Source organism: Peromyscus maniculatus, chromosome 21, assembly GCF_049852395.1.
Source record: "Peromyscus maniculatus bairdii isolate BWxNUB_F1_BW_parent chromosome 21, HU_Pman_BW_mat_3.1, whole genome shotgun sequence".
Taxonomy (NCBI): Eukaryota; Metazoa; Chordata; class Mammalia; order Rodentia; family Cricetidae; genus Peromyscus; species Peromyscus maniculatus.
In genome coordinates this window covers 10,419,946-10,478,907 of record NC_134872.1, presented here as the reverse complement: position 1 = coordinate 10,478,907, position 58,962 = coordinate 10,419,946, and the positions used below count along the sequence as shown (strand labels likewise).

At 48.5% G+C, this 58,962-nt stretch overlaps 2 protein-coding genes across 4 annotated transcripts; one reads left to right on the top strand and one right to left on the bottom strand.

The window, feature by feature from the left end:
• Window positions 1-32,790: 32,790 nt before the first annotated feature.
• Rrp1 (ribosomal RNA processing 1) lies at window positions 32,791-44,861 on the bottom strand. 3 transcript variants are annotated; one of them, XM_006989452.4, is made up of 13 exons: window positions 44,674-44,861; window positions 43,781-43,863; window positions 42,668-42,725; window positions 40,746-40,831; window positions 39,125-39,186; window positions 37,888-38,017; window positions 37,729-37,793; window positions 37,392-37,582; window positions 36,075-36,154; window positions 35,186-35,283; window positions 35,001-35,020; window positions 34,219-34,338; window positions 32,791-33,358 (listed from the first exon to the last, which is right to left on the bottom strand). In XM_006989452.4, exons 1-13 carry the CDS (start codon window positions 44,804-44,806, stop codon window positions 33,165-33,167), a joined length of 1,320 nt encoding a protein of 439 aa, XP_006989514.2. In that variant the 5' UTR covers window positions 44,807-44,861; the 3' UTR covers window positions 32,791-33,164. The 3 variants fall into 3 exon arrangements, with proteins under 3 accessions (XP_006989514.2, XP_015863282.2, XP_042121760.2); XM_016007796.3 differs by having other exon boundaries at window positions 34,228-34,338; XM_042265826.2 differs by lacking the exon at window positions 44,674-44,861 and adding an exon at window positions 44,035-44,619.
• A 10,844-nt stretch (window positions 44,862-55,705) lies between these two features.
• On the top strand, window positions 55,706-57,760 carry Cstb (cystatin B). Its single transcript, XM_006989453.3, has 3 exons — window positions 55,706-55,894; window positions 57,069-57,170; window positions 57,429-57,760. The coding sequence occupies exons 1-3, from the start codon at window positions 55,829-55,831 to the stop codon at window positions 57,555-57,557; spliced, it is 297 nt and encodes a 98-aa protein (XP_006989515.2). The 5' UTR covers window positions 55,706-55,828; the 3' UTR covers window positions 57,558-57,760.
• The last annotated feature ends 1,202 nt before the right edge of the window (window positions 57,761-58,962 follow it).

The window sequence follows — 58,962 nt, the reverse complement described above, 5'->3', positions numbered from 1 at the left end:
AGCTTCTCTTTGTCTGTAGGGGATAGAGTGGGGGGTTTTACTGAGGTATCACAGTATTTTGGCTTATTCTATTCCTATTCCCACTCCAACCTCTTTGACAGTCCAAAATCTAGCAGCTGAGATCCACTGGAAGGTCAGAACAAACCCATTGCTGCCCAGAGGCCTCATCCTCAATGGTCAAGTGGCCATCAACATCATCCACATTGGCAGAATCCCGCAGCCCCACAGCGGGGCCTATGGTTATTTGGCCTGACTCAGACTTTGTTACTGGGAAGGCTTTTCCCTGGTGGCCATTGAGGATATGCAGCGGCAGCTGTTTAATGTTGCAGCTGCCTGAGGCAGTGTTCCTGTTCAAGACTGAAACCTCCAAAGGAAACGCTGGGAACTAGATGTCCGTCCATCGGGAGTTGGGAAAGGCCCCAGCAGAGCCCTAGAATGCAGAAGCTAGAAGTCACTGTAAGAAGGGCATTCAGAAACACCCCAAAACAGCCAAGGCCCTGAACCAATGGACTGGAGAGGAATGAGATCAATTAGAAGATCAGTTGAGGTGGCCATAAACAAACACAAAACATAGCAAAGTTTACAACATGCAAGGAAGGGGGTTGGGAGGAAGATCCCAACTCTAAACACCCACATAAAGAAAGAAGAGAGACAGTCTTTTGTCTTAGGGGTGAAGCATCTTTACAGCCGTTTGGTCCTCTTGTTTTCAGTTCAGTTGGTACATGAGGGAGCATTTGTATCGGACTGGCAGAGTCTGGTGTTAACAGAAAGAAAATTCCCTTTCCTGGGCACAACACTGACAGAAGATTAAATGGGAAATGCATGCCAGATGTGTACTCTTAAGTCCAGAAGACTTTCTGTTGAGTCATCACTTGTGATGAAATGATATAACATCCTGAGTGTTATATCAAAATTTGGGAACCCTTCAATCCACCTATCCAGCCTGCTTCAGGGGCAGTGGCAAAGATTAATCTGATCACGTCATGGTTATACAGAGATTATGAAAATAAAGCAAATTTCCCTTCAAAAAAGAAAGAAAGGAAGGAAGGAAGGAAGGAAGGAAGAGAGGGAGGGAGGGAGGGAGGGAGGGAGGGAGGGAGAGAGAGAGAGAGAGAGAGAGAGAGAGAGAGAGAGAGAGAGAGAGAGAGAGAAAGAGAGAGAGAGAGAGATGTGGTGGTAATCTAATTGTACTGAAATGTGATTTTGATTGTATGTTAATAAATAAAGTTTTCCGGGGGTCAGAGCTATTAGAGCCATAGCAAGAGTGTGGCGGTGGTGGCACACGCCTTTAATCCCATAGATCTCTGTGTGTTCAGGGATATAGCCAGCATTGGAGACATATGCCTTTAAGACCTAGGGGGCTGTACATTCAGACAGTGACGAGGCCGTCACATGTTTGGGTTTACAACCAATGAGAAGGCAGAACAATAATACTATAAAAAAGGCGTATAGACAGGAAGTGGCCCTCTTTCGAGAAGCTGGGACAGCAGGCGGAAGGGTGAGATTTTAGCTCTGAGCTCTGACCTCTCGGCTTTTTTTCTCTTTTACATTGTTTCTGTGTTTCTTATTTAATAAGACGGTTGGTTACATCTACAGAGAGAGAGAGAGAGAAAGAGAGAAAAGGGAGGGGCCGGGAGAGTGCAGGCTGTGTGAACATTAGGACCAGGGTTCAACCCCTAGAACCCACGTGAAAAGGCTGGGCATGGTGGTGTGTACCTGCATCCCCAGCCTTGGGCAAGCAGAAACAGGTGATTCCCTGGGGCCTAGCACACTTGATGAGTTCCAGGCTAAGTCAGGGACCCCATCTTAAAAAGAAAAAGAATCAAGGTTGGGCTGGGTGTGGAGTTATACGCCTTTAGTCCCAGCATTCAGGAGGCAGAGGCAAAGAGATCTGTGAGGTCAAGGCCAGCTTGGTCTACATAGAGCAGGGAGTCTCAACCATCCTACTGCTACGACCCTTTAATATAGTTCCTCATGTTGCAGTGATCCTGAACCATAAAATTATTTTCACTGCTACTTCATAGCTGTAACTTTGCTGCTATTGTGAATTGTAATATAAATATCTTTGTTTTCAGACGGTGATAGGTGACCCTGTGAAAAGGTCACTGACCAACCCCTAGGTGAGCTGCGACCAACAGGTTGAGAACCTCTGTCTCTGGACTAAATCTTTTTTTATTTTTTATTTATTTATTTTTTTGTTTCTCGAGACAGGGTTTCTCTATGTAGCCCTGGCTGTCCTGGAACTCGTTCTGTAGACTGGGCTGACCTTGAATTCAGAGATCCACCTGCCTCTGCCTCCCCAGTGCTCAGATTAAAAGTGTGAGCCACCACCACCTGGCTGAATCTTGACTAAGAAGTATTTTCATTCATGCTGGACATAGTGGCACACCTTTAATCACGGTGCTGGGGAGGCAGAGGCAGGCGGATCTCTGTGTTAGAGGCCAGCCTACATAGTGAGTTCCAGGCTAGCCAGTGTGACGTCTCAAAACAGAAAGTACTTTCATAGACTAAAAAATAGAATAAAGGGGCTGGAGAGATGGCTCAGAGGTTAAGAGCACTGACTGCTCTTGCAGAGGATCCAGGTTCTATTCCCAGCATCTACCATGGTGGTATCTTATCTACTCATGTACCAAAAAAACCAGGCAGGTATTAGAAGCTTTTACAAGAGGTGTTGTGATGAAACAGCCTAATAGGACAAGCTCTTAGAGCTGACAGGCCCCTTGCTGGGAAGAATAAACCCACCGGTGGCTCTCAGTAAACCCACCAGAGACACAGCAGCTGTAGATGCAGTGGAGGCTAAACCACTAGAGGCCAGGCAATGGTAGCACACACCTTTAATCCCAGCACTTGGGAGGAGGAAACGGGAAGTGATATAGCTAGATGGAGAGAGGAAGTGATAAGGTGGGGTAGAGACAGGAGCGTGGCCCCTTTCAGACTGAAGATTCAGTAAAGGTATGAAGTCTCTCTAGTGGCTGGCTGTTCTGCTTCTCTGATCTTTCAGCATTTACCCTGATATCTGACTCTGAATTTTCATTATTAAGAATTTGTGCTACATCTAATGTCCAATCCACAAATATCAGGAATTCACAAAAAAAGCCACTGGCCTGTGGCTTTGCAGCCACCAGCACAGGCTGGAGTTGCACGCAGCCAGAGTCACTACCTCGCCAGCTAAGTTTCTGTTGCAGACTTCTGCAGCAAACTCAATAGGCTTTGGGTTTCCAAAAACCACAGGAGTTAGCCTCTTTCACGAATCCCCCCATGCAGATGGCTGGCTCTTTGACTTCTTCTCTCCCAGTGGGTTGTGGGCTCTCCCTGGACCCCCTCCTCAGGCTGCTATCATACTAGGTAACTGCCTTGAAAACCACTCAGGCTTCTACTGTTCTACACAGAAGCAGTCAGCCTCACATCTGAATCATCATTGTTGGCAGATTTGGTGAGACAATTGGGAATTCTTAAAGGGAGGAATTAGTTAAAAAAGAGAGTGTTTTCCCCACATTAAAAAAATGGGGAGATGGGCCCAGCGGTGGCCCACAGAGGTAGACAGGCCACGCGGCGAAGACAAGCAGATGCAGGTAGGTCCGCAGCGGCGGCCCACAGAAGTAGACGGCCCGGCAGCGGTGGCCGACAGAGACATACAGGCCCGGCAGCAGCTGGCAGGGAAATACAGGCCTGGTGGCGGCCCGCAGAGGTAGACAGGCCCGGCGGCAGTGACAAGCAGAGGTAGGTAGGCCCGCAGTGGCAGCCAGCAGAGACATACAGGCCAGGGGGACGGAGACAAGCAGAGGGACGCCTCTAACCCCAACACCTGGGGAAGAAGCTATCTCCGTGGGATGGAACCAGAACGGATCTGAACACTCCGTCTGAGGACAACCCAGGGCCCAGCTGCTGATCCTGTGAAACCCAACAACTTGGAGGTGTTGGTGAGACTACCCCACTCAGCTGAAACCCATCTGGGAGAGGATTCAGATGCCTACAGTTTGAAGTCTGAAGAAACAAGATCAGCTGAGGAGTTGACGAATGAACAAAATGTGACCTGGGAACACAGAAGAAGGCACTACCCAGCCACCAAACCAGATCACCAGAATCAGAAGTATATACTTCACCGACTGAAATCAGCTGCCCCTGAAGAAATAGCCCAATAGCACCAATTTAACCAAGAACCCCTACTAAACCAACACTAAAAATTAGAACAAGAGAGGCACTCTCAGACACAGACACCACCTGCACTGCACAGAGGAAGAGATGAGTGGACGCCAGTGCAAAAATACAGGCAACAACATAAAGACCTATATGGCAACACCAGAACTTAGTGATTCTACACCTGTAAGACCTGAACATACCAAGACAGAAGAAACAGAAGAAATCAACCCTAAAAAACGACTTTAATAAGATGATAGAGGCCCTTAAAGAAGAAATAAAACATTCCCTCAAAGAGGAAATAAAAACTTTCCTTAAAGAGGAAATGGAAAACTCCCTTAAAGAGGAAATAAAAACTTCCCTTAAAGAGGAAATGAAAAACTCCATTAAAGAGGAAATAAAAAACTCCCTTAAAGAAATGGAAGAAAAAACAAACAAAAAATGGGAAGAAATCAAATCAAGCCAAGAAAAAGCAATTAAACAGATGAAAGAAACATTCCAAGATCTGAAAAATGAATTTGAGACAATAAAGAAAACACATGCTGAGGGAATGCTGGAAATAGAAATCCTGACTAAACGAACAGGAACTACAGAAACAAGCATAACCAACCGATTGCAAGAGATGGAACAGAGAATCTCTGACACTGAAGACATGATAGACAAAATAGATTCGTCAGTCAAAGAAAACACTAAAGACAAAAAAGTTGTAACACAAAACATCCAGGAAATTTGGGACACCATGAAAAGACCAAACCTACGAATAATAGGGATAGAAGAAGGAGAAGAATACCAACTCAAAGGCACAGAAAATATATTCAACAAAATCATAGAAAAAAACTTTCCTAACCTAAAGAAAGAAATACCTATGAAGATACAAGAAGCTTACAGAACACCGAATAGGCTGGATCCAAAAAAAAGTTCCTTCACCACATAATAATCAAAACACTAAACACACAGAACAAAGAAAAAATATTAAGAGCCACAAAGGAAAAAGACCAAGTAACATATAAAGGCAAACCCATCAGAATAACACCAGACTACTCAATAGAGACTATGAAAACTAGAAGATCATGGACAAATCTCATGCAGACACTAAGAGACCACGGATGCCAACCCAGACTATTATACCCAGCAAAACTCTCAATCACCATAGGCGGAGTAAACAAAATATTCCAGGATAAAACCAGATTTAATCAATACCTGTCCACAAACCCAGCCCTACAGAAAGCACTAGAAGGGAAAATCCAACCCAAAGAAGCTAAACACATCCATGAAAAATCAAGCAATAGATAATCCCACACCAACATACACCACAGAAGGACAACACAACACAACCAAAAAAAAATAACAGGAATTAACAATCACTGATGGTAACAATATCCATCAATATCAATGGTCTCAATTCACCTATAAAAAGACACAGGCTAACAGAATGGATAAGAAAACAGGACCCATCCATCTGCTGCATACAAGAAACACACCTTAACTTCAAAGACAGACACTACCTTCGAGTAAAGGGCTGGGAAAAGGCTTTCCAAGCAAATGGACCTAAGAAACAAGCTGGTGTAGCTATCCTAATATCTAATAAAACAGACTTCAAACTAAAATCAATCAAAAGAGATCAGGATGGACATTACATATTTATCACAGGAAAAAATCCACCAAGATGAAGTCTCGATTCTAAACATTTAGGCTCCAAATACAAAAGCACCCACATTCATAAAAGAAACACTACTAAAGTTTAAAACGCACATCAAACCCCACACATTAGTAGTGGGAGATTTTAACACACCACTCTCACCAAAAGATAGATCTACCACACTGAAACTTAACAAAGAAATAAAGGACCTAACAGATGTTATGACTCAAATGGATCTAATAGATATCTACAGAATATTCTATCCTAACACAAAAGAATATACCTTCTTCTCAGCATCCCATGGAACCTTCTCAAAAATTGACCACATGCTTGGACACAAAACAAATCTCAACAGATACAAAAAAATTGGAATAACCTCCTATATCTTATCAGACCACCATGCCTTAAAGTTAGACCTCAACAACAACAAAAATTATAGAAAACCCACAAACTCATGGAAACTGAATAATGCCCACCTGAAACATCAATGGGTCAAGGAAGAAATAAAGAAAGAAATTAAAGATTTCCTAGAATTCAATGAAAATGAAAGTACAACATACCCAAACTTATGGGACACTATGAAAGCAGTGCTAAGAGGAAAATTCATAGCTCTAAATGCACACATAAAGAAGATGGAGCAATCCCATACCAATGAATTAACAGCACAACTGAAAGCTCTAGAACAAAAAGAAACAAACTCACCCAGAAGAAATAGACACCAGGAAATAATCAAATTGAGGGCTGAAATCAATGAAATAGAAAACAAGAGAACAATACAAAAAAATCAATGAAACAAAGAGTTGGTTCTTTGAAAAAAATCAACAAGATAGACAAACCCCTAGCCAAATTAACCAAAAGACAAAGAGAGAGCACCCAAATTAACAAAATCAGAAATGAAAAGGGAGACATAGCAACAGACAACAAGGAAATCCAGAGAATCATCAGATCATACTTCAAAAACCTGTATTCCACAAAAATGGAAAACCAGGAAGAAATGGACAATTTTCTGGATAAATACCACATACCAAAATTAAATCAAGACTAGATAAACCATTTAAATAGACCAATAACCCCTAAAGAAATAGAAACAGTCATCAAAAGTCTCCCAACCAAAAAAAGCCCAGGACCAGATGGTTTCAGTGCAGAATTCTACCAGACTTTCAAAGAAGAACTAATACCAATCCTCTTCAAAGTGTTCCACACAATAGAAACAGAAGGAACACTACCAAACTCTTTTTATGAGGCTACAATTACCCTGATACCCAAACCACACAAAGATGCAACAAAGAAAGAGAACTACAGACCAATCTCCCTCATGAACATTGATGCAAAAATACTCAACAAAATATTGGCAAACTGAATCCAAGAATACATCAAAACAATCATCCATCACAACCAAGTAGGATTCATCCCAGGGATGCAAGGATGGTTCAACATATGAAAATCAGTCAATGTAATACACCATATAAACAAACTGAAAGAAAAAAACCACATGATCATCTCCTTAGATGCTGAAAAAGCCTTTGACAAAATCCAACACCCCTTTATGATAAAGGTCTTAGAAAGATCAGGAATACAAGGAACATTTCTAAACATAATAAAAGCAATTTATAACAAGCCAACAGCAAGCATCAAATTAAATAGAGAGAAACTCAAAGTGATACCACTAAATTCAGGAACAAGACAAGGCTGTCTACTCTCCCCATATTTATTCAATATAGTACTAGAAGTTCTAGCTAGAGCAATAAGACAACAAAAGGAGATCAAAGGGATACAAATTGGCAAGGAAGAAGTCAAACTTTCACTATTTGCAGATGATATGATAGTATACATAAGTGACCCCAAAAACTCTACCAGGAAACTCCTACAGCTGATAAACTCCTTCAGTAAAGTGGCAGGATACAAGATCAACTCAAAAAAATCAGTAGCCCTCCTATACACAAATGATAAAAGGGCTGAGAAAGAAGTCAGAGAAACATCACCCTTTACAATAGCCACAAATAATATAAAATACCTTGGGATAACACTAACTAAACAAGTGAAGGACCTTTTTGATAAGAACTTTAAATCGCTAAAGAAAGAAATTGAAGAAGATAACAGAAAATGGAAGGATCTCCCATGCTCATGGATAGGTAGGATTAACATAGTAAAAATGGCAATCTTACCAAAAGCAATCTACAGATTCAATGCAATCCCCATCAAAATCCCAACACAATTCTTCACAGACTTGGAAAGAAAAATACTCAACTTTATATGGAAAAACAAAAGAACCAGGATAGCTAAAAGAATCATATACAATAAAGCAACCTTTGGAGACTTCACCATTCCTGACCTCAAACTCTACTATAGAGCTATAGTAATAAAAACAGCTTAGTACTGGTATAAAAACCGACATACGGACCAGTGAAATCGAATTGAAGACCCTGACATTAATCCATGCACATATGAACACCTGGTTTTTGACAAAGGAGCCAAAACTATACAATGGAAAAAAGAAAGTATCTTCAACAAATGGTGCTGGCATAACTGGATGTCAATATGTAAAAGATTACAAATAGATCCATATCTGTCACCATGCACAAAACTCAAGTCCAAGTGGATCAAAGACCTAAACATAAATCCAGTTACACTAAACTTAATAGAAAAGAAAGTAGGAAGCACTCTTGAACGCATTGGCACCGGAGACCATTTCCTAAATAAAACACCAACAGCACAGACCCTGAGCACAACAATTAATAAATGGGACCTCTCAAAATTGAGAAGCTTTTGCAGGGCAAAAGACACAGTCAATAAGACAAAAAGACAGCCAACAGAATGGGAAAAGATCTTCACCAACCCCACATCTGACAGAGGATTGATCTCCACAGTATATAAAGAACTCAAGAAACTAGACATCAAAATACTGAACAGTCCAATTAAAAAATGGGCTAAAGAGCTAAACAGAGAATTTACGAAACAAGAACTACAAATGGCTGAAAGACATTTAAAGAAATGCTCAACATCCTTAATCATCAGAGAAATGCAAATCAAAACGACTCTGAGATACCACCTTACACCTGTTAGAATGGCTACGATCAAAAACACCAATGACAGCCAATGTTGGAGAGGATGTGGAGCAAAGGGAACACTCCTCCACTGTTGGTGGGAATGCAAACTTGTACAACCACTGTGGAAATCAGTATGGCGGTTTCTCAGAAAATTAGGAATCGAACTACCTCAAGACCCAGCCATCCCATTCTTGGGCATATACCCAAGGAATGCTGATTCATACCATAAAGATACATGCTCAGCTATGTTCATAGCAGCACTATTTGTAATAGCCAGAATCTGGAAACAACCTAGATGCCCATCAACGGAAGAATGGATGAAAAAAATGTGGTACATATACACAATGGAGTACTACTCAGCAGAGAAAAACAATGAAAGCATGAAATTTGCAGGCAAATGGATGGAACTTGAAAAAATCATCCTGTGTGAGGTTTTTTCAAAACCAAAACCCAGAAAGACAGTCATGGTATGTACTCACTCATAAGTGGATTCTAGATATAAAATAAAGAACAATCAGACCACAACCCATAGAACCATAGAGGCTATATATTTAGCATGGAGGTCCCTAGGACGACTGTGGCTTATAAAAAAAATGGGAAACACTATTACAATGGAGGGAGTTAGATCTGTATGATAATACACTGGACAGTTTGAAAATGGAACAATTAAGAGGATAATTAATTTAGATAGGTTTATGTAATGTTAATTCTAAATATCTGTTTGACATTTTTTTGTTTTATCATTTAAAAAGTTGGTTAATATGAGTACCAAGATAAAAATTTTAGAAAAGTGTAGCTTGAGTTTTCCTGCCTTGCCCACAGTCAGGACAAATCTCTGTCACCCGCCAGTCCCACAGCCGCTCAGACCCAACCAAGCAAACACAGAGACTTATATTGCTTACAAACTGTATGGCCGTGGCAGGCCTCCTGTTAACTGTTCCTATATCTTAAAGTAATGCATTTCTACAAATCTATACCTTGCTGTGTGGCTCGTGGCTCACCAGCATCTTCACATGCTGCTTGTCCTGGCGGGTGGCTGGCAGCGTTGTCCTGGCTGTGGCTGGCCGAGTCTCCTTCTGCCTTCCTGCTCTTTTATCTCTCCTCTCTGTTAGTCCCGCCCATACCTCCTGCCTAGCCACGACCAATCAGGTTTTATTTATTGACCAATCAGAGCAACTTGACATACAGACCATCCCCCAGTACAGCCAAGTGCAGACCATCTCAGACACCTGCACTCAGGCCCATGGTCCTAATCATCCTCTATGCAAACCTGCTGGGTAACGCCACAAGGAACCCAAGAAGGGCTCCCACAGGACATACATTAACATCCCACAGCAGAAAAGCTTATTAAAACATATGATAGAGATATTCAGACCGGGGCTGGGGATTTAGCTCCATGGTAGAGTGCTTGCCTAGAAAGTGCAAGGCCCTGGGTTCAGTCCTCAGCTCCAAATCAGAGAGAGAGAGAGAGAGAGAGAGAGAGAGAGAGAGAGAGAGAGAGAGAGAGAGATTTTCAGACCCAGACAGAGGAATTTAAAGGAGAACCAATCTCAGCATTGCATTATAAGATTACAGAAGAACCGAAGGTTTTCAAACAACCAACCTTAATTTATCCAGTAACCTCACAGGAGCTTCCAAATGATAGATATCTTCCAGGCTATGTAAGAGCTGAATGGACTCCTGTGCAAATGTTAGATTTGAGGAGATTCAAGGAAGCAATAGTCTCATATGGCATGCATTCACCTTTTGTGAAGCAGATGTTAAACTCATGATAAATTATGATAGAATTACCCCTCAAGACTGGAGAGACTTGTTTACAGCACTCTTGGAGGCTGGTCCTCAATTACAATGGAAGACCTGGTAGAAAGATGAGGCTAATGCCATTGAACAATGAAGTAGGGCTAGAGGTATGGAAATCTCCCAAGATCAACTTCTTGGAGAGGGAAATTTTGCTAATATAGAAAGGCAATCTCTATGTGATGACAACACCCTGGCTTTTGTGGGGGGGTAGTTGAGACAGGGTTTCTCTGTGTAGCTTTGTGCCTTTCCTGGAACTCACTTTGTAGACCAGGCTGGCCTCAAACTCACAGAGATCCACCTGGCTCTGCCTCCCAAGTGCTGGGATTAAATGTGTGTGCCACCACCACTCAGCCACACTGCTTTATGCTGCACAGAGCCTTGAATGCTTGGGACAGAATTGAAGAAGTAGAGAAGAAAATTGAGTCATATACTAAAGCTATGCAAAAGAAACCTTCACTGATTTCTTACAAACATTGACGTCAACAGTAAATAGAATGATACCAAATTCAGAAACTAGACAAAAAAATAATTGAATCTCTAGCTTTTGAAAATGCTAATCACAATGCAAAAGGGTAATTAGGCCATTAAAGGCAAGATCGGCACCCTTGGAGGAATGGAGGAATGAATCTGAGATACAATCAATATTGAATCTCATAACCATTATGATGCTTGGATAAGAGAGATGATTTCCAGAGGTTTGAAGAAAAATTGAAATGTCAAGTGTTTCAATTGTGGTAAACAAGGCCACCTAAAAAGGTACTTTAAACAAGGCATTCCTAGAAACAATGCTTTTTCTAAGAAAATCACAACAGAATGTCTGTCCCTTCTGGATTATGCAGAAGGTGTGGCAAAAGCAGACATTGAACTAATGAATGTAGACAAGGGACAGTCAAGGTAACCTTTTGCCATTGGGAAACACCTTGGGGGGGCCTCTCACAGGCCCCCATGTCAAATTTGGTTCAGTTGTTTCCTGTCACCATGGAGGAAACTCCTTTCTAGAGCAATTAAAGAACCTAATGGCTATTGTAAGAAACCATACTGCTCTGGATGATAGAACAGCTATAGAAGAGAGAACAAAAAATTCAGGAGAAACTATAAAGTTAATATTCTGGCAAACTTCTATAAATCAACAAAGACCAAAATTAAAAATATGGATAAATGACATAGTCATTGAAAGTCTTGTAGACATAGGTACAGATGTAACAATAATTGTACCAGAATCTTGGCATCCAAATTAGCCTCTCCAGGAGCTTAATGTTCAACTTTTAAGGATTAGAACGTTATCTCAGGTAAGAAAGAGCATGAGATGGGTCGAATGTATAGGGCCAGAAGGACACAGAGGAAAATTAAAGCCACATGTGGCTAACATAGCAATGAATTATGGGGACATGATTTGTTACAGCAATGGAATACCCAGATTAACATTCCTCCAATCTCAGGAACAAACCATAAGCTAATATATGTTTCTGGGGAAAATATTAGAAGCTATTATAAAGACCAGTCACTGACATTCAAGTTGTACAAGAACAGGGCACAACAGCTGCTGATCTTTCAAAGACACCAACAGCCCTACCTTTAAAATGGTTGATGGACAAACATGTATGGGTTGAGCAATGGCCTTTAACATCAGAGAAATTTCTCAGCATAAATGCTTAGCATATTGAAGAATCAACCAGCCCTTCAAATTCTCCTGAATTTGTGATTAAAAGGAAATCTGGAAAATGGAGAATGGTAATATATCTAAGAGCTGTCAATAAGGTGATTCAGCCAATGGGCTCTCTACAGTCTGGAATTCCTTTGCCTTCTCTGTTAACTAAAGAATAGTCTCTTATAGTTATCAATTTAAAAGACTGTTTCTTCACTATACCTTCACAAGAACAAGACACAGAAAAATTTGCCTTCATAGAGCCTACTTATAATAATTCTCAGCCTGTTAAGAGATATCAATGGAAGGTTCTCCCACAAGGAATGTTAAATAGCTCCACCCTATGCCAATATTTTCCTACAGCCATTGGAAATGATATATAAGCAATTTCCTCAATCTATAGTTTACCATTACATGGATGACATGGACTAGCTGATTCAAATGTAGATACTTTAGAAAGAATGTTTGAAGAAGTAAAGAAAATTTTGCCTTTTGAGGAATTACAAATTGCTCCTGAAAAAATAAATAAAAGAGATTCTATTAATTACTTAGGATATAAAATAGGTCTGCAAAAAATTAGACCCCAAAAGATGCAAATTAGGAGAGATTGATTGCAGACTCTTAATGACTTTCAAAGATTGCTAGGAGACATTTCCCATCTATGGCCCACTGCTAAAGTAGAAAATCAAGAACTGATTAATTTGTTCAAAACCTTAAATGGTGACAAGGACTTAAACAGTCCTCCAGAGCTGAGCTATCCTAGCAGCTCCAGGTGTTGCCTGGCTCCCCAAACAGTCAGGATACCTTTCCCCCAGAGTTGTAACATTCACCTACAGGTATACTTACACAAATTAAGACTGACAATGATCCAGCATATGTCTCTGGTAAAATGAAACACTTTTAGCTTATTATAACATAAAACATACTACAGGTATACCACACAATCCTACAGGCCAAGAAGTCATAGAAAGATCAAATTAAACTCTAAAGGAGTACAGGCTAAATAAACAGAAATGCTAAATAAACAGAAAGGGATGGTAATGACCCCAGAAATAGATTGCATAATGCTTTATTGACTTTGAATTTTCTAAATGCTAATGAGAAAGGAACAACAGCTGTGAAGAGACATTGGATAATAGATAAAAACTACAGAATTAAATCAGCCTGTATACTTTAAAGATGTGCTGACTTCAGAATGGAAACCAGGATATGTGTTACATTGGGAAAGAGGTTTTGATTTTGTTTCCTCAGGAGAAAAAAAGCTATGGATACTATCATAATTGATAAAGGTTTGATTTGAACAAGAGAGATCAACCAGCATGACCATTCAATCTAAACTAACTTACATGACTAGCCTAGCAAATGCTTCTCATTTGATTAGATATAACTTGCCAGCCAGACAACTGTGGCACATGCCTTTAATACCAGCACTTGGGAGGCAAAGCCAGGCAGATGCCTATGAGTTCAAGGCCAGCCTGGTCTATACAGCAAGAACCAGGACAGGCACCAAAAACTACACAGAGAAACCCTGTCTCAAAAAACCAAAAAAAAAAAAAAAAAAGCAGATATAACTTGTCAAAAGGGAACCTCAAAGTTAGGTTTGGGGAAGGGTTTTGTTTTTGTTTTTTCAGGACAATGAAGGCATCCAACTAAGGAATTTAAAGACCACTGGACAAATGAGACATGTGGAAGAAAAAGGACAAATCATCCACAAAAAAAAAAAAAAAATGGCCGGGCAGTGATGGCACATGCCTTTAATCCCAGCACTCGGGAGGCAGAGCCAGACGGATTTCTGTGAGTTCGAGGCTAACCTGGACTACCAAGTGAGTTCCAGGAAAGGCGCAAAGCTACACAGAGAAACCCTGTCTCGAAAAACCAAAAAAAAAAAAAAAAAAAAAAAAAAAAAAAAAAAAATGTCCCAAGAAAATGAATAAATTGGCCTATTGATATGTCACATATCTAACAGGATAAAATTTCATAAACCTTCCTAAATGTTTGTTTCTGCTGTTCTCTACAGACATATAATGCAAATAGTCTGTTTGTAGTACCAGTCCAATTAAAAATTAAAGCTGGCTTTGGAGTTGGAGTGTGGTTCTCCCTTCTCTAAACTCAAGCATGCTTGTTAAAGCAAAATCCAAAATCTCTGTCTCATGTCAGAAGAGCCACCTGGTATGGAACAGAAGAAAAACCAAAATTAAAGGACTATTTTATTGCCACCAATTTCATAATCCTTTGGTTTTATTTTAACTCTTTAGAGCTTTTCTTAAAGTATAAATATTATCCCCAAACTTATAAGATATATATACATATATTTTAAACTTTTTGTCATGATGTTAATGGTCATATAGAGTACTAACTAATTCTAGAAAAAGGCTTCATTTAGCTTCCTGTACATAATTTCAGGTTTGAGTCTCTATCAGGTAACTAGGAATTAAGTTTTTGTATTCTGAATGTACATAACAAATATTGATCCTTTAACCTCTTTGGGATCAGCCGTATATGACATTTAAAATGTTTAAGTTTTCTGCAATGAACCATGACCACATCTAACTGTGATCTTTGGAGTCTCCAAAATGAGGATGGTGCCACACAACAAGGATTCCACATGGACTATGATAAAGCCACTAAGCTGACAAACATCACCCAAAGATCAGCTTTGGAATACAAACTACTCAGGACAATCTTGAGGTGGCTAGCTGAGATGATCCAGCCTCACAGACTACTCTAGCCAGGACTTGAGACAAGCCCTGCACTTTCTCATTATGCAGAGACTGGATAACAAATGATACAGGTACTTCTCCCAGAACAAAGGAGTTTGGGTTCAGGGTTCTTGTTTTGAAAAGAAAAAAAGGGGATATAGATACAATAGGATATAAGAGTAGATTATTGAATCTACTCTGAAAAGAAACGGGGGTATAGAAATAGAATAAAAAGGTAGATTATTGAATCTACTTTTAAACCAAAAGAGCAACTACTGGTTTTAAATATTTTACATTGGATTGGACTTTTGTGCATTGTATACAAATTTTGTATATTGGTACAAATTTGAGATTATTTTTGATAGTAAATACTGTACGTTGCGGGGCTGTGGTGGCACACACCTTTAATCCCAGCACTCGGGAGGCAGAGCCAGGTGGATCTTTGTGAGTTCGAGGCCAGCCTGGTCTACAGAGTGAGTTCCAGGACAGGCTCCAAAGCTACAGAGAAACCCTGTCTCGAAAAACCAAAAACAACAGCAACAACAACAACCAAAAAAAACCTGTACATACATTTTTAATCTTCTTCAAGGTATTGTACCTATACATCTCATTTAACAATGTAATGCGAATTGCTAGTCCTTGAAAGTTATTATTACAAACTATTTAGGATAATAAAGAAATGCAGATTAGTAGTTAGTCACCTATTACAAATGAACTTGTAATCATATTAGGTATGTTTTCAAGGTCAAACAGAGATATATTTTACATAGATCATCTTCAAATACTTCAGAGATCTACAGAATATGGCATTTAAGATGTTTAAATAACATAGGTTCTTTTTTTTTTTTTTTTTTTTTGGGGGGGGGGGGTTTCGAGACAGGGTTTCTCTGTGTAGCTTTGTGCCTTTCCTGGAGCTCACTTGGTAGCCCAGGCTGGCCTCGAACTCACAGAGATCCGCCTGGCTCTGCCTCCCGAGTGCTGGGATTAAAGGCGTGCGCCACCAACGCCCGGCTAGGTTCTTTTTTTTATGACAATGAGACATGTCTGCTCCTGGTAGCACCAATCTACTTCAGAGAAGATGATGGGCATTTGAAGAAACTCCATATGGAGCTTACTTTCTTTGTGGTAAGTTACTCACTGGGCAAGAAAATGCCCTTGCCTCAACTGCTGACAGTGTGCTATCCAAATGGGACAAGCAGGACACAAAAAAGAAAGGACCGCCAAACTTTTCCAAGACAAGGTAGAAAGGCCGGCCCTTCAGAAAATCCTGCTTCGCAGATAAGTCTGTCAGATATGCTAGGCCTGTAGGCCAAAGATAGATGCTCCAATGTTGCAAAAGAACCTTGAGTGACTGTCCACGCAGCCAGCTGTTTCTGTCATTTCTCACATTTTTTTGAAGTCGCTTGCTTGCACTTGTTGCTAACTCAGGTAATAGTATTTCCTTCTCCGGTCTCTGATGGAGTTGAAGACTTTATAGTTATAGTTTTCCTTGTTACCAGATTCAGAAAAGAAGTTCACTAAAGAGGTAAAAGTATATAAGGTTGAGATATATTAAAAGATAGTTTTGGGCCGGGCGGTGGTGGTGCACGCCTTTAATCCCAGCATTCGGGAGGCAGAGCCAGGCAGGTTTCTGTGAGTTCAAGGCCAGCCTGATCTACAGATGGAGATCCAGGACAGGCACCAAAACTACATAAAGAAACTCTGTCTCAAAAAACAAAAAACAAAAAACAAAAACAAAACAAAACAAAAGATAGTCTTGGTAATGCAAGTTCGGATAGAAAGTGAATTAGGTACATTTTGGACTCACCAACATAGGATAGATATGGAGTTTTTTCATTGAATTTGTCAATTGTTAATAGACTAGACGCCGGGCGGTGGTGGCGCACGCCTTTAATCCCAGCACTCGGGAGGCAGAGCCAGGTGGATCTCTGTGAGTTCGAGGCCAGCCTGGACTACCAAGTGAGTCCCAGGAAAGGCGCAAAGCTACACAGAGAAACCCTGTCTCGAAAAACCAAAAAATAAATAAATAAATAAATAAATAAATAAATAAATAAATAAATAAATAAAAAATAAAAATAAAAATAAAAAAGATTAAAAAAAAATAGACTAGACATTGTTGATGTAATTATTACTTGTATTTATTGCATATAGTTTCCCTTATATGTTATAACCTTTTTTTATTTTAGACAAAAAAGGGGAAAATGTGGTGATATTTTATTTATGCTTTAACAAATAAAGCTTGCCTGAAGAATCAGAGTGCAGAGGTAGCCACTAAGGGCCAGGCAGTGGTGGCACACACTTTTAATCCCAGCCCTTGGGAGGAGGAAACAGGAAGTGATATGGCTAGGCAGAGAGAGGAAGTGATAAGACAGGGTGGAGTCAGGAGTGTGGCCCCTTTCAGGCTGAGGATTTGATAGACGTAAGAAGTCTCTCTAGTGGCTGGCTGCTCTGCTTCTCTGATCTTTCAGCATTTACCCTGATATCTGGCTCCGGGTTTTTACTATTAAGACCAATTAGAATTTGTGCTAAAAGTACATTTCAGTTATGGTCCCAGCAGGGGGGTAATGCAGTCACGCATGCTCTACTCCCTTCCTCTCCAGGAAGCTCAGACAAGAAAGGAGGAAGAGAAGGAGTCACAGACAGTCCTCACAAACTGTGTGCCTGAGCCCTGGACAAACTGACGCTGCCAACAGTGCCACACGAGAGTGAGCGGGTTCCCAGGAGGAAGGGCATAACACTTGGTCCTTACAGAATAGGGTCACCTGCTCTCTTTGCTACTGCCTTCTGATCCCCAGAAAGCAGCCCTGGTCAGGGCCTATCATTTTCAAACACGGAACAAGGCTTTCTGAAAAGGGATCAGTTAGGGGCTGGAGAGACAACTCAGTGGTTTCGTGCACCGGCTGCTGTTGGGATTCTGCCGCCACTCCAGCACATGCGCAGTTCAATAGCTAAACAAGGGGTTTTACATCTTACGTCATCAGTGCGTCATCAGTGTGCTGTGTTGTGCGATCGCGCAAATGTGCACAGAGAGGTCATGTCATACAATCAGCTCATGCCTGGCATAGCTCCATAAGCCCACCTGCACATGTGCATGGGAATCCTTAAAAAGCCGGACAGGCTCCTCCTCCCTCCTCTCTGTTCTCCCCCACCTCCCTTCTCTCTGCTCTCCACCCGTGCTTCTTCCCCAGGCCTGGTTACTCTCTTCTGTCCCCCTCCCCTTCCTCCTCAGATACCGGTTTTTGTCATGTCTCATGACCTTCCCACATGGTAACCAGCGCTGCTTAATATTTTTAAAACAACAGCGGCCCTTCCAGAGGACCTGGGTTCAATTCTCAGCACCCACAAGGTGGCTCACAGCTTTCTCTAGCTCGTTCCATGGGATCCAACACCCGCTTTGGCCTACAGAGGAATGCACATGGTCCACAGACCCACATGCAGGCAAAACACCCATACTTGTAACAACAAAATAAAAAATGAAATTTTAAGAGAGAAGAAGAAAGAGAAGGGACCAGTCATGGCCTGGAGGTACAGTACAGTAGCTCCGAGGACCTTCAGCTGCCGTGGGGTGATCAGCCAGCAGCCACAGGCACTAGGGAGAAGAAAGGCCAGAGAGAGGCAGGGGAAAGCCCTGTGTGGCTCTAAAATGCCACAGGAAACAGTGTCGGGCAGGGCACTACTGCAGGAGGTAAAATACTTTACCAAGACAGAGAGAATAAATACACTGTGAGAGAGCATCGAGTTCCCGGAGAGGGGCTGTGCTGCCGAGGGGGTGGGCGGCGTACTTTTACAGCCGTTGAGGGGGGAGGTGTTGAATCTTTTCTGGGACTCCTGTGTGGGCTCCTGTCTGAGGGGGCAGGTGGGCCTCTCATTATCTTGCTGAGTAGTAAATTTTAGAGTGTGTTTTTCTAGAGACTGGCCATTTGTGGACTGCACCGTGGGTCATCAACGGTCAGGCTCTGGGTGTCTAAGACGCCATTGGTCCCTGCGGGTCAGACTCTGAACAGCCTGATTCTTAAAGTGTAGGGTTTTTGCTTTGACTTTGGGTCTTTTGTCGCCACAGGCAGGATCCCCGACAGTGACCTCAGTCCATTCTAAGTCTGTGTCAACTGTCCTTGGGACTCAGCAGCCACTGGCATGTTTAAAGAGGGAGAGGAAGCAGGCGGGCCCAGGGCGGCATGTAAACATTCCAACTCCTGAACCAGCTGTTTCCCCCAAAGGGGCAGTATTTGGTACCAGCTGCCTGCGATCCATCACCCTTCTTCAAACTTCTTCATTTGGCCTTTACTGCAGGGCTGCTGCCCATCCCCCCCACCACTGAGGAGCTCACCAAAGCTGGCTCCTGCTGCTCAGCCTGGCCTGGAGCCAGGGTTGTACCCTCCCAGTGATACCAATCCCAGCCTCCCAGTCCAACAGGCTCTTGCCTGCCCTGTCTCACTCATGGCTGCCATTCCAAGGGCCACATCTGGCTGCTGAGAGGACCCCACGCTCTTCAAACCACCTCCTTAATACACAGCACGTTCATATAGAAATAATTGCCCACCTTGGGACCCACTTCATCATTTCCCCCTGTACAGCTCCATGACCATTGACCATTAGCCGATGCCCTTCACCCCTGATGCCCCAGGAAGCCGCCAGGAACCAAGGCACACCTAGACCCAGCATCTTCTGGAGTCTGAACACTCTGTATGGTAGTAGAGGGCCCACAAATCTACAATTCAGCAAGGGCCTCACCTGCAGGCGACCTTGGGCACCTGTTGGGGAAGAGGCTGGCGAGGCCCCCACCCTCTAGTATCTCTACCCTCACAGTAGTGGAGACAATGGGGATCACTGCACCTCTTCCGTGAACAGTTCTGATGAGCACAGTGCCTGGTACATTTCCCCTTGGACTTCAGCAGAAATCCGCCGCATTTGCTTCAACATGACCCAACAGCCCCCATTGTCTGCCTCCTTTCCTCATTCCCTCATTAGCTTAAGCACTTTATAAAACCGATTTACGCACTGGTCACCCAGATCTTCCGGGGCCTCCCCAAACTCAGAAAGATCATATCCCACGATGAAGCTGAGAGAGACCACTGAAGTCCCATCCCGGTCCTGAGGTCCCCACTGAACTTTGTTTGTTTGTTTGTTTGTTTGCTTGCTTGCTTGAGACAGGGGTCTCACTGCACAGCCCTGGCTGATCTGGAACTCTTTGTGTAGACCATGCTGGCCTTGAAGTCACAAATAATCCTCTACCTCTGAGTGCTGAGATTAAAGGTGTGTACCACCCTTCCTGAGACTGCTGACCATGTCAGGGTCACTCGGGCCAGGAGGACTGGCCCAAGGCTGACTCAGTCTCCTAGGCTCTGCCCCCTCCAGGGACAGCCATCAGTGTGGCTGGTGGCAGACACATGTCACACTGAACACTAACCATGGAGACCAAAGACAGTGAAAACCCTTCCTCACCAGGCTTACGGCCAGTGACCTCTGTTAGAGTGCCAAGTTGCTGTCCTGTGGTGACAGGGAGCAAAAACAAGAGGCCATGTAACCCCCAGGTATGGAACTGGAGAGGGAACAGACTGAAGGAGGAGGGCTGGTCCTCAGTTCCCTCACCCTATCCCATGGCCCAGCTCCAAGCTCAGTCATCACGTATAAGCATATGGCCTCTGTGCAGGGACAGAGCCTGGCTGGGCTGATCCAAGGTAGACACCGCACCGAGCCAACCGTACACCTCACAGGCCCAGAGTCCTCAGGGGCTGTCCATGCTCCTGAAAGCCCATGAGGAGGCATGTGTTCCTCAGGTTCTGGAGGCAGAGGAACCCCACCCTGCCTCTGACAGCCTTGCTGTGGATGCTGAGGTTGCCCCACGTTGGTCAGGCCTCCTACGGGGATGTTAGGGTGGTCCATGGAGGACCGAGGCTTGCCACAGGGGGTTGAGGCTCCCTGTAGGGGTTAGGGATTCCATGGAGGTTTGGGGCTCCCTAGGGGAGCCGCAGTGCTGAAGCCCAAGGCCCTGGTGGACCCTGAGATTCTGGCCTTTGGCAGTCCACCTGCTCTGAGCACATGTTCCTAGAAGCAATGTCTGACCACCGTCTTGCATTAGTTCCCCCATCTGAATTAACCTCTGCAGGTGTAGCCTACCTGAACTGTCCATAGGCCAGGACCTGGCTGCTGAGGACACAGATATCTTAAAAGAATGGGGGAAAAATAAAGTGTGGTGTAGGCTGCAAGCTGAGCAGAGTTGCCCTCAGCTTGTGGGGGCGGGCGCTTTTTTGTGCCACAGTCTTTGTGCCCTGGCTGTTTGGGGTGGGGCTGTCTGTGCCAGGCTACACAAGGCCACGTGGTTACCATGTGGCTCCTCAGGACCAGACAAGACAGGCATGATCCAGAGCAGACTTGGACCCCTCCACACTGACCCCAGAGTGGGTGCTTGTGGCCAGTTGGCGGAGAGGTTTCTTGGGGCACGGTTTCTCCGTTTGCCAGGCTGGCTGGGACACTGCAGGCCCCCGATGGGCTGGAGAAGGCTCCAACTCTGGCTCCTCTCTGTGCCGTCACTCAGCGCTAACGAGCTCGCTTTCCAGGTACTTGCTATTCCCTGCACTGTCTGTGCTCCTCCCGGCTCTGAGTGTCCCACTATTTATAGCCAACTACTTGAGAGACACAGATTACTATTCTAACGCAGCCTTTAAGCTCCAGGAGAACAGTGAAGAACAATTAGCTGACCAGTTTGCTAATCAACTTTTCTCTGGCGACTTAGCAGTTGCTCCGTCTCCCTTTCCTGACGTGATGACTGTACTTTCCTGTTCCAAGAGGCCGCTCCAAAAATATAACCTCCTTTAAATAAACTGTGCGATTGCACTTCCCTCGGGGAAGGCACATTCCTCCTCCCCCTGATCTGCCTGTCACCCAGGAAAGCAGGGCCGCTTCTCCACCAGTCTTAGAAAGCAAGCTGGAACTTCTGGGGTGGCTTTGTGCCTGCTGATGTCACACTCACCTTCTGATGGCCTCTCAAGGCCCAAGGCTGCTTTACGCTGCCTGAGCAGAGAGAGAAAAAGGAGGGAACATAAACCCTGAGTAGGGGCGCTTGCTCATGGGGGCTCTGTGCCAGGGAGCTTCTGTTCACATTGGATTCGCAAATCCTCAAATGACCCACAGAGAAGACCCACAAGACTGTGCAGGAAAACCGAGGCTCAGCTCTGAGCTCCACACACGGCCATCTGAAGGTGTCCTGAAGACAGAAACCTCAGAAACCGTGTACTGAAAAACAAATAGAGAGAGAGAGAGAGAGAGAGAGACAGAGAGAGAGAGACAGAGACGAGACAGAGACAGAGAGAGATTCTGCCTCAACAGATAAGTAAAGAATAAGGGCTGGAGAGATGGCTCAGGGGTTAAGAGCTCTGACTCTTCTTCCAGAGGACCTGAGTTCAATTCCCAGCACCCCCATGGCAGTTCACACCTGTCTGTAACTCCAGTTTCAGGGGACCCTGACATGTATGGCAAAAACACAAATGCACATAAAAATAAAATAAAATATATTTGCTGGGTGGCGGTGGTGGTGGCGGCGGCGGCGGTGGCGGCGGCGGCGGCGGCGGCGGCGGCGGCGGCGCATGCCTTTAATCCCAGCACTTAGGAGGCAGAGGCAGGTGGATCTCTGTGAGTTTGAGGCCAGCCTGGGCTACAGAATGAGTTTCAAGAAAGGCGCAAAGCTACACAGAGAAACCCTGTCTCAAAAAACCAAAAAAAAAAAAAAAAAAAAAAAAAGATTCCCTTTTGGGTTGGGGATTTAGCTCAGTGGTAGCAAGTGCAAGGCCCTGGGTTTGGTCCTTAGCTACAACAACAAAAAGAATGATTAAGGAAGATACCCGATGTCGCCTCTGGCCTCCACACATAAGCACATGTTTCCACACACATGTGAATATACATGCCCCACACCTGAGAAAAGATGTGTTTATTGGTCCTGGGGCACCAATAGTTAAAGAAAAAAATAGTTCCACTGAAATGACCTCTCTGACCTTTGGCAGAATTACCTAACTCCACCTGCCCTCAGCATGCACCCTACCACAGGGGATGGCATCTCCTGAAGGCAGGAGCATTGTCTTTCAGAGTCCCCTCCCTACCCCATACTCCTGCCCATCACAGGCTTCCAGCCACATAAAAACAAGCGAAGGCCGGCTAGATGGCTCAGTTCGTGAAGGTGCTTGCCACACAAGCTGACAACCTGTGTTTGATGTTCAGAACCCATGGCAAAAGAGAACTGACTTCTGAAGTCATCATCTGACCTCTATATGTGCACCTTAGATAACAGACAAAATTAAGACACACAGAGACATGAGCAAGTTGATGGTTCCCAAAGAAGCCAGCTGTCCATTCCTGCACAAACCCAGGACAATGGACATTGAGTGCTCAGCAATAGCCTGTTCATGCATGCCTGTCCATTCCTGTCCACAGCAACATTACTCAGAACAGCAAAGGTGAATGGAAGACAATTCATGATACTGTAGTGGGCTACTGAGCTATAGTTATAATCTCTCAGAAAGTAATCTTAAGAATACTTTAAGTGCTAAAACTATCTCGGGCAGACTGGTCTCTGGTCACTTAGAACAGCCATAAATTCCTAAGGTAAACTGGCCACACATACCTGCTATAAATTCCTTAACAATGTGACCCTGACCTACAGGTAAACTGCCTGACTACTTAACTGCTGTCTCTCTGCTTCTGTAAATATTGCTTGCTTGCTGCAGATATCCAGAGCTGCCTTTCTGTATACATCACAGTTGCCATTTGTCTTAGTTAGGGTTTCTGTTGCTATGAAGAGACACCATGACCACAGCAACTCTTATAAAGGAAAATATTTAATTGAGGTGGCTTGCTTACAGTTTCAGAGGTTTAGTCCATTATCATCATGGCGGGACATGGCGGCATGCAGGCAGACATGGTGCTGGCTACATCTTGATCAAAAGGCACAGGAAGCAGACTGATTCACTGGGCGTGGCTTAGGCATATATGAGACCTCAAAGCCAGCCTCCACAGTGACACACTTCCTCCAAGACCACACCTACTCCAGCAAGGCCACACCTCCTAATAGTGCCACTCCCTTTAGGGACCATTTTCTTTCAAACCATCACATCATTATTGCCTTTAAAAACTCAGACAAATTGGGGGTTGAGGCTGCTTCCTGCTATTCTGACTGGGACAGCCCCTTCAGCGGTGAATAAGGACTCCATATGACTTAGTTAGGCATCTCAGGAGTTTCTCTCTTCAGGTACTCCATAACTGTAGATTCACCCTGAAGAATATTATACAACCCTTAAAAAGGAATGGGGTTGGACACATGTCAACCTGGATGAACCTTGAAGACCTTGTGTTTAAGTAAAGAAGTCAAAGGCCACCCATGAGATTCCAGTTCTATGACAAGTCCCGAAGAGAAGAATCCACAGACATAGAAAGCAAGTCTGGGGTTTGGGGGTGCGCGAGAAGAGGGGGAATGAGCAGCCACTGCCGATGGGTGTGGTTTTCTTTGGTGAGAATGTCATGGTTATGTGATACTGCCAGTGTGCTAAATGCTAACTGCACTGAAACGCCACCTGACTGTCCACGTGCTCAGATGAGAGCAAGCTCTTAGCGTTCCTCCAGGCAGCCCTCCGTCTACCGCCTCGCCTGCGGCAGCTGCATCATGGAGCATGTGATTACCTCCTGCTTCTGCCTTGGGAGCTCTCCAACTGTCCTTGTTGCTGGCCTGTCACAGCCATCCTGCAGGGCAGCTGCCACAGGTGAACTGGGCATATGTGTGTCACCACAGCAAAACTGTTCAAACACAGTCAGTGGGCGCTGTTGTTCGTGGACCACGTCTTCCCAGTGAAAAAATCACCCTACACACTTAGAGATTAAGAAAAGAAAAGGCTCTTTTACAAAATAGTGCGTGTCTGACTCTGGCTAACACCCAAAGAGAAGGTGGCCTCAAAAAAGGCTTGGCTAACTTACCTACACCTGAGGTTCCTGCAGTCCACATACACAGTCATCTTTAAGGTCATGACCCCAGGTTACACGCTGAACAATTTAAACAGGGACAGGAGATTGCAAGTCTGGCCACGCACTCGGACTGGAGATTGGCACAGCAAAGGTGGTGTCAGAATCCGTTAAGCACACCAGTGCTGTTCTTTTCCAACTGTTGTTACCCCACTTCATTTTTCCCACCGGGTAGAACGATGCTTTTCCTGAGAGGACACAGGGGACTTCAGGACAGACAGTGCTTACAGATGGCTGTGACCCTGCCCTGTGCCCTGGAGCTGCTCATTAGAGGCATGTTCCTACGAGGATGGCCCGGCTGGCTGGCTGTAAGGCAGGGTTGTCTCCTTTCATTATGGGAATGGGGCTTCACTGCAGGTCAATCTTGATGAATAAACACTAGCAGCAACTTTCTCAGCAACCCTGAACTTCAATTCTGGTACAGAATTTTCTTTCTCAGGGTTTCTAGCCAACCTGGTTAGCTCACTACCTTCTAGTCATCTTGGAGGGCGCTCTCCTTTAGCTAAATTCTGCTTGTGTAACTTAGTATCTCCCAAGTAAGTTCATTGGTGAATTATTTTTCTTCCTTCCTTTTTTTTTCTTTTCTTTTCTTTTTTGGTTTTTCGAGATAACACAGGGTTTCTCTGTGTAACCCTGGCTGTCCTGGAACCCAGCCTGTAGACCAGGCTGGGCTGGGCTGGAACTCCCAGAGATCCACCTGCCTCTGCCTCCTGAGTGCTGGGATTAAAGGTGTGTGCTATCGCTGCCCAGTGCCATTAGTAGTGCTATTAGTAAATTCTTAAAAAAAAAAAAAAAAAAAAAAAAAAAAAAAAAGATTTATTTATTATGTGTACAGTGTTCTGTCCGCATATATGTCTGCAGGCCAGAAGAGGGCACCAGATCTCATTATAGATGGTTGTGAGCCACCATCATGTGGTTGCTGGGAATTGAACTTAGGACCTCTGGAAGAGCAGCCAGTGCTCTTAATCGCTGAGCCATCTCTCCGGCCCCCATCCATTAGTAAATTCTTTATGGCATCAGTTTTCCTATAAGTTTCTCCTTCACCGCTATCACTCGGACGCTGCCTGCTCCCCAGAGGCTGGCCCCCAGCTTGAAAAGCGGGGGAACCTTTTAGAGGTGGAGCCTGGTGGGAAATCCTCAGGTCACAGGAGGGACGGCCCTGAAGGGGACTGTGGGGCCTCAGCAATGTCTTGCTCTAGGCTTCTTTGTTTTTACACCCCAGTCACCAGATGATCAGCTCCGCTCTGTCACATGCTCCCGTCATCATCAGACCCATCGGGGACCACAGAGTGATGGAGCTCACTGACTGCAGCTCCATTAGCCCAGCCTGGTCTACAGATTGGGTTCCAGAACTGACAGACTGTAGCTCTCAAAACTGTGAGCCAATAATAAATAAATAAATAAACAAAAACAAGAGTGTGGAATCAGTGGGCTAGAGTGAACTAGAGTGGGGATAAACCTCCCCCCCCCCCATACATACATGCATCCACACAAGCCACATCCAGGCTTTGTGAGGGTGTCCAGACCTGGTTTCATGTGCCTGAAGTGGCCTGGATGCTGCCTAGGGCCTGTGTCTGTCCTGCTCTGTGTGTTCTGAACCTGCTCTCTGCCCACGCGGTGCTCTTCACCAGCCGAATCAGCAGCGCCCCCTTGTGGGCTCAGGTGGACTTTCCCCACGGTGGCTGTTGTGATTGCTTCCACTTGGTTTCCAAGCACCAGATGCCCGCTGGAGGTTGAGCTGCAGTTGTCTGCAGTGATGCAGAGACACCCATGGGCAGGAAGAGGAAGGACCAAGTCCCCGACTCTCTCCCTTTCCTCCCTGTCCTTTGCTGTGAGCAAACCTACGAAGCCATGGGGGGAGGAAGCCAGGCTGTGCGGACCGCATTTTTTCCCTAGCTTCGGCAGTTGATGCTGGCCTGGAGGGACAGCTCAGCCAGCGTCGGACCTTCTAGAGAGACCAGCCAGCCCTAGAGCCCACCTTTCGCTCATACCAGGTGTCTAGGCCCTCTCCCAGTGGGATATTTACCTTTCTCTCATCGCCTCAAACAGGCACCAGACACCTGGGGACAATGCCCGTCCTCCAAGCCTGATGGAGCGTCCTGCACCAGCCCATCCTCAGCTACCTGCCCTGCCTCACCTGTTCAATCCACAGAAACCACCCAAGATCCTCGTCTTAGTTAGGTTTCTATTGTGATAATACGTTGTCGGCCAAAGCAGCCTGAAGAGGAAACGGTTTATTTGGCTTACATATCCCAGGGCATAGTCCACTGAAGGAGGCCAAGGCAGGACCTGAAGCAGAGGCTGTGGAGAAATTCTGCTTGCTGGCTTGCTCCTTGGGGCTCGCCCGGCCTGCTTGCTTTCTTTCTTTCTTTCTTTCTTTCTTTCTTTCTTTCTTTCTTTCTTTCTTTCTTCCTTTCTTTCTTTCTTTCTTTTTGTTTGTTTTTTGGTTTTTCAAGACAGGGTTTCTCTGTGTAGTTTTGGTGCCTGTCCTGGATCTCGCTCTGTAGACCAGGCTGGCCTCGAACTCACAGAGATCCACCTGGCTCTGACTCCTGAGTGCTAGGATTAAAGGCGTGCGCCACCACCGCCTGGCTCAGCCTTCTTTCTTATACCATCCAGGACCACCTGCCCAGGGGTGGCAGCACACACAGTAATCTGTGCCCTCCCACATCTGTTATTAACCAAGAAAACGTCCCACAGACTTGCCCACGGGCCAGTCTTATGGAGGCATTTTCTCAATTAAGAGTTCCTCTTCCCAGATACATCTAGATGTGTCAAGTTGACAAAAACCAACCAGTCCAGTTCCCACCACCTCCCCTTGTTCCTTCTACCTCCTGGTCATCACAGACGTCTCCATGTAGCTTTCCTGTATGGCCCTGCATGCTGTGGGGACTAGACTTGGCTTTCCTGCCTTGACTGCACCTGGTAGAGCCCCAGAAACACTTCTCCAACCCACTGGGCTCCCAGAGGCTGCGGGCATCACTATGACTGGGCAGGGCTATGGGGTACGACCTTCTGTCACACACCCCTTGCTGGGATCTGGGCTACAGGAACCAATCAGAGTCGCCTCTGCTTTAGTGCGGGTGCCTGGCTGGAAATTCCCTTTCCTGTTTAAACCAGTAGAAGCTCAGTCCTTACAGCTCTCTGAGTCACACCACCCCTATTTTGTACACAGGCACCCCTTTAATTTCTATCAAGTCAGACCTTGGTAAAATAGTGACTGAAAACACTCGTCCAGAGAGCCCGTAGTTAGGAGCGGAGGTGGGAGGGAGACTAAGAGCAGGAACACGGGTAACAGGGCCAGCACCTCAGCTGCTGAGAGGCACTGGGAGGAAAGTTCCTCCCTGCCAGCCCGGAACCTGTTTCCTTGGAAACCACAGCCTGCATTCAAGAAACTGGAGGTGCTGGAAGCTGCCTCCAGAGCATGAGCCAGAACTCAGGCTGCCCCTAGAGGCAGACGCTGGAACTCCACCTGGAAGCTTGGAGACCCAGGGCCCACCGGCTTCCCCTCTACCCTGTCCCTCCCCCAGGGTCAAGGCTCCCTGCCAACAAGGGGCTCAACCGCGATTTCAGCTTTGAGAGGACTGTCACTAAAGGTGAGATGGCACCATGTGGAGGTGCCACAGAGGGGTGTCACCTTTGGAAGAACTTTGTAACTCCGGAAGGAAGCTTGTTTCGCATGCAAGATTGTGATAACCACTCTTTAGTTACAGACGAATAGACAGACTGGAAAGTAGACAGAGGGATAAGAACATAGGACAGAGGAAGGGTGGGGGATGATAGGAGATACACACAGGATGTTAGGGAAGGTAGGGAGGCAGATGGATGGCTACAAAGATGCATGAGTGATTGACAGATGGATGGAGATGTCAGAGTCATGCAAGTTCATGGGCACAGGCTGCAGAGCTGTCTCTAGTGTGACCTTTCTGGGGACATGTCTGAAGGAAATGAGACGCAAAGGTTAGGAGCTGAGGGATCTCCAATCCAGAATCTTCTGGCAGCTACTATATACAGGAAGATAAGAAATGGCCGTGGTCCCTTCCAGCAGGGTCCTGTGATCTTCCAAAGGGCAAGACACAGGTCATCGTATCCTGCCCTGTAACTGTACAAGGAAAGAGTCAGCCCGTGACCCACAGACTGTCCTGCCACACGAGACTGCTGAGCATACAGCCTCACCCCGACTTTCCCCAAGTCTGCTCCCGAGAAAGGGGCACTGAGTGGGAGGCTTTGCTGGAGGTAACGAAAAGGTTATAAAACAGGCTGCAGTTCTGCACCCGTGACACACCACTTATCTAGACACTTATGACAGGTGAACAGAATGAGGCAGGATGAGAACTCCACTTCAGTCTTAGAGATGGAGGAACCTAGCAGCCCTCACCCACGCCAGCATAGAGCATTGCCCCCACTGGCTGCAGCTTTCCAGACAATCTCAATGGTGCCCTTCTGGTGTGCACACCCAGGGGCAGGGTCCCTGGCCCCTGGGCTGGCTTCTAGAGACTAGGGGGAGCTACTGCGTTTCCCCAGCGGCTGTGGTCAGAGACTATGAGCCACTGGTACTCAAAATCAAGCAAGTCCATCGTGTGACTTATTCTTTCATGTTCGTTGCTTCTTTATAGATGATGGAGGTGTTTTAGGTAAGGTTGTTATGAAATGACATGACCAAAAATAACTTGGGGACGAAAGGGTTTATTTGGCTTACTCTTCCACATCAGTCCATCATCAAAGGAAATCAAGCAGGAACCGATGCAGAATCCATGGAGGAACGATGTTTACTGCCTTTTACAACCTGGGACCACACGCCCAGGGGTGGTACCACTCTCAATGTGCTGGGCCCTCCCACATCAATCATTAACAAATGCCCCAGACTTGTCTACCAGCCAATCGGATGGAGGTGTTTTCTCAATTGAGATTCCCTCTTCCCAGATAACTCTTAGCTTGTGTCCCTCTCCTAAGGACATACTGACACAGGAGGGGTCAAGAGAGAAGAGAAAGAAAGGTACCCAGGAGGCTCCTGACCAGGTGATCCACATTCTCTCATGGAACCTTAAGGGCCAAGAGAAGACTACACTGTGGGCAAGGTCTCCACAGCCCAAGCTGGCCAGGAAAGATGTAAGGTGGCCCTGTGTGGGTGCCCAAGTCCGTCATTTGGCAAGGCAGTCAAGACAGGTGTGCCGGCCTCCAACTCATGATCCTCTGGTCTCTGCCTCTTCAGCATATCCTACTGGATGGAGCCTATAGTTGAGAGGCTTTCAACTTTTAAAGAGACTTTGGCCGGGCGGCGGTGGCACACGCCTTTAATCCCAGCACTCGGGAGGCAGAGCCAGGCAGTTCTCTGGAAGTTTGAGGCCAGCCTGGTCTACAGAGTGAGATCCAGGACAGGCACCAAAACTACACAGAGAAACCCTGTCTCAAAAAAACAAAACAAAACAAACAAAAAGACATTGGAGTTTGACAGTTTTTGGATTTTTTTTTTTTCCTCCCCAAGACAGTGTTTCTCTGTGCAACAGTCCTGGCTATCCTGGAACTCGCTTAATAGCCCAGGCTGGCCTTGAACGCAGTGATCCACCTGCCTCTGCCTCTCAAGTGCTGGGATTAAAGGCATGCTCCACCACCACCTAGCAGGCAGGCTCTTAATAAAGCAGGCAGTCCTCCCCTGTGTGTGTGTGGGGTAGTCCCCAGGACAGCCTTCAGGTCTGATCCAAGCCATAACACCCCCTTCTTCCTGGACCTCGAATCTTAACACATCATCCTTACTACATGAGAAACATTAAAATTAAATACCCCCGCCCCTGCATTCAGCCCACTCTGTACCAACTACAGGCTCCCACCTGGGGACTCAAACACCTATAGATGCAAACTATGGGATAGCAAAGAACTTGGGCTGCACTGAATTGCACACGCCTTTCCTCGTGTCCTTACTTTATCAACACAGTATGGCAGTCTCTGTGTAGAATTTTGCCTTGTACCAGGTGTGAACACAACAGTACGTAGGAAGGTGTGCACAGGTTCTGTGTGGACAGCTTTTGAAGAGGGACTTCAGTGTTGGTGGCACATAGTGTTTGCGGGGTCCCAGAACACACCCCATCAGTACTGAGGAACCCCCTCTCTCCTGTGTGTTCGTGTGTGAATGGGCCTGTTTTCTGGCTGAGGTCACACACAGCGAGGCTGAACCAAATCTACTGCTACCTCACCTCCTGAGATCAAGTGGCCTGGCCAGAAAGGACAAGGTAGAACAGGTGAGCCTCCACATGAGCTGCCACCCCCAAGAGGGGACTGCAGGGTCCCCACACTGTGAAGAGGGTCACCCAGTCCACTCCCAAATCCCGGCCAAGTCATGGACTGACAGATGAGCTGACAGCCTTCCCTGAAGCGGCACCTGTATGCAGGGTCACACAGGGCACTGGGCTGTCATCCCTGAGGCTGCAATGGAGCAAGCTGCCACAGGGAAGCCTGGTGGTCTTCAAACTACTGCCCTGGCAACTCTACTTCTGGGTGTCTCCCCCAGAGCAGTGAAGACATGTGCACAGTGGACTGTGTACATCTGAGCAGCCCGACTCCCTCACAGCCCGGTGCAGATGCCCCAAGTGTCCACAGGCGTAAGTGAAACACACTCTACACGGGGATATCTACCTCAGGAAGCTCTAGCACATGCTGCAGGCTCGAGCCCCGAGAATGGCTGAGTGAAATATGCCAGATACGAAGCCATGTACTGCACAATCCCAAGTAGACATGTGCAGAGCAGGGGAGCCGGCAGCCATGACCCAGATCAGGGGCTGCCATGTGCACACAGGGGAGCTGGCAGCCCCAACAGACCAGAGGCTGCCAGCACAGGGAGGGCTGCTAGCCAAAGCACACCAGGCATAACTGATGTGGTAACTGGCAGCAGTCGCCTGTTCTGAGAATATCCTAATAACTCATGAATGAGAGAGTGGGTGATGGTGTGGACTGTGCTCTCAAAGCCGCTCACACGGGGAATTAAAGATGGCCACTTTCACAGACACTGCCTTGTCTCCATCAATAAGGAGCCACAGTCACCAGCAGGGGACTCCTGTCTGGAGTCAGGCAGTTACTACAGGGAACCTGCAGACACAGGAGCGCGTCACCCGTGATGCTGGCTGCAGGCCTTCCCCAGGACCCAGGCCTGGGACCCAGGGCCTCACTCAATGGCAGGGACTCTACCACTGAGCACTGACTTTAGCACCAAAGGAACCACACTTCCAGAGCATCACCATACCCAGTGGATGCCCTAAGCATGGCAGCTCCTCCCTTAGAGTGATGAGCCACACTGCTCAATGCTAAGTCCAGTGCACCTGGACCATGATTAAATCACCACAACCTCAAGGAGCAGATGGCTTTGGCACTGTCCTTCCTCCCATGGCCCCTCACCATCTAGGCAGCCTGTAACCCTGGCTGCCCCAGTGGTGACTCCTAGGAAGGGACAAGCCCATGGCAGCAGGCCTGAGCCTCCTTTACTGAGGGAGGAGAGCCCAGTGAGTTGTGCCCAGGCCCCCTGCTGGGTCTCAACACATGCTGTGGCCAGGACACACTACAGTGTCCCAGAGAGTGGTGACAGCAGCAGCCAGGCCTCCCTGCCATGGCCCTGTCACCTCAGTCACAGGAACCTCCCGAAAACCCTCAACAGTGCAAGTTCATGAGGTGGGAGTGCAGAGCCCCGCCCACAGCCACCGGAAAGGCTCTTTTTTGAGGGCTCTCAGAACACGAAGTAGACACACACGCACGCACGCACGCACGCACGCACCCCAGAAGGGGCACCCGCCACTCCCACACAGACGTCCATACAAAGGGCAGAAGCAGCCCGCGTGCCGTGAGGACCTGCAGTTTATTTTGTGGGCAGCCCGGGGAAGAGGTGACAGTACCCACACAGGTGGAATATCTGGTTTCATTTTTCTTATTTTGGGGGAAGGAGAACTCTGGGCCCCAGGCTGGACTCAAACTCTAGATCCTCTGGCCACTGCACAGAGTCCAGGTGAACTTTTGAGTCTTCGGAGTGAGTTTCTGGTAGGCAGGCAGTGGCTCTGAAGGCTGGCACTGGACAAGGGCCTCCCTCTTCATCCTGCCCCTGTCCCTGCCCTAGGGGAAGCTCAGAGCCCGGCATTCAGAGGCTCCGGGGGCAGGTCCGGGTATCCTGCCCAATAACCAGGTGCCAGCAGGGATGGCTGGCTTGGGCGTGCCCCTCACTTCTCCCTCTGCAATGGCCGCTTCCTCTTCCTCGCTGCTTGCTGGACGCCAGCCCCCTTTGCTCTAACACCAGGCCTCCTCCTCCTCTTCCCAGGAGGCCCTCTTTGGCCAGCCTTCTCATCCCTCCTGCTCCTCTTCCTCTTTATCTGCGGGCTCGGGTCTGTACTCGAGGCTTCTGTCTCGCTTTCCCCTGTGGACACAGTAAGACTTGTGAACAAGCTGACGGGACAATACAGTGGGTGTCATCACCTGACTCTAACTGAAATGCCAGCACCAGGGAGCACCAGCCACGGCTGCTGACCAGGGAGCACCCATGTTGTATGGACAGTGAGCTTCATCCTGGGTGTCAGGATACTAGAGAAGCTGGGCTCAGGACTTGGTCCCTTGAAAGGCTAGCCAGAGGACAGGATGAAGGGTCAAGACATGGAACAGGGTGTGGGAAGGGCGTCGGAAGAGAGGTAGAGATGGCTCCGTGCCCCAAGGCCAGCAAACCTAACTCAATCCACTGTGTCAGAGCTGAAGGACAGTATCTGGCTTGAGTCTGGAGTCAGGCCAAGGGCAGGCTGATGGGAAGACACTGCCCAGCTAGGAACAATATGGATGGACCTCAATGTGAAGATAGCTGGGCGGGAGACAGGGTGAATCCAGTGACCCTTCACAGGACAGCTCCTAGGTTAGCACATGAAAAGACTGTCCGCTCCGGGCAGGGCCACCAACAATGTACAGCAGGCCCTGGGCAGTCTTTAGCAAGCGTGCTATAAGCTAGCGCGCACACACACCAGGAGGGGAAGAGGACCGAACACCAACAGTGACATGAGTGGCCAAGGTTCAGGATCACTGAAGGATATAGAAGGACACATGAGGCTCAGACCCAAAGGCTCACAGGTCAGAGAGGTGGGCTAGCCAGAGCACAGGCACCAGTCTGGGGCAGTCCCCACAGCCTGCAGGGCATCTGTGCATGAAGGGAAGCCTTAAGCAAAGGCAGGACCCCGAGCAGGGGAGACAAGGGGCTGAGGCGGTCCATATGTTACTCTCCGCCCAGGGGCCTACCTGTCTTACTCTGTGGCTGCAATGTGGGCAAACGCTTCTTTTTCTTCTTCTTCCGCTCCCGCCTCCCTTCCAGCAGCTTCTTGTAGGCCTTTTCAGGGACCTCATCATCAGGGAAAGTGCCTGAGAACCAGGGCGACAGTCAGGGTGCTGAGGGCATGTATCGCCTCCGCTCTGCAAGGCGTACACTCTCATACCAGACCCAATGACCAAGCTGCTGAGATCCACATCACAGGTCCACACAGACCCAGCCCAGAACCAGGAAAATCCAGAAAGGCAATTTGTGGCCCCAAGTTTGTGGCATAGTGCCAAGGTCTATTCCTCAAACAGGCTTATGCTGTGTAGTGGTGAACGATGTCCTGTACTGCAGAGGTTTGCTGGGCACTGGTAAAAACCCATCACACACACAATACACACACACTCTCCAGATCTACAAACACTGGACACAAGTTCAAGGCCTGCATGAAGCATCAAGGTACGTTCTGGTGAATGAAGAGAGGCTGGCTCCACAAGCAAGACACAACAGGACAGTTAAAGGCTCAAGGCCTCCAGGGGTGAGGAATGCAATGAAGCCTGAGTACCACTCAGCAAGTATGGGAACGACCGAGTGCTGTGGAGTCTTCGAGCCTACCCCTTCTCCCACCAAGACACAGACTTCTGCAGAGACTTCTCACACCTAAGGGATCACTTGGAACCAGTCCATCCCACAGGCACTGGCACTTCTTAAGTCATGTGTGTGCGTGTGTGTGTAGGGGGGACCACCTCCGTGCCCACCAGATCCTCACCTCCAGCCAGGTCCCGCAACCTGAAAGAGAAGACAGAAAATGTCACCACTCCGCAGTGGCTCTGCCAGACCACATCAGTCCTCATGGGGGACCCTGTCGGTGAGACACCTGGACTTCCCACCTGGCTCAGGCCACTTCACAGGACAACACACAGCAGCAGAGGTGTGGCAGGCCACCTGACTCACTTTTGGATCACTTTGTAGAGGCGCTTCCTGTTCTGAGAAGGAGTGCTCTGTCTACTGGCAAGCTTGAAGAGTCTGTTAGCAACTGCCTCGTAGTCAAACTGTTTCAAAAAGATGCAAGAAATCCAAGGTCAGCCAGTGTCCACGTACACGAACATACAACCCCACCTACCTCCCTGGGCTGAGGAGACATTCTCGGCTCAGCCACAGGAACAGACCCAACCCACTCACTCTCTTCCAGCAAGGCCTGCAGACAGACTACACTACCCCTGCTCAGGGATGCACTGTCCAAAGGCAGCATCCGATTGCAGAAGGCAGCCTTATTCATTTCCTTCCTGAGACAGGGTCTTCCTATGTGGCTGGTCTAGAGCCACCTCTGGAGTGCAGGGACTAACGTCCTCTAAATTCCCTACTAGCCACAGCAGACAGGTAGGAAGTAAACAAGTGAAAATGTCCAACACATTTTATTTAACCCAGAATACTCCAAACTTACTCATGTGACAGGCTGTCAGTATTAAAGCCTACTGACATCTGTCTGACTTTTCCAATCCACCTGACCCCACTTCTCAGCTGACTCAGAACTATGACCCAATTGCAGATCACTAAGGCTGTGCCACCCTGTTCAAGGCCAACACCCCAATGATAGGGTCACACCTGGGGGTGCATCCCACCTGTTCAAAGCAAAAGGAATGCCATGAGGTGCAGCAGGGCTGGCTTAACCCTTGCATCACCCTCCCAGCACCCACTAAGAGCTGCCCAGCTGCCCATCACCCACCCTCCCCCAAAGCCAGCCTCCATGAAGGCTATCTGTACAACCCTGTTACCGTCCTCACTACCAGCAATGAGGCCAGAGGGTAAAGGCCAACCTTGTAGTCCAGACACAGATGCCTACCTGGAGGACAGGGCCAGCGTTTTCCTCGTCATCCCACACCTGGTCCTTGTCTGTCTCAGGGTCAGCCTTATGCCTGGAGCCTAAAAGCATAATGGAGCCTAACTCAAGGTACCGTGTCTGTTGTAGGGGTACCCCAATACCGACACCCAAGGAACTGAGGACCCTCTTGGTTATATCCCGGCACAGGCTGGAAAGGGCACAAGCAGAGATGAGGAAAGGCATCCCAGGAGAGGGGCGCATGCTCAGTAGGCACCTTGGGCCGCAAAGGCAGCTTCAGGTGTCCTAGCAGTAGGTAGGCCAGGGGCACTGGAGCCTGCTTAGCTCAGCTCAGGACACTGAGCTGGGCCGTGTGCAAGAACTCCGATAGCACTGCCTTTGGTAGGAACAAAGTTGAAACAGGCCTTGTCATGTAGCTCTAGCTGGCCTGGTATTTCCTTTACAGCCCAGGCTGGCCTTGAACTTGGGCAACCCTCCTGCCTCAGCCTCCCAAGTGCTGAGATTATAGGCATGTGCTCCCACGGCACACTCAGCATCGCCTGTGGGTGAAGGACTTCTGGACAAGGTCCTGTGGGACACTCCGATAAGAAGGACAGCAGCTGCAGGATGGCTTGCTATATGCAGAGTGGCTGCTGACCTCAGGTAGGCACCACTGGACTTGCCAGGAAACTGAGCATGACTGGGAAGACACACACAGGAAGGCCAGGCAGTGTTCTGCTGACCCAAGAAGGGGCTGCGGGCGCTGACACCAGAGCTGAAAGAGGACAGCCTTCCCGGAGAGTCCACGACCACAGCCTCAAGACAAAGCAAGCCCGGGGCAGACCCACAGCCCTCCAGGGCCACTTGTAAGAGAATGTGCGGTGCAGTCCTGTTCCTTGCTGCAGTGTGGTCAGACCCAGACTGACCGGAGGGCAGGGCAGAGAAAAGGACCACAGGGGAAAGGCAACCGATGGAGGCCGAGAATCCCGGGGGGAGAGCAGGACGAAGGCTTGGGCATGACTCAAGGTCAGAACAGTTGCCTGGTGCAGACGGCCCAAGTTCCATCCTAACACCACTGAGAACAGGAACAAAACCAGGGCAGACGCTGCCTCGTGAACAGGGAGGCCAGGGTGCCACCCAGGACCCAGGGAGCATTATAGCCTTAGTCAGGAGCACTCCAGGAACTGAGCTGGCAGCTGGGAGCCACGTGCTAAGACAGACTTAAGAGAGTAAATACGTATTTTATGCCACGCTACAAGGGACTCTGGACAGGACAGCCAGAAGACACAACAATCCAGCAAGAGGCCTGGACTCGGCCTGGGACAGGCCTCGACTCCTCACCTGCAGGCAGCCTCCTGGGTGGCGTGTCTTGCAGATCCTGCTCACCCTCTGAGGACTCCTCCTCGCCATCTGACGCGTCACCCTCCCCACTCTGTGTGTCCAGTTCATTCAGTAGGTCTTCGATGGCCAAGGGAGCCTGCTCCACAATCGTCTCAAAGATGCTCCGCGTGATCTTATTTAAAACGAGGGAGCTGAGGGGGAAGCAGAGGCCAGAGAGGCCATTGGGCTGGGCTCTCAGACACCATGCCAACCCTCACAGCATGGAGGGCCAAAGGCCACGGTTGCCCGAGACGGAAGAGTGAGAAAGCTCAGACTCCAGGGGCCGCCCACCACTTACTCCTTAGTGTGGGCTGCTATCTGGCAGAAGGGGTCGATGAACTGCAGGTTCTGGTCTGCGGTGAGCTGTGGGGAAACCGAGGGATGGGAGGGGTGGGAGGTGTGTTCGGCGCTGGGCACATGCACCACACCCCACAGACCTCACCTGAGCCCACCTTACCTCTGCAGCGCCCACTTTGGTCAGCTCCTCCAGGAAGATCTCCAGGAAGTGGCTCTTCACCCCATTGGGGGCCTGGCTGTCGGGGTTCAGTACCTCGGTGGTGAGCAGCTCCAGCAGCTGCTCAATCTGTCTGAGGAAAGAGGGAAAAGGCAGTGGTAGCCACGCAGTCACAGGTCACGGTGCTCCCGCCCCCTCCACATGTTAAATGAAGCCGGGCAGTGGTGGCACACAACTTTAATCCCAGCATTCGGAGGCAGAGGCAGGTGGATCTCCGAGTTCAAAGCCAGCCTGGTCTAAGTTCTAGCACAGTCTGGGCTACACAGAGAAACCTTGTATTGAAAAACAGAAACAAACAACAACAACAACAAAACAAATCTAAATGAAAACAGTCAGAAACCCACATTGTGGGATAGGACTCAGGCTACCACAAGGCTTGGAACCCGCTGCCCTCAGCTTGGACACAGACAGGTGAGCAGGCAGCCTCTCTAGGCCTGGGGTCTCCCAAGAGGGCAAGGACAGGATGAGGGCCCTAGCGGAGTGGGGACCCACTGCTGTCACAGAAGCCAGGGTCAGACAGGAACACGGCTGACCACTGCTGAGGGACATGGGCCAGCCAGCTAAGCACCATGGTCAACCACTGCTCAGGGACATAGGCCAGCCAGCTAAGCACGTGGTCAAAAGTAAGAGGCCTGGGCAAACAGTGACCACTGACAGCACAGCTACCCACCCATGGGCCCCTTAAGGAGGCCTAGGCGCACACCTTTAATCCCGGCACTCAGGAGGCAGGGAGGCAGGCGGATCTCTGTGAGTTCAAGGCCAGCCTTTTTTCCAAGGCAAGTTCCAGGACAGCCAAGGCTACACGGAGAAATCCTGTCTCAAACAAACAAACAAACAAGCAAGCAAAAAACACACAAAAAGGAAGAGAGCTTTAGCTGTACACCTGTTATGACCAGTGTACGTAATTCTGCCCGACTCTAGACATAACTGGATAGCAGTTCAGAGAAGAGAGCATCACCTGAACCACTTTATAAAAACCTGACTCCCGCCGGGCGGTGGTGGCGCACGCCTTTAATCCCAGCACTCGGGAGGCAGAGGCAGGTGGATCTCTGTGAGTTCGAGGCCAGCCTGGGCTACCAAGTGAGTTCCAGGAAAGGCGCAAAGCTACGCAGAGAAACCCTGTCTCGAAAAACCAAAAAAAAAAAAATAAATAAAAACCTGACTCCCAGTGTGGACCCACCTTTCTTCCCATCCTTGGGTTTTCACGGCCTTCAGTGACTCACTCAGGACCATCCTCATGAGCTTGGACACAAAAGGAATTCATGTCAGTGAGAGGACAGTCATCAAGTCGCCCAGCTTCCCCATGCCCCAGAAGCCTCCTGAAGGTAAGGCCTCAGCATGTCCCAAGATGCGCACCTGGGCCGAGTGCTGCCCACAGGATGGATATTGGGGGACATGACACTGCGCCCACAGGATCCCAGGCCTGGAGATCGAAGCTCTGCACTTGGCTTTGTGAGCAGCAGGAAGCCAGGCTCGCCTGAGTGAGTGGGAACTACAAACCAGAGCTGACCAGAATGGTCAGGCACGCAGTGGGCTCTTCCTATGGCAGGCAGTCACCACAAAGCCGAGTCTGAAGCTGGGCCTAACTTCCCCCATGCTCTCCCAAGCCCTCCTTTCCCCATCAGAGAGCAAGACGGGAGCAAACCCTGCTCTGAACCACTGCCACGTCAATCAAGGCTCAGCATCCTTCCCATGGGCCCCACTATCCCTTGACATGGCTCAGTGTTTTTTCTACAAATTTCCTGCCTTTAGATCTTAACATGATATGTCCACTCTGCATCCAGGTCACAGTAAAGACAACCAACGACACCTGGAACCTAAGAGCCATGTGCACAGAGCACACCAGAGGTCTGATGTCACACCTGGGGGGGCCGCGGACCTGACTTTTATGCCTACCTACACTAACACTGAGAAAGTCAGCCACACTCAAGACTTGGTCACCGATGGCACAAAGATGAAATGGACCTTGGAGGCTGGAAAGATGGCTCAGTGGTTAAGAGCATCTGCTGCTCTTGCAGAGAGAGCACCCCGATTCAATGCCCAGCACCTACATGGTGGTTCACAACCACCCATACTTCCAGAGGAGCTGATGCCTTCTTCTGACCCCTGAGGGCACCGGGCACACATGTGGTGTCATACATACAGGCAAAACTCACACATGCACAAAAACATAAAATTAAAAATCTTTAAACGGGCCTTGGAAAGCAACAGCATTTACCACACCAAGGACCCAGCAATAGCAGCCACTTTGCATCTTAGCATAGGCACTCCACACAAGATCTTCTCCCACAGACCTACTCCCTGCTACAGGAGGTGCTGGACCCCCACATGCAGCCAGGGCCCCACGGCCCATACAGCCCATCTTCCTTCTGTTTCTATAGTTAGGCTCCAGCACTACAGGGAAGGACATCTGATTAGTGACCCGTCTGTGGTTCCACCAGGACATGGGTCAGCACGGCACAAGGCGCGCCCACAGAACTCAGGTCTATGTTCCCACGCAACTCATTGGCCGAGAGGAGCATGACACAGGAGAAAGACAGCAGAAGGCAAGCCCTCAGCCAGAAGAGGATCTTCACAGGCGGGGACTCAGTGCCCTCCTGCCGCGTGCTCGGCCGGGGTTCACTGGCAGTCACAATGGCTAACTCCTGAGGAACTGAGGCAAGGCTCCTTCTCTGAACTTCCACTGGCCCTCAAGATGGGGACACTTCAGGCTGTAGCAGGCTTGCAGCCAAGTACATTCCCAACCAGCCCTTGCTGACCCCTCACCCCAGGGCTCGTGGGCCCCCTGCTCTGTGCCTCACCATGTAGAACTTGTCCAGGCGCAGTCGGTCGATGCCTACCCACTCTCGGATCATGGTCTGCCAGAACGCCCGCAGGAACAGGTGCTCTAGAGGGCGAGAGAGCGCACACATGAACACCAGGGCCGTGTGGGGAAGGGCAGCACACCCGCAGGAGTCCTCGGGGGCGGCCCTGGAACGCCCTGCCTGTGTATTCACTCACAGGGCTCAGAAGCAGGAGTCCCCAGACTCCACAGAAAAAACAAACACCACAGTTCAAATCAAGCTGTCACTGTGCTGTCTGAACAAAAGCACAAAGAGGGAGCAAGGTACTGGGAAACTGAGTGACTACTGGGGACACTGCTCCCCTCCCCACCTTGTTCCTGCCTTGGCTTGGACTGAGGACCTCCTGACACCCAAGCCAGACCTTTAGCAAGGAGTCACTGAAGCAAACTGTAGGTAGAGGCTTGGCACTCGCCCAACTAGATCCATTAGCCCTGCAGGTAACAGATGAGCCGGCTGCAGGATGTAGAGTCTGAACTGTGCCCTCAAAATCTTACAGAGAAGCTCTAAACCCTTGGTACTGCAAACCGTAACCAGAGTAAACAGAGGGGCTGTGCTCGGGGCGCTAATGAAGGTCCTGAGGGTGAGCCCTATCTAGTCTCACTCAATCGGAGGAAGGTACCATCTGCAGGACAAGGAGGCACCAGTCCTGGGAAACTTTGGTACTGGAACAAATTCCACACCAGCAAAGGGCTGTTCAGACGGCTCAGTCATGGTGGCCTGGTGACTAGGTCACCAAGTGATCAGCTTTGTGCCCAGCAAAGCAACTCTCCTGCCAGTTCTTAGAGAGCAAAGAGTAGGGAGCTCAGATCCACTCCATCTATACATGCAATTAAAGATATTCCTGACCCCCATGGCACACATCAGTGATGAAAGGATCCCAAGTTCAAGGCCAGCCTGAGCCCCACAGTAAGAACCTGTCACCAAAAAAGAGGGGTGGGATGAGGGGTTCTCCCGACTGAGGAAATATGCATGTATCTCCTCAATCTGCCAACTTCCGTCTAACACAACTAAAAGCCAGCTCACTGAGGACATGAGTACAAGCCTCCAGCTCCTCGGTCAGGACTGCCCTCGGAGCAGCACGGGGGCCTGAGCCGGGCTATGCCCCAGAGCTAGGCTGGCCTGAGCTAGGGTCTGGACCTCAGGATTTTCAAAAGCTGCCTAGGTGATTCCAACAGACAGGCAGGACAGGGATATGGATGAAAAATGGAAGAGCTAGGAAATACACTAAGATAGTGGTTCTCAACCTATGGGTCTCGACCCCCTTTACAGCTAGGACCAACAGAAAACAGATATTTTCACTATAATTCATAACAGTAGCAAAATTACAGTTATGAAGTAGCAACAAAAATAATTTTATGGTTGGGGGTCACCACAACATGAGGGCTACAGCATTAGGAAGGTTGAGAATCAGTGCACTACAAGAATGAGATAGCGCAGTGGTCAAGAGCACTGGCTGCTCTTCCAGAGGACCCCAGTTCAATTCCCAGCACCCACATGGCAGCTCACAATTGTAACTCCAAGATCTGACACCCTCAAACAGACATATACGCAGGCAAAGCACCAGTGCACATAAAATAAAAATAAATAAATAGAATGAGTGTCGTGTCTATCAGGTGGAATCCAGCTAAACATGATGGTATCATGACACTGAGCTTTTCTCTATGTGTTACACCTCCGCCTTTCACCCCTGAGCCACGTCTGTTTGGTAAACGGGTGAGTACAGGCTGAGCACTGGGCTGTGTTCCACACCACAAGCTCCCACACAGCCGCCTACCTCCCTGTAGCTTGAGGTCTGAGAACACAGCCCGCTACACTGGTAGCTCTGAATCTCAGTAACTCTGGTGTTGACAGCGGACAGGCCTGGCCTCAAGAGTACTCACGTGCCTCTGTAGTCTGAAAAGCGTGGATGAGCTGGGAAATGGTCCTTCCTAGTTCTTCCTGTGAGGGAAACAGGAAGCACACCTCAGACCCTGAAGCACTGCTGGGACACAGCACACGCTACCAATGCCCACTCACTCCACACAAGGAACCAGCTGCCGGGTGGCCTCCGTCCAGGTGGGGCCTCCAAATTCTGCATGTCTCCTTGCTGCGAAAGGCCTACTCTGTGGAAGCCACCAGACTCTCCCTCTATACAACAGGAGTCAGTGCTGACCTCACTAAGGCAGTGGCCCTGCACAAGAGGGTGATACCCCAGACATCATGGCAAGATGGAAAGGAGGTTCGAGACACAGCTGTCTTTCTAGCAGGAAATGGGGCCAAGCAGACACATGAATCACTCACTATCTACTGTCTCTTAGTGTTAAGCATTACCCAGTACCCTGACTAAGATTCTAGAACTACCCTCCCCTCCCTGCCCCGAGATGGTAGTTTTAGCAGGTACACGAATATGGGTCAGGCTCCTCCAACTGTACAAACAAATCACAAGCTGAGAACTGCTGTTCTTAAAAAAAAAAAAAAAAAGGCCTTCAGGAGAAATGCCTTCCCAGGAGACCTGGATTCTGCCCTTACTTTCTTCTATCGGCACTGGGTTTCCAACCGAAGCAGTGATTAATGTGACACTATCAACTTCAGCCCACCCTGGACGACACTGTTTGCCACCATGTCATTAAGATGCTCTGGTTAAGCCGGGCGGTGGTGGCGCACACCTTTAATCCCAGCACTCGGGAGGCAGAGCCAGGCGGATTGCTGTGAGTTCCAGGCCAGCCTGGGCTACCAAGTGAGCTCCAGGAAAGGCGCAAAACTACGCAGAGAAACCCTGTCTCGGAAAAAAAACCAAAAAAAAAAAGATGCTCTGGTTAACCAACCATTCCTGTCCTTCCTAAAGGCCGGGACCTTCCTACCCCAGCCCTGCCAACCACACAGAACAAGGGACATATATAAGCTGAGTGACTCCACCCAAGTCTCTGGCCTTGTTAAAAGGGGAATAAACACATGCCCATCAGTCCACCATCCATTCCTGTCCAGTTTCTTCAGCTACCTTCTCATGCACTCACCTGCTGGAGCGGCTTGTCCTGCATCCACATGCAGTAAAACAGCCCTTTCCAGATCTTCAGCAGCTCATCTGGAGTAAAACCACCTAAATCACAAGAGCAATAGTCAGTGGACTCAGTAAACCCAGTGGACCCTGGAACCTGCCTTTCCGAGGCAGAAGGAAGCATGACTGCCTGAATTACCCAGAATTGTATCATTGTGCAGGAACTGGGCAGCCAGCCCCTCCCCAAAACACTCTCCAATAGACCTGCCATACCTGTGACTGGAGGAGCTCCCCCAGCAGCTTCATGCCCCAGCTAAACGACAGGTATCATCAGTCCCACAGGATTAAAACACAGAACCTCAACACATACTGGATTGGATGGTGGCCCATAGCTAATGCAGTGATCATTCAGCCAGTGTCAGACCAAGGAGTTGTAGCTTATCTATAACATCTCAGAGACTAAATGGTGAAAGTCATTCAGGCTAGCAAAGGCCATAACCATGATTCCGTGAGGATCATCCCCTAAACTGCGGTTCTCACGCTGCAGCGTGGAAAAACGACCCTGTGGCGCTTCCTAAAGCACAGGGCCGCGACCTCAGTCAAAGCACTGCTCAGGGGATCTGGAATTCTCATCTGTGAAGGGGTATCCAAGAGAAGCTGAGGCTGCTGGCAGGGGGTCGCTCTTCGAGGGCCCACTCATAGAAAGCACTCAGCAAAAGGCAATGTTCTGGGAAGCTCGAGGCCACTCCGTTAAGTACACAGAACACTGGTAAGGCCCAAAGAGCACGAGCAAGCTCCGGAGGAAGGAAAAGCGTGCATTCCGACGGGGACGGCCTGAGCCAGGAGACCCGCCGGCGAACCCGGCCCCGTGGGGCCCACGCGGCGGAGGTTCCCAGCCCGCCCGCCCGGTACCTGCGGTCCGCTGCGTCCTGGCCATGATGTACTTCCGCAGCTTCCGCACCGCGCGGTCCCGCGTCACCTGCTCATTGCCGGCCAGGCGCTGCGCCAGCTGGATCTCCGGCGGGAGCGGCACCCCAGGAACCATGATGAGGAGCCTGAGACCACGCACTCGGCGCTTCCGCTCGGGCGCTCCAGTGACGACAAGCTCACGTCACGTCTGCGCGACACCACCGAACGTCACGCCGCGGCGACACAACACGGTTGAACGTCAAACGTCCCGGCTAATGCCGGCGTGCACTACTGCCCCTCCGTGGCCAGGAGGCGCAACTGCAGCCTGCAGGAAAGCTGGAATCCTGGCGTCTTGGCTGGGGCAACTCTCTGATTCTTGGAAGGGTCTTGAACTCGCCCTCCTCTTTACTGAAAAACCTGCATAGCGCGCAGCAGGAACGGCTGCATTACAAGGTCTTGATCTGGCCCTTCCTGTCCTTAACTGCAATGCCCATCTCTGGAGGGCTGCGTGGAGCTGCCCATTGCTAAGCATCCTGTCCCTATACCGCTGAGAACTGTGGGCCTTACCAGGGAGCCCAAATAAATCCGGATCCCCAGATAAATCCACCCCTCAAAGCCTCTTGGAGAGCATCCGCTTTTCTGGACAGAGAGAAAAGCAAGAAAGCCATCATAACCCAAGTTTGGGGACAAGGTGTGGAACACCTATCCTAAAGATGGACAGGCGAATACATACACTACAGAGAACAGAGGGAGTGTGCAAAACTTGAGTGAGCCCTGGTTCAGGAGGTGTGGGATGACAGCCATTTGGAACACAATTACAAAAGCTTCCATATGGCCCAGCGTCTGAAATGTCACATTAGAATACAGAACAATTGTAGATTTCTTTGCTGTGACCATGGTGTTTTCCCAAGACCACCACAAATCTGAGGTCTTGCTGGGAAAATTCATGAAACAGTGGAAATTTGGATTTAGCGTTACCGTAACATTCCCAGTTGGTTGCCACACCATAGGCCAGCTAAGCCTGGGATCAAAGTGATAGAGGAAGATGGCTTTATTTGAAAAATTAGATACTAGAGAAGATGGAGGGACTGTTGTCCAAAGCCATCAGAAGAAGAAGCGGAGCAACAGGAGGCGGGGAGGGCGTGTCTAAGCTACTACAGGAACATAGACAGACGAGTCTGTACCTTCCAAAACTTCAGAATTTATTGAACTGATAAATCACATCGGTGTCATTGGCAACAATTTTCAAGTCCTCCCAGTTTCCTTACTAGCAGACTTGGGCATACTATTGTTGTACCCTGTCTCAAAACCCCCAGAGACCACCAAAGAGCATGTTTCCCATGCAAGCACATAAGGGTCTTTTTATTCTCAGGTTCGAACCTGGGCTGCTGCCCAGCAGATAGAGAGAAATGTGGAGGCCCCATGCTCAGGGTTTTTAAAAGAAAAAAACCACAAGCCAGGAATTACATGCCTTGGCATTTTTGGGAATTGGGTAGGAGGGATATGGGGCAAGGTAGATTTTTGAAACTATTGGTCTAGACTTTCGGTGCGAAACCACATTCGAAACTATTGGGTTAGACTTTTGGCGGGGAACCACAACCTGCTGACAGGATTATCTAGATATCTGCAAGGGCTATAAACTGCCAACAAGATGTCTGCAGGAGCATCTGGATCTTGTTAAATTTTACTGCCCTAGTTCTTAATTGGCTGCTTCTAGGGTATCTGTTGGAGTTGTCATGGCACATTCCTGAGGTTCTTCCTGGAACTGAGTACAGCCCCCGGTCACCAGGTGGTCTAAGATGGTGGCCCTTCCCTAAGATGGAGTCTGTAAAGTCAAGTCTAGGCCTTCATATTGCCTTCACACTATCTTAAATTTCTAATATTAACTGTCAGATCATGCATTACACATCACACAGTAGATAATCTATATATATATATATATGTATATATATATATATATATATATATATATATATATATATATATATATGTATATGCCAAGTCCTGCTTGGCTTGGGTCCTGAAACTCTGACTAGGGGTGGTGGGGGAATAAAGAAAGGATGGACACACAGACACATATACAGAAAAGTGGAGTCAGAGGAGGTGTGCGCACTCTCATGGAGACACCTGCTCCCACTGCAGCCTGGAACCTCAGCTTGTTTATTGCGTACAACCCAGGGAGGGGAGGTAGGCAGAAGTTTTTCTCAACATGACTTTCTCATCTTGCTTCCTCTGCATCTTGCTGGCAATTCCTTCATCCTGCCTCCTTCTTCCCGGCATTCTCAGTTTGGCTTTCCCACCAAACTTCCTGCCCAGCTACCGGCCCATCAGTGTTTTATTAAACCAATTCGAGTGACAAATCTTTACAGAGTACAAGAGTATTATTCTACAGCAAGGGGAGGTAGCCAGTGTCCATAGGAGGGCACTGTAGCTTCAGTGTGGTCTGCTCCAGGGGAGGGACCCAAAGAAAAATCTTCTGAGCCAGGTGGTTGTGGCCACACCTTTAATCCCAGCACTCGGGAGGCAGAGTCAAGCGGATCTCTGCAAGTTCGAGGCCAGCCTAGTCTACAGAGTAAGATCCAGGACAAGCACCCAAAACTACACAGAGAAACCCTGTCTCAAACACACACACACACCCAAAAAAAATGAAAGAAAGAAAGATCTTCTGAAGGAAAATAGGTGTGGGTCAAAGGGCTGGGCAGCCAGGCCCAAGCTTACCTGAGATCTCTGGACAAGTAGAGACCAGAGATGCAGGGGAGGATGGCCTGGGTTGGGGGTGTGGCAGCTAGGGGGATCTGGGATCTAACATTTGCAGCCACGTGTGTGCGAAATAGAGAGGTGATTTTATAGGAAAGGGAGGTAGAGGAGACTCAAGGGATGATGGATGCTGAGTTCAAGTCTCTAGTGTAGTAGCTCTGGGGTGGAGCCTCCTTGTCTCCTATCAGGTACCCAGGGGGGAGTCTCGGAAGCAGAGGACAATGTCTGGACTCCTGCATGAGGACATAAATAAGGTAGTGAAGAGCAATGTGGGTGAACTGAGTCAGCAGGCAGACTAGAGGACAGCCTACAAATCAAACAGTTGTTTAAGCTGATCGTGGTGGCACATGCCTTTCGTCCCACTCAGCAGAGGCAGATGGATCTCCGTGAATTCCAGGCCAGCCTGGTCTGCATAGTCAGTTCCAGGCCAACCAGAGTTATGTAGTGAGACCTTGTCTCAAACAAACAAACAAACAAACAAACAAACCCTCAGTTATTGAAGGGATAATCAAGGTATAGGTCAGGAGGTGTACTAAGGCTCCCCAGGATTTCTGGTAACAAAGTTTTGAATGAAATTTGTTAAGAAGAGGGAAGAGGTCAATAGGAGGCACTCTAAAGGGCCTTTTAAAAAATATTTAAGGTAGGTTAGGGGAGGTTGTGAGGAGGGCACCAAAGAAAAAGAGAGGTCAGTGGGGTTGGATTTGTATAGATGTCCTGACAGTTAACTTTGTTAAACAGTTTTGGAGCCCCAACAAGAATGCCAAGTCACACCCAGAGGTAGGTGACAGATCGGCTGTTACACAGGCGTAAGTAGCCCAAGACAGTTTCTGGCTTTGGACCTCGGGCATTCTAACTCTCCCTCCCCTCTGGTGTCACTTGTTGGAGTTAGGACACACAGGTGTGACTTGCTGCTGCTGTTTCACGGGGTTCTGCCTTCTTTGGAACTGTCGTGGATAGTCTCTGCAGCCACAGGTCACACTCTGGGTGTGGAACTATCGCCTCACGTCCCATGTGGCGAGGCGCTAACTCCTAGGTCTCGTGAAGATAAGGCCGAATAGTTGGGATCACGGGTCTTCGGGACAGCAGGAAACCATTCTGAAAGACACTAAGGAAGAAATGTCCTGGATCCTGACACCCACCATCCCTGGGGGGCCCCCTCTACCTCCCTTCTCTATGGAATCATTCCTCTATTTTGTTTATTATGCAAATGAAAAGGCTGGAAAAGTTAGAGGCCCTGTCTAGCTGCCTCCCCCTCCCCTCAGAAATCAGGCCACGCCTCCCCTGCACACTGCTCTTTACCTCCTATGGGGGCCGCAGGGACTTGTAGGTAAGCGGCTTTCCTTACCTCTGCCACTCTGAGCAAACTGTCCTACCACCCACCCCAAAGCTGGCTCCTCACCTGCTGGGGAAGTTAAGGGATTTCTCTAAGGGGCTCCCCCCCACCCTGCGCTGCCCCCCTTCAGACTCCCTCACACTGTCCACTGCACCTGTCTCTTATTCTCCTCTCCCCCTCTTCCCTTCTCTCCCCTCCCTCCCCTCCCCTCCCTCCCCCATAGTTTCATTATGTAGCCCTGGCTGGCCTGGAGATCCACTTGCCTCTACCTCCCCAAAGCTAGGATGAAAGGTGTGTGCCACCTCACTGTAAGCCAGAGGAGATCCCTGCCCAAAGGGGCTTCACATTTCAGTGGCCGGGCCAGCAATAAAATGACAAACACATGTGCCAGAGCAGACATGCCACAACGGTGAAAAAAACAAGGAAAAAGACAAGCCTGGGCAAGAATGTTAGCAGAACATAGCATGAATCTCTGGCATGGAAGTTCGTCAACACAGCAATAATACATAGAATATACCTTCAAATAGACTTTATAGGGCTGAGCTGAGGGCTCAGTTGGCAGTGTGCCTTGCAAGTATGGGGACCTCAGTTGGATCCCCAGTGCCATGAAAGAAGCCAGGCATGACAGCAGGTGCTCATAACCCTAGCAATGGGGAGGTAGAGAAAGAATTCCTAGGGTCCAAGTTACCCAGTCTAATCTGATCTGTAAGCAGTTGGGTCATAAAACTATTTCCCAACAATATAGACACCATACACTCCCAAGGCAGTGATTCATTATTTTTTTAGATAGTCTAGGCCAGCCCAGCCCAAATCTTCTGATCTTGCTTCAGCCATTTAAATGCCGGGATGACAGGCCTGTGCTTCCATGCTGGTTTCTGAAGGGTGGGGGAGGGGGGGTCTTTTCTGTTTTGTTGTCAAACAGCCTCGGAGACACAACCTTTGGGGTTCCTGAAGAGGTGGCTGTAGGAGGCTCACTGGGGCCAAGTCAGCCACAGAAAGTCGTGTGCTTTCCCACACCACCAGCCTCTTTCCCTGTGATCTCATGCTGACACACTTCCTATCTTGTAGAATTGAGCAAATCTATATGTGTGGGCTTGTTTGTCCCGCGTTTCAGAGGCCCTGGTCTTTCAACTCTAGGCTCAACTCCCAGAAAGCAGGTGGGGCCAAGAGCCTGCTTGTGACAACCTTTAAGTCGTCTTTTGGGGCAAACTTGGTAGCAAAGGCCTGTGATCCCAGCTACTTAGAAAGCTGAGGCCGGAGAATCCGAATTCCAAGGGTGACATGGGTGCATGAGTTCAAGGCCAGCCCAGGCAACTTAGACCCTACGTCAAAATGAGAAATAAATTAAAGAGTCTGGGGTACAGCTCACTGGTATAGGTTTTGCCTAGCGAAATAGGCAAGGGAATCCAACATTTTAGGACCAGCTCTAGCCATGACACTTTCCCCTGCCCTGCCTGCCTCCCTGCCCACACAGATGACACACTGACTCCCTCACACAATGGGCCCTGGATAAATAGCCTTACTTGTTTTCACCGGGGCTGGCCTGCCTGTTTCCACAGGTGTTCACCTCCTAGTGGGAAAGTGTGGGCAGCACCCACAAAGAGCTGTCTGTCTGCTGGGGAAATCCCAAAGGTACAGGACACCAGGCCACTCTGTGGCTCAAGCCTGTCAGGATCTGAGTCAGCCACCGTAGGCAGGAAGGCAACTGCCCCTCTGTGCTCTACGTCTCCTCTCCTGGTTCCTCCCATGTTTCTAGGCCTTAAAAAAAGAACTGCTTCTCTCTAGCTCATGGCCATGGCCTCTTAAAACTTCTCACTGGCCCACACCTGCAGTCCCGGGACTCAGGAGGCTGAGGCAGGAGCAGCTCGAATTCAAGGCCAGCCTGGGCTACACAGTGAGATCGTGTGTCAAAATGACAAACAGGGGCTGGAGAGACGGTTCAGAGGTTGAAGTGCTTGCTACATCAAGTGTGAGGACCGGAGTTCGGATCTCTGTAACCCACAAACATGCTGGCTGGGGATAATGGTTCAGAAGGCACAGGGTCCGTGTTAGGGTTCCTTGGAGCAGGCTGACTATTTAAAGTAGGTGTGGAGCAAGCTCGCTAACTAGACTGGCTGTGTTGGTGAGCTCTGGCTTCAACCGAGAGATCCTGCCTCACTGGGTAAGGTGACAGCAGTCTGAGGTGGACATCTGGCATCTATCTACCTTGGGCCTCCCTACATGCACACATGTACACCTACATACATGCACACCCACATACATGTACACACACAAAGAAAAAAATAAAAGCAAACTAAAATGCATCCATTTCCTCCCTTGGCTTACCCCCTTTTGTGAGCCCTCTGCCCCCTCAGAGATGGCTCACACAGAGGGGTCCCAGCAAAGTCACTGTCTATTTCTTTTGGGTGTCCCCTGCCAGCCAACCCAGTCCTGATTGGTCCACATGCCCCCTATTCTGCAGCATGCTGGGCCCCTATTTCCCAGCGTTTCCCTTGATACTGAAGACAAGGCAGTCCATCAGCAAACCTTAGCTGGTTAAACATGCCTGCCTTCTTTTTCTCCCAAAGAAAATTCCTGAAGTTGGAATTTAGCCTACAATAAATTCCTTATTATTATTATTTGTGTGTGTGTGTGTGTGTGTGTGTGTGTGTGTGTGTGTGTGTGTGCACATGGAATCAAATACATGGAGACCAGAATTCAAACTCAATTGTCATTCCTCAAGAGATGTGCACCTTATTTTTTGAGACAAAGTCTCTCCCTGGGATCTGGCTCACTGATGAGGGTAGGCTGGCTGACTTGCCATCCCTGGGGATTCACCTATCTCCTTCTGTCCAATGCAGGAATTATAAGTGCCAGCCATCCTACCTGTCTTAATTTTTAAAAACTTTATGTGTATGGGTGTGGTGCCTGTGTCTTGTTTATTGCTGTGGAGAGACACCATGACCATGGCAACTCTTATAAAGGAAAGCATTTAATTGGCGCTAGCTTACAGTTTTAGGGGTTTAGTCCATTATCATGATGCTGGGGAGCATATTGGCATGCAGGCAGACATGGTGCTGGAGAAGGAACTGAGAGATCCGCATCTTGATCCTCAAGAAGCAGGAAGAGACTAAAACACTAGGTCTGGCTTGAGCATCTGAGACCTCAAAGCCTGCCCGCAGCGACACACTTCCTCCAGCAAGGCCACATCTTTTCCAACAAGACCACATCTCCTAGTAGTGCCACTCCCTATGGGCCTATGGGGGCCATTTTTATTCAAACCACCGCATTCCACTCCCTGGCCCCCATAGACTTGTAGCCGTATCATAATGCAAAATGCATTCAGTCCAACTTCAAAAGTCCCCATAGTCTGTAAAAGTCTCTAACTTGTTTAAAAGTCCAAAGTTCAAAGTCTCTTCTGAGATTTATGCAATCTCTTTTTTTTTGGGGGGGGGTATTATATTTCTTTAGAGAATACTTTATTAGTTTTTGTAATCAAACCCACATAGATAAGACCTTACATATTTAATACAGTGCGTTCTTTCTTTCTTTTTTTATGCCAAATGCTGTTTATTGAAGGAGGGAAGAAGTCTTAAATATAGGCTTACAGTACAATGGGAGAACCCCAGAGGGCAGAAGTTTGCTACCGATGTTTTACAATCTTGCATCTAAGCTGTTAACACCCATTATGCAGGATTCACAGACAAGGAACTTCCCTTAAGCATTCAGGAGGGTGGAACCCGGCAGGGAATTAGCATAGGGAGGATATCAAGGTCAAGGTCAACAAGCAAGGCAACAGTTACCCAAAACGGGGGCCAGAGCCCTACAGGTCCCCCATTTACTAAAAAATGAGCTTCTGACTTAGGTTGTGTGGGACGTCAGCAGGTCACCTTACCCGTCATGGAGACACCTGCCCAGGCCACACAGGTGCTCTGTCTTAGGTTGGTGAGCGCCCCCAGGCATTACCTGTCTCTGAATACTCATTATCATACAGGCTCAATTGTGTGTGATTATGCAATCTCTTAGCTGTAATCCCCTGTAAAATCAAAATAAAAAAGCACATCACATACTTCCAACATATAATGGCACAGGATATACATTACTATTCCAAAACACTTAAGAAAACACAGTGAAAAAAATACTGGGCTGAAGCAAGACTAAAAACCAGCTGGGCAACTCCAAACTGCATCTCCATGTCAGATGTCAAAGCACTCTTGAGATCTCCAACTCCTTTCAGCTTTGTTGACTACAACACACTTCTCTCTCAGGCTGGTTCCACTCCCTGATAGCAGCTTTCCTCAGCAGGTATCCTGTGACTCTGGCATCTCCAATATCTTGGGGTCTCCAAGGAAATCCAGGCTTCAACATCACAGCTTCACAAAATGGCCTCTCTAGGTCTCCATTCAGGGACACCCCTGACACATGCCTGGCCTCAGCAGCTTTCCTTAGTTGAAGAGAGAGGTTCCATAACCCCTTTCTTCTGTCCTTGACTCTAAAGCCAGAACCATGTGACTAAAGATGCCAAGTTCTGTTGCTTGCAGGGGCTGGAGCATGACCCCTTGTTTAACCACATGTTCACCAGCTTTCTGTTTTTGATGGTTTTCTTCACTGCCTAAGCTTGGCTGTTCTGAAATCAGATCTGTAGACCAGGCTGGCCTCAGACTAGTGCTGGGATTAAAGGCGTGTGCCACCACACCTGGTTCTAAGATTTTTTTAAAATTTCTTTTCACCTGTTGGAAGCTTAGCTGGGTGGGATCTTGTCCTGAGGTCACCACTCCCTTTATTCCATTTAACATCAGGAGTTTGTTTAAGCTGGTTGTTTTCTTGAACACAGGGCTTCGCCCGATTCTACTTCCTGGCACCCCTTTTCCCTTGAACATTTTGTATTTGTATAATACATTTGTAATATAAATAACATTTGTATTCGTATTTCTCCATGTACATTCTGTACTTTTCCTTCCTCAGCTTGCTCCTTTTCACTACAGACCTTCATAAGAGTGAACGCTAATAACCACAGGACAGAGTCTATACTAGGCTGGTTTGAAATTTCCTCTGCCAATGCTATTAATCCAAGGTAGCCTGAGGTAGACTTCTCGGACAAGGCATAAAACAGCCACATTCTTAGCTAAAAATATTATAAGAATGGTCTCTAGCCACATACAAATACTCTTCCTCTCTGAAACCTCTAGAGCCAGGCCCCCACAGTTCAAGTCACCCCCAGCACCACTGTCCTCTCTGCTCCTTACTGGTATGGCCCATTAAGTCCCACTTAAAGTGTTCAATTGCTTTTCTAATCCGAAGTCCCAAAGTCCACATTCCTTCAAACAAAAGCATGGTCAAGCCTCTCACAGCAACACCCCGGTCCCTGGTACCAACTTCTGTCTTAGTTTGGGTTTTATTGCCACCACAGCCTGCATGTATGTCTGGGCACCACTTGCATGGCTGGTGCCCACAGAGGCCAGAGGTGGGCATCGGATCCCCTGGAACTCGAGTTAAAGATGGTTGTGAGCTACAGTGTGGGTGCTGGGAACTGAACAGGATCCTCTAGAAGAGCAACCAGCCATCTCTCCAGCCCCCCACTCAGCTCTTTACCTGGGTTCTGAGGATCAAATTCAGGTTGTCAGCCTTGCATAGCAAGCACTTTATGATGCACTACCTCTGCAAACCCGGAATTCTTTTATAAATTTTTAAGACAAGGTCTCACCAGGCTATATTGCTTAGCTTCTCAAGGGCTGGCATAGAAGGCGTGCACCACCACATCCAGAGATCAAATTCTGACATTTTTGCAGATAGAAAAACAAGCAACAGGGGTCCTGGGACTGAAGGTTACCTTAGACCCTAAGTTAACCTGTAAGCCCCACCTGCCCAAGGACCAGGTAACTTCCTGGAATGCTGGGAGTTGTAGTTCTTGAAAATAACAAAGCATCTCAAAGTACGGTGGCCTATGGGTTTTGTCCTTATAAGCCCCACCAACTTGTGTCTCCCGATGGTGGTCGTGAACAAATTCCATCTTTGTCAATATTTAATCTTTTAATAAAAGCTTGCTTTAATTTGGCCAAAATGGTAGAACTTGTTTTTCTCCGACGAATCTCAGGATTAACAGTCACTCAAACAAGACCACGGACAGAGGGCATATTGGGGTCCTCATGGTTCCCAGCCTGTACTGGGTATGAGAGAGTGGAATCTGGACCACCCCACTCTGTGCCCGGTGGTGGGGCTGGGATTCCCCAAGCCCTTACAGCCCAACAAAGCGAAGTATGTCCACACCCATTTCATTAAGGAAGAATGGACTTCCCAGATCAGTTCACGGGGCACCCCCACACGCTCTTATGTCATGGGGTTATCAGAACCCACAAACTCAGTCCACCAGGGGGGACCTGGGACATCTAGGTCCTCATTCATCTCTGTTTTTGTGCCCACACTACAGAAGGAGGGCTAGGGACCCACCCAGGCCCCCGCTTCATGATCACAAGGCAAGGGGGAATTGAGACGGCCAAAGCTGGACTTCGTGTCCACCCGCTTCATGGAAAGAATGAGACACACACATACACACACACCCTCCAATCCATCACACACACACACACACACACACACACACACACACACACACACACACAATGAGACACACACATACACACACACCCTCCAATCCATCACACACACACACACACACACACACACACACACACACACACACACACACACACACACACACACACACACCTCCAATCCCTGCATCCTGTGTGAGGATTCGGATGCTCCTAGGCCAGTCGGAGATACTCCTACAGTCACTCCGCGCCACTGAGGGGCAATCAACTACTCCCAGCCTCCGAAGCCCACTTCGGGGAAGGGACGGAGGTATCCACTAGACCGTACTCTGCGCCCACGCCCAGTGTGGGTCTCATGACTGCGGGTGATGTCATTGGAGAGGAGGAGGAGGGTGCGGCGCCCCGCCCCGTCGCTTTGTCACGTGCCACGCACCAGGGGGCGGAGCCGAGCCAGCTTCTTCTAGGGTCCCGGAACCCAGGACTCCTAGCTGTCTCTGTCCTTAGCGCCTCTGTCTGTGTCACCAGGTCCTCTGCAGCCAAGATGATGTGTGGCGGGCCCTCCGCCACGCAGCCGGCCACGGCCGAGACTCAGAAGATCGCCGACGAGGTGAGGCTGGGCCCCGGGTCAGGCCAGCAGGAGCCAGGCCCACGGGGACCCGGCGGCCTAAGGGACCGGCGTGTCCAGACCGGCCCGGGTCCTGCAGCAGGGTCCGGGCGCGGTCGCACATGTGGCTGGGAGCTGGGACTCTGGGACTCCGGGACTGGGCCGTGTCTGCAGCTGCTTGCGTACGAGGGGACCGCCCACCTCTTAGGAAACACTCACCGGGATCGGTGGAGGGATGAGCCGGTCCCAAAGGATGAGCCGGTCCCAAAGAGTTCAGGAAGGCAGCTCGCAGTGCTAGAGCCCAGGGGTAAAACCAGACTAGCACGAAGATGAGGCACCCTCAGACTTCAACCCACGCCCAAACAAGAGGGTCGATGAGGGCTAGCTTAGGCTACAGTGGCAGTCTCCTTAAAGAGCTAGGAATATAGGTCAGTGGCAGGACACACCTCACCACTAGGAAAAAAAAGTTGTAAAACTTGCTAGTGCCTAGATTTTCTAGTCTACAACCAGAGGGTGGCCCTGGTTGGGAGGGGCTGGTGAATGAGTCCGGGGCAGCCTGCCCTGTGGCTGTTAGCAGAACAGAGAGTCAATACGGGCGAGGGAGGTTCAGGTTATTAACAAGAGAAGAGAAGGTAAACATGTCCAACCTTCAGTTTTCCTGCTACTTCCCAAGTCCAGGGTCCTGTCCACCAAGCCGAACTGTCCTTGGGAGGTTTGTGCTTCCGAAGTGGCCAGGAAGGAGTGAGTCATCTCCATGAGACCCTGAAAATGAGGAATTGGTACAGATACCCTTGCCAAGCCCTCCCCTGGCAGGCCCAAGCAACCCTTGTCTGTCATCATTCTTACTTAGCCTGGACCAATTTGCACCCCTGACTCTGAACGGAGTACTGGCAGGGTGTGGTGTCACATGCCAGCACTCCAGAGGCAGAGACAGGAGAATCTCTCGGAGTTTGAAGTCAACCTGGTTTACACAGTTCCAGGCCAGCTATAGTGACACAGTGAGACTCTGTCTCAAAAAAGGAGGAGCTGTGTTCCCCATTATCAGTGGGGCCAACAGCATACCATGTCCCCAGTTGTGAGGAACACTGGTGTTGAGGGCTGGCAGGGGGGATCCTGGGAGAGGCAGGAAAGCACCTACTGATGAGTCTGAGGCCTCCCCTTACCTCCCACTATCCAGGTGAAATCCCAGCTTGAAGAGAAAGAAAATCAGAAGTTCACTGTCTTCAAAGCCATATCCTTCAGGCAACAGGTGGTGGCTGGCACCAACTTCTTTATCAAGGTGGGTACTGAGTACTGAGTGACCTGGGACATAATCTTAAGAGTATAGGAGAGTGTTCTTTCTGCAACCTCCTCTTTTAGAGGGACACCCCTTAAGAAGACACAGGTCGTGAGAGGATGAATTTGGGGTACCGGGGCTCCTGGCCTTGAAGGAAGAGACAGACAAGCATTGTCACGGGCCCAGTTGCCGGTACCCTGGGTGGAGCTTGCAGCTGGGACCTCACCTTTCCCTCCTGGGCCCCTCTTTCTCTCCCTCCAGGTTGATGTTGGTGATGATAAGTTCGTGCACTTGAGGGTGTTCAGAGCCCTGCCTCATGAAAACAAGCCCTTGGCCCTGTCTTCATACCAGACCAACAAAGAACAACATGATGAGCTGAGCTACTTCTGATTCTGCAGCCCCTTTGCCAAATACTTCATCTTGTTCTTCTGTGTTTGGGACCACAAAGTAAATACCCCTCTGTGATGGAGAGGGTGGGGTTGAGCAGCTTCTTCTGTGATTCCCAAATTGCATTGTGTTTGTTTTCTTCCAAGTAATTGTTTTCAGGAAGCTACCTATGATCTCTAAATATATATTTTTAGAGTCTATACAAACTGTCTCCTTTGTTTAGAATTTTTCCCTTTGTTTAAAAATCACGGTCACCATCAGGTGGTGTTGGCATGCACCTTTAGTCCCAGCACTCAGGAGGCAGAGGCAGGTGGGTCTCTGTGAGTTTGAGGTTAACCTGGTCTACAGAGTGAGTTCCAGGACAGCCAGGACTACACAGAGAAATCTTGTCTCAAAACAAACAAACAAACAAACATCACAGTCACAACATAGATATGCCAAGAAAAGGTAAGTAACTATTTACTTGCTATTCAAATATTTCTATATTTATTTACCAGTGTGCCTGCACATACATGAATATATACATGCATGCCATGGTATACATACAGAGGTCAGAGGACAGCCTGCTTCAGTTGATTCTTTCCTTCTATCACATGGGTCTCTGGGATCGAACTCAGGTCACAGCGAGTGTCTTTAGCCACTGAACCATTTATAAACTGGCACCAGGCTCTGGTTTAATCCCCAACATTGTAAAACCACAGTTGGTCATAGCTGACGTGGCCCAGCTGGTAGAGCCCCTTCTGTGACAGGCATGGCCTGACCTAGCCTGGGAAAGACTTCCTGCTCTGGGGCACTGGAGTGACCAGGTTCACTAACCACAGCACCTGAGTGGGAGAGTCAGGGCTCACCCCTGGCGTCTAACCATGCTTTGTTAGTGACGGCTCAGCTCAGCTACCGGCTCTTGTTCCCATGTCTCAGTCTCCTATGATAAAAGGCTTGGGGTGAGTCGACCAGTTCTAGAGTGTCAGCACTAGGCTGGTGGGACACATTCACATGCTGCACTGCTCTGCCACACCATGGTTGTCAGATAACTACACAGCTCAGAGCACAACGTGTGTGTGTGTGTGTGTGTGTGTGTGTGTGTGTGTGTGTGTGTGTGTGTTTCTAAGTGGAGGCACCCTGGCCAGTCTGCCTCCACTTAGGAAGGCCAGTGGTCTTCCTCAGGGGGTCAGTGTCATCCATTTGAAAGAGGAAGATGGGTGACATTTCTTGAGTTCAGAGTCATGCTGTAAACACATTACTGAGGACTGCTGAACTGCGGTCACCTCCAAGGCACATCAAGACTGTGTGGCGAGTGTACAGACAGACTTAGGAACCCTGGTGATAAGTAAGGCCAGTGAGTGCTCAGAGCTGGGGAGGGGGTGGTGAAGATGAACAACGGGCCCAGCGCCCTGTGCCGTATAGGACC

Coding starts and splice junctions, on each gene's coding strand:
- Rrp1 (XM_006989452.4), bottom strand. CDS start 44,806: ATGGTTCCTGGGGTGCCGCTCCCGCCGGAGATCCAGCTGGCGCAGCGC. Junction 38,018..39,124: donor ACCCAAGGATGGGAAGAAAG/GTGGGTCCACAC, acceptor CTCTTTCCTCAG/ACAGATTGAGCAGCTGCTGG. Junction 35,021..35,185: donor CTCTACAAAGTGATCCAAAA/GTGAGTCAGGTG, acceptor CTTCTCTTTCAG/GTTGCGGGACCTGGCTGGAG.
- Cstb (XM_006989453.3), top strand. CDS start 55,829: ATGATGTGTGGCGGGCCCTCCGCCACGCAGCCGGCCACGGCCGAGACT. Junction 55,895..57,068: donor CTCAGAAGATCGCCGACGAG/GTGAGGCTGGGC, acceptor CCCACTATCCAG/GTGAAATCCCAGCTTGAAGA. Junction 57,171..57,428: donor GCACCAACTTCTTTATCAAG/GTGGGTACTGAG, acceptor CTCTCCCTCCAG/GTTGATGTTGGTGATGATAA.